Genomic DNA, 72089 nt, shown 5'->3' on the forward strand with positions numbered 1-72089 from the left:
AGACAAGGACCTATGCCTTTGCTCCCACTGTGGTTAAGAGCTCCTTTTTGTTTGTTTCATTGTTTTGCATGAGTTTTTCTTTTTCTGTTTTTGGTGAGGGACCAGCTCAAGATAAAGATATGTAAAATAGCTAAAGACAAGCTACCTGAACAAGTTCTAACTTGGAATACAGAACAATTGTGCATAAAATTTTATAATCCAGAAATTAAATGACAAACACTACTGTCCAAATGTAGTAACAAATAACAATGGTAACCACAGTGACAAATAAGTAATTTCATTTAAATTCAGCAAATATGTCCTAAATGTTTGCTCATCTATCACTTTGCTTGGTTCCTCAAATAATTCTTTAATATAGGAGGGGATAGAGTTTCATATTTATGCAGCAAAAAGACAGTAATGTGGGTTGCCTGGGTGGCTCAGTGGGTTAAAGCCTCTGCCTTTGGCTCAACTCATGATCTCAGGATACTGGGATCAAGCCCTGCATTGGGCTCTCTGCTCAGCGGGGAGCCTGCTTCCTCCTCTCTCTCTGCCTGCCTCTCTGCCTACTTGTGATCTCTGTCTGTCAAAAAAATAAAATCTTAAAAAAAAAAAAGACAGTAATGTAAAAAAATGCAAGAAAGTGAAGTAACCTGCCCAAATTCCAAGTACTCTTCCATTTTATTTATAAAACAGTTTTGTCTTAAGGAAATTTTCCTCATATGAGAAATAAATAACAAAATTTCTCTTGGCCTTTTTTTTTTTTTAAATATACATTATGTACAGGACAGAGAACAGCTCTCCTCCAATGAGGTAAGGCATTTTACTACAAATATAATATCCCAGTAATTAGAAGATATTGTACACTTCCTATGCACTGGAATAGATCATCTTTGTTCTAGTTTTTTTAAGCAATAAATTTAGATTTACAGAATATAGAACTGGAACTCCAGATCTCTAGGAAAAATTTGGGGAGGACAGAATAAAATGTACACATCCAAAGATAAATATTAGGCCTGTACTAGGATACTTTACCAAAAATTTTAATACCACTTCTCTTTTTATATTTTTTTAATTTTTTAATAAACATATAATGTATTATTAGCCCCAGGAATACAGGTCTGTGAATCGCCAGGTTTACATACTTCACAGCACTCACCATAGCACATACTCTCCCCAGTGTCCATAACCCCACCCCCTTCTCCCTGCCCTCCTCACCCCAGCAACCCTCAGTTTGTTTTGTAACATCATTAAGAGTCTCCTATGGTTTGTCTCCCTCCCAATCCCATCTTGTTTCATTTATTCTTTTCCTACCCCCCAAGCCCCCCACATTGCATCTCCATTTCCTCATATCAGGGAGATCATATGATAGTTGTCTTTCTCCGATTGACTTATTTTGCTAAGCATGATACCCTCTAGTTCCATTCACATCGCCGCAAATGGCAAGATTTCACTTCTTTTGATGGCTGCATAGTATTCCATTGTATATATATACCACATCATCTTTATGCACTCATCTGTTGATGGACATCTAGGTTCTTTCCATAGTTTGGCTATTGTGGACATTGCTGCTATAAATATTCGGGTGCACGTGCCCCTTCAGAGCACTACATTGTATCTTTAGGGTAAATACCCAATTACTACTTATTTTTTTAAAGGTCACCCATTAATATTGCTACCATACCAGGAAATCTGGTATGTATCTTAAAGTTTGCAAATAAAGTGGGAGGAATCCAAAGTATCATTCTGCAATAAGAAGTCTAGTTCATCCAGAACCATATAAAGTACTATTGTCTACATGTCTTCCTGTATTTCACAAATGACTTGCCATTTCCACATCATCTGAAAAATAGCCTAGTTTTAGTCCTATTTAGTTCATCCTTGAGATTGAGTAAAACTCCAAAAAAGGGAGAAGAAAAATAACAATTTAAAAAATAAGATTAAAGTGTATAATTTAAGGAATTTTTAAGGAATCTGGCCCTTATCTCAGGAAGTAAATCAAAACCACTTATATTAAATATATATTAAAGACATTATTTTTTATTTCATTCCAGCTATTCAATAAATATTATTGGGGTGCCTGGGTGGCTCAGTGAGTTAAAGCCTCTGCCTTCAGCTCAGGTCATGATCTCAGGGTGCTGGGATCAAGCCCACGTGGGGCTCCCTTCTGGGCAGGGAGTCTGCTTCCCCCTCTCTCTCTGCCTGACTTTCTGCCTACTTGTGATCTCTGTCTGTCAAATAAATAAATAATTTTTTAAAAAAAATAAAATAAAATAAATATTATTTATGTTATAGTCATATAAACAGGAAAATAATGTGGTTATGCATACCAAATAACACTTATTTATTTATTGGTCAATTAATGAGATGAGTCATTCATCATTTATTTAATAAATATGTATTTAGCTAGTACTATATCCCTTAAATGATCTTAGATTTTAGGGACACCAAGTGCTACTTTGTGTCACCACAGTGACACAAAAGAATCAATAAAAATTAGTTTACATTTATTCTTCTTCTTTATAAAAGAAGGATTTTTTTTCCTCTATATATTCAAGAGGAAATTACTTATAACCAATACAGTGAGAATAAAATATCTAATTATTTTTTTTATTTCTTTAAGGAAACCCCAAAGGAAAGTGTTAATATGATGATACTGATTCTACATAAAGCTATATTTAATTCATAGTTTTAAAAACAAATATTAAAAGAGTAATAGTCAGGCCTATCTAAAATGCTCTTCCTTTAATAAAAAAGAATGATAATCTTAAGTTACTAGTTTTCTCAATTATCTTAAATTCTTTCAATTAAATCCTTCCATGTAAGTAGGACCCTTCCATACAGCATAAATTTTATGAGATTTCCACAGTTTCTTTAAAAAAAAAAACTGGTTTTTATTGTTTTTTGAACTGAAAACTTTACTACAATCCTTCTTTTTCACCTGTCATACTAATATCCTTATAATGGGAGAAATATTTTTAATTTCACAAATATTAAGAATATACTACCAAGGATCCAATTACCTTGGTCCCCCAATTTGATGATGATAATGATGATGACGATTTTTTTCCTTAAGAGTTCTTCTAGCAGCTCATCTGGTGTGAGAAAGGATACTTCTAAAATTAAACAACCTAATACATTATTGAGAAATACTGTACTTCCAAGCTGTTTGTTAATTATTTTAAGTAAATTAGGTATTGCTAATTTTTTAACAAAGTCACATCAAAATACCCAATAAGGAAATGCTGGAAATAAAGAAAAACCTTTATAAGATTATACACAGGTCCAAAATCATTTTAGAGATTTGAAATGAACTATCTTCACAGCCAAAAGTTCTGTTCTATCTCATACTTTTGATCATGTATAGCTGAATTCTGGTTCAATGCAAATATGCATTTTTTTTAAATAAACCAATGCCCAATAAGAATCCTACAATTACATGCATGATAGTTTTTACCCTGATTCTCTCTCATATTGTTTAGGGGACTGAAAACTGGATTGGGTTATAAATTGGGTAAATCACAACTACAAGAGTATTTGCTATGGTAGGAAAAAACAACAACAACAACAAATCCATGAGCATAATGGGAAAAACATCTCAAGAGAAAATGATGAAGCATGGATTGTTGCCCAAGAGAAACATCTTTCTCCTCTTGTGCCTCAAAAGCATGCTGTATCCTTTCTCTCCATCTCCAACTGTGGGCGTGTGGCCATTGATAAAACACAGCAGTCTTCCCAGAAATGGCAAGAAGGCTTTCCCACCATACTCCACAGGCCTACTTCGTTTTGCATCTCTCTCTTTCTCTCGCTCATTCTTTTTTTTTTTATATATAATTTTTTTATTTTTTATAAACATATATTTTTATCCCCAGGGGTACAGGTCTGTGAATCACCAGGTTTACACACTTCATAGCACTCACCAAAGCACATACCCTCCCCAATGTCCATAATCCCACCCCCTTCTCGCAAACCCCCTCCCCCCAGCAACCCTCAGTTTGTTTTGTGAGATTAAGAGTCACTTATGGTTTGTCTCCCTCCCAATCCCATTTTCTTTCATTTATTCTTCTCGTACCCACTTAAGCCCCCATGTTGGATCACCACTTCCTCATATCAGGGAGATCATATGATAGTTGTCTTTCTCCGCTTGACTTATTTCGCTAAGCATGATACGCTCTAGTTCCATCCATGTTGTCGCAAATGGCAAGATTTCATTTCTTTTGATGGCTGCATAGTATTCCATTGTGTATATATACCACATCTTCTTGATCCATTCATCTGTTGATGGACATCTAGGTTCTTTCCATAGTTTGGCTATTGTGGACATTGCTGCTATAAACATTCGGGTACACGTGCCCCTTTGGATCACTACGTTTGTATCTTTAGGGTAAATACCCAATAGTGCAATTGCTGGGTCATAGGGCAGTTCTATTTTCAACATTTTGAGGAACCTCCATGCTGTTTTCCAGAAAGGTTGCAACAGCTTGCATTCCCACCAACAGTGTAGGAGGGTTCCCCTTTCTCCGCATCCTCGCCAGCATCTGTCATTTCCTGACTTGTTGATTTTAACCATTCTGACTGGTGTGAGGTGATATTGCATTGTGGTTTTGATTTGTATTTCCCTGATGCCGAGTGATATGGAACACTTTTTCATGTGTCTGTTGGCCTTCTTACAAGCACTTTTTCTTCTTCCTTAAGCATTTTGGCCTTGGGGTCTGAATTAACCAAAGAATCCTTTCAATTCCACAGTTCATTCTACAAATGGAAAAGTAGAAACATTTTGCATGAATTAACTTCCTTTGGTTAGGTCTGTTTAGTATCATTTAGAATTTATCCAAACAAACCAAGTTTTAGTTTCTTTGGTTATGTTCAGGTATCATCTGGTACATGCAATATTGGGATAATTACTTATATTTTTTTCTAGAAAAAAGTCAACCAATATTATCAGAAGTTCACCTTGCCCCAACATCTCAAGACTGTTCCTCCATATCAGACAACAATGAAGCCATGGAATCAGATTAAGATAAATGCTTATCAAATTATCCCCACTCTGGTAAGCTCTCCCTTTTTATTTTACTTTTTAATTATGTTATGTTAGTCACCATACAGTACATCATTAGTTTTAATGTAGTGTTCAATGATTCATTATTTGCATATAACACCCAGTGCTCATTACAACCTGTGTCCTTCTTAATACCCATCACCTGGTTAACACATCCCCCCCACCCACTCCCCTCTAAAACCCTCAGTTTGTTTCCTGGAGGCCATAATCTGTCATGCTTCATCTCCCCTCTGATTTCCGCCCCCCTTCATTTTTCCCTTCCTTCTCATAATGTCCTCCATGCTATTCCTTTATGTTCCACATATGAGTGAAACCATATGGTAACCGTCTTTCTCTGCTTCACTTATTTCACTTAGCATAATTCCTTCCAGTTCCAGCCATGTCTGTGCAGATGGTGGCTATTCATTCTTTCTGATGGCTGAGTAATATTCCATAGGAAACAGTCAACAAAACTAAGAAACAACCGACGAATTGGGAGAAGATATTTACAAATGACATTACAGATAAAGGGCTGATATCCAAGATCTATAAAGAACCTCTCAAACTCAACACCCAAAAAACAAATAATCAAGACAAATAATGGGCAAAAGACATGAACTTCTTTCTCCAAAGAAGACATACAAATGGCTAACAGACACATGAAAAAATGTTCTCCCTTTTTATTTCTAATTTAAAAAATAGAATTATTTTTTGTATTAAAAATAAGCTAAAGAAATGAAATAATGAAAATTTCAACAGATTCTGTTCAGTAGAAGCTAAAACAAAATTAAATAAAAATTTCTAGGCTGGCAATTAAATTATAAATCATAAAGTATAAACACAGTTATAAAAAATTAAAATGATAAATTGTATTTACATTGGATTTCAATCTCTGAAGTATTTGCTTAAAAGATTTCAGCTGATTCCTATAGCAGGTTTTATTGGTAGGTTAAGATAGCAAATATTATTTTCATTTTTCCCTAAGTATCTAAAATTCTAAAAAGTAGTCCAAGCTCTAGTTAATATTTTTTTATTTAATTTTTTAAAATGCGACTTAGTAAACATTCTTTTCAACATGAAAAATAAGTGAGAAAGCAAGAAATTGAATTGAGAGAACAGTTTAATATAAACAATATAGAATTTAGAACAGAAGACCTAACATAAATAAGCTTTTGATTTTGAGTAAGTCAAAACTATACTTTCAGGGATCATTTCTATAGTTTGATTTTGAGTAAGTCACTTCATTCCTCAAGATTATTTGTTTAAATATGACTTCGTGGGATGCCTGGGTGGCTCAGTTGGTTAAGCAGCTGCCTTCGGCTCAGGTCATGATCCCAGCGTCCTGGGATCGAGTCCCACATCCGGCTCCTTGCTCCGCAGGGAGCCTGCTTCTCCCTCTGACTCTTCCTTCCACTCTGTCTGCCTGTGCTCGCTCTCACTCACTCTCTCTCTGACAAATAAATAAATAAAGTCTTTAAAAAAAAAAATAAATTAAATAAATAAATAAATAAATATGACTTCGTTTCTTTGATATACATGTAACATTTAAAGATATCTTCCTCATTATTAGAGAAAAGAAGAATTTAGTATCTGTAGTTGAATGTGAGATGCTTAAAATCTATTCTAAATATTTCCATATATTATTTTTGTTTGTTATTATACACATTTAGCTAAAATATGTCATTTAATTCTCTTTTAAAGATTTTAATCTCTTTTAAGATTTTTGAATTGACAACTTCTACTTGCTTTTGGTAAGTGCTTTTATGCCTAGAATTTAAACAATAATCTAAAATAGAATTGGCTTTTTTTTTTTTTTAAGATTTTATTTACCTATTTGAGAGAGAGAAAGAGTGAGGGGCAGAGAGAGTGAGGGGTGAGGGGCAGAGAGAGAAGCAGGCTCCCTGCTGAGCAAGGAGCCCAATGCAGGACTCCATCCTAGGACTCCAAGATCATGACCCGAGCCAAAAGCAGACCCTTAACTGCCTGAGCCACCCAGGCACCCCTAAAGCAGAATTGTTATATGAAGAACGTGACCTTAATATTGTTAAGTAATATAGTTTCAATTTTAATTAAATGGTATTTAGGCTTATGAAATATTTTATACTTTGTGTACACCTTCTTGATTCATTAATGTAACTTATCTGTGTAACTTTTTCGTGCATGTTTTATGAATACTTTATAAAATATATTATTATAAATTAGCTAAGAAAATAAATTATAAGAAATTTTCTCTGTAGCTAATGATGCATTCAGCCAGAAGCATTAGTGGAAACTATCTAGGTGGAAACTATCACAAACTTAATGTTCACAGAGATGTGTATCCATGTCTTTGAATTGAGCCAAAAAGTGCAGACGCAGCATTTCTGTTTGTGAAAGATGTATAATACCAAGACAGTTTCCTAGACAAATCAAGCTGCTCTAAAATAAATTCTCTGTATCATTTTCTCTGGGGGAAAAAAATCATTTTTTATACCTTAGTTTTTCTTGGTTTCTTTTCTTTGATAATCTGCCCATTGCTTTAAAGCCAGGTGGAAATCCAAGGAAACAAATGCATATCAGTGTTGCTTTTATGTACTCACATTTAGTTTTTCTTATATGCTCCTTGCAGTATAGGCTATCTCCTATCTTAGAATTCTGACTCATTCAATTTACCTTCTTGTTCTTTTTATATGCTCTGCAATAGGACAAAGTAGGTTTCAAAGAAATTAGTAATAACAGTAATTTTTAAAGGATTTTACCATGTGCTGGTCACTATTTTGAGTCCTTTGCTTATATTAACTACTTTCATGCGCACAAGAAAATCTAAGGGGTAGTTAATATGATGAGCCAATTTGAGGTAAGGAAACTGAGGTGTTTGGAGGTTAAATAATTTGTTTGTGATCACCCTGCAAAAGCCAAAGCACCAAGTCTAATACAGATTTTTGGCCCTAAAGATCAAACCTTCCCCTGTTCAAATCAAACTGTACCCAAAGTCCAGATAGGGTATTATTGAAAGAGCACTTTTAAACTTTAAACTTTAGGTACCCTGTCACAAATTTGATTTGCTTTGTCATGTCATTTTATTCTTCCTAATGACCTAATGAATGAGAAGGAGGCAACTTCACAAAATAATCTTTTATGAGGAAGATACTAACAACTACTATAGATAAGAACTAAAAATAGTTGTATTTTATAAATAGCAATATTCCCTTTGTTATCATTATTTATATATTTATTCTACAGTTTTAAAAAGCTGATCATGTGCTCCATTATGTGAGAGACATGAGATAGAAATGATACCAAAGTTACCTTCATTAAGCTCTGTTCTAGACAAGGACACAGAAATGGCGATACAATATACTAAATGCTAAGTTAGAGGGATGAGAACATGGTGGTACAGAAAGGTCAAGTTATACATCTGAGTTAAGTCCAAAACTAAGTTCTTTCATATAATTAGACTAATCAAAGCAGTGGCAGGAGAAATAATGAGACAAAAAATACCAAATTGACAGAAAAATTTAAAAAATTATAAAAGAAACAGAGAAAAAAAAAGTAAAATAAATTCTGAAGAATTTAATAATTACAAAGTGATTTCTTAAAATATCAGCCCAAAGCCTTTCCACATAATAAAATTCCTTTAATAAAATCAAGATTTCAAGTAGATCAAAAGGGTTTAAAATATAAGAAGCAGTAATACTTTATGTCTAATAAACTATTTGGAAAATAAAAGTTAAATATGCCTTCAAATGGTAAATATTTACATTTTAATATAAAATAAATAAATAAAGATAAATAAAGATAAACACTACTTTTGTATGTTAGACTGAAGAGCCCATTAACTTTCATTCACTCATTTATTGTTCAACAAATAGTTACTAAAATCCTACTATGTGCTAGATATCATTTGAGGCACTAGAAAATAATTTACTAATAGTTAATTATTCTGCCAGATTAGAGTGGATGAGAGTTTGTTTGGTTCTATATACAAACACATATTATTGCTAGAGACCAGCCTAGTAGATAACATAGTACTATCTTTTTCCTTTTAGGTTTGACCAGAAAATCTACCTTCTACATTTTCTTATCTATAATGTTTCTTCATTCTACCAGCTTGGACAGGCCTGTTAATAAGCCAAAAACACTGAGCCAAAGGAAGACTGTGCAGAATATTTCCTGAGTCATTTACACTTTTCCTGTTAATTCATGTTGAATATACTGGGTCTGTATTGTGGTTTATTACAAACTGGGCTGATGATTATGTAAGATGTTTTCATCATTCTTTCTGAGTTGGAAAACCACCTTTCTTTCCCCCACAAAATAAAATTTCAATTGCATTCTTTGGTGTGTAATCATTATTTCCATGGTTCATACTGGCCCACGAGGCTACGAATGATAATATAAAGAGTCCTTTACCAACTGACTTTTTATGAGCTTGGCTATCCCTGACATAACTTTACACTTAGATTTTACTTCTCATAATGGATAAACTTGAACACTACTAATTATATTTCCCAACCCCAGCTGAGTTGGCAGACTATTCAGCCATCAACCTACCATCTTTCTGATTTATTCATGCTCATAATGTGCCACAGCCTCAATCCCGAAGTTTACCAGAGCCCTCAATCCTCCTCTTAGTTCACATTGTCCCACTGAAGAAAGGAGTCAGGCATTGAGAATATAAATCTTCCAAGGCCTCCTATTAATGGTATTTAGCAAATGAAGAAACACAAAGAGCAGATGAGTGGGTACATGCATGTCTTATAAGGGAAAACTCTAAGGGGATGAACACATCCAAAGAAGACAGAGGGAAGGGAAGTAAAGGGAAAGTAGAGCTGAGGTCAGAAAGGAGGGATAAATATGAAGGTTATTGAGCTTAGAAATTTGTATTATGCATTTGGTTGTTATGGGAAGGTCCTGGAGTGGTGGGGCTGTTCACAGGAGAGTGTCGTTGTAAGACGTGTGTCTTTGGTGAAAATATTTGAAAACTGAAGACTTTTTCTTTCACTTCATAGAATATTCCAGTCTTTTTTGCCCTTCCATTATCTTCCATTCTATTCAATCCCCCTTAGCTTCATTTCCTTTCTTGTTCAGGTTGAACACTAAAGGGTTTTTGTTTGTTTGTTTGTTTGTTTGTTTGTTTTCAGAAGGAAGTAACATATGACATATACTTTGAAAGGCTGGAACAGGAAGAAGCTGAGAGAAGTTTTCTTTGTTTTCATAGAACACTGCACCCCTTAACACTCTGATGGTATTCCATTCTCTCTATTCCCTATCAGAACTCCCTTTCTTACACAGCCCAGACTTTATCCTTGACTATTTCAGATATTATCGTCACACTGTATATAACTCTTCTGCCTCCCTGCACTGAATCCTGTCAGGAAAACCCCCAACCATGAACTCAATGTCCGCCGCCACTCCTTTCAAGCAGATGAATCTTAAAGTAAGTTAATTTTCTGAACTTTTTTTTGTCACCAAAGTGTGCTTATCAAACTTTGTCTTGTTGTCATTAGAGTTAGCTGCCTTCCTCAACACTCCTTATACCAAAAAAAAAAAAAACCTCTCTATTTTAAGATTAAAATCTTTAATCTTATTTCAAAATTAAATAGTCTTGAGTCTATCAAGCCCAAACACTATCCACCACTACTACAATACTTCAATAACTTGATAAATCTCAACATAACTTAATTGTCTCCTTCAAGTTTCAAATAAACTTTTTGTCAAAACTAATAGCTCTTTTGATGCTTTTAAAAAATTTTCTCTGTAATCTCTCCTTTTTAATAGATTGTGGTAAAAGTAATAATGATGATCATAATACATGAAACTAAGCAGTTATGTGCAGGGTAATTTATATACTTGCCTGAATTAACCTTATAATTATTACATTACTAATAACGATTAATACTATACCTTACAGGTGAGGAAATTATATTAGAAAATGAATAAGTTGCCCCCAGGTGCACGATTCTACTTGGACCTATTAATATTTCCTTTCTGGTAATTTTTATAATTCTTTCTTTAGCTATTTCTTCTAGATATTTCACATGGACGTCTTCTTTACACAAACATTGATATTTTCTAGGACTCTGACCTCAGCCATTTCTTTTTAACTATACATATTTTTCCTATATGATCTTATCCACTTTCATCATTTTAATTGCCACATACAATTAGCCAATTAAAATCAGCTCCTAATTTCTACAAAAATGTTAAAATATGCCAAAGAGAAATTTTAGCACTATAAACAATTTTAGGAGATTTGCTTGATTGCTTATTTTTTTTCCTCTCTTTGTTCATAATATGACTCATTCTAAAAGGATTTAAAACAGCTTGGAAAATAAGTAAAACAGAATTTTTAAAAAATAATATAGATATTTTGATAAGGGAAAAGCAAGATTAGAGGAAATGATATAAAGTCAGAGATGCAGTAAGATTCCCAAGTAAGGTGCCATAATGCCCTGTAGAGTTCTAAATATGGCTAAGAAATTTGACTCAAATTCCTGGGAGGCAAGAAACAAAAATAAATGCAAAAACAAGAGATAAGTAATATCAACGCATCTAGGACATGAAAGTATATCCATAGCTCCAGAAAACCCTAGGTATTGGGACCTGTGAAGATATTCTCCAGTGCTGTTTATTAGAAAAGAGAATGAGGCGCAGTTCGTTGTCCCATATATCTTTACAACTTAAAAACGATGATAAAACCTATTGGTTTCTTGCTTTTGTAGTCTCTCAACAAAAAAACAGACATATAATATCAAAGAATATTATAGCAAAGACCATCCAATATGTGGTCAAACCATGTTAAACAGGTAAACAGATGATCTAAAATTTAAAAATATATATATTTTGAGAAATGGATGGAGTATATAATTTCCTGGGCTACTCCCATGAATAGAATTTTGAAGCCTAGGTCTTGTTATGAATAAGACACTAAAGCATTCCTGGTCTCATCAAAAACTTGCAAATATTTCACGTTATTGGAATATATTTAGCATGTAAGTAATACATTGTCACTTCACAAAAAAATATATACTATAGAGGATAAAATGAATTATAGAAATTATTTTAAAAATCAGACATTATTTAATTAGAAATGATCCACGAAATACTTTAGCTGTATTTAACATCTGAATATTCATTTGACAATTATTATGAAACTGATATCATTATTAATAAAATACTTCTTGGCAGTTATATTTTTCACATTTTGAGATATTAATGTTAAAAAAGTGTCATATATATATTTTTAGTTAAGAGTGGAGATAATTTATGTTTGGGGAGAAGGGAGAAGACAGCCAACTAGAGATTGGCTGTACTTTCTTTGAAGAAAAATTTTTTTTTCTATATGAATATTATAAACATATATTTTTATCCCCAGGGGTACAGGTCTGTGAATCACCAGGTTTACACACTTCACAGCACTCACCAAAACACATACCCTCCCCAATGTCCATAATCCCACCCCCCTTCTCCCAAACCCCCTCCCCCCAGCAACCCTCAGTTTGTTTTGTGAGATTAAGAGTCACTTATGGTTTGTCTCCCTCCCAATCCCATCTTGTTTCATTTATTCTTCTTCTACCCACTTAAGCCTCCATGTTGCATCACCACTTCCTCATATCAGGGAGATCATATGATAGTTGTCTTTCTCTGCTTGACTTATTTCGCTAAGCATGATACGCTCTAGTTCCATCCATGTTGTTGCAAATGGCAAGATTTCATTTCTTTTGATGGCTGCATAGTATTCCATTGTGTATATATACCACATCTTCTTGATCCATTCATCTGTTGATGGACATCTAGGTTCTTTCCATAGTTTGGCTATTGTGGACATTGCTGCTATAAACATTCGGGTGCATGTGCCCCTTTGGATCACTACATTTGTATCTTTAGGGTAAATACCCAATAGTGTAATTGCTGGGTCATAGGGCAGTTCTATTTTCAACATTTTGAGGAACCTCCATGCTGTTTTCCAGAGTGGCTGCACCAGCTTGCATTCCCACCAACAGTGTAGGAGGGTTCCCCTTTCTCCGCATCCTCGCCAGCATCTGTCATTTCCTGACTTGTTGATTTTAGCCATTCTGACTGGTGTGAGGTGATATCGCATTGTGGTTTTGATTTGTATTTCCCTGATGCCGAGTGATATGGAGCACTTTTTCATGTGTCTGTTGGCCATCTGGATGTCTTCTTTGCAGAAATGTCTGTTCATGTCCTCTGCCCATTTCTTGATTGGATTATTTGTTCTTTGGGTGTTGAGTTTGCTAAGTTCTTTATAGATTCTGGACACTAGTCCTTTATCTGATATGTCGTTTGCAAATATCTTCTCCCATTCTGTCAGTTGTCTTTTGATTTTGTTAACTGTTTCCTTTGCTGTGCAAAAGCTTTTGATCTTGATGAAATCCCAATAGTTCATTTTTTCCCTTGCTTCCCTTGCCTTTTGCGTTGTTCCTAGGAAGATGTTGCTGCGGCTGAGGTCGAAGAGGTTGCTGCCTGTGTTCTCCTAAAGGATTTTGATGGATTCCTTTCACACATTGAGGTCCTTCATCCATTTTGAGTCTATTTTCGTGTGTGGTGTAAGGAAATGGTCCAATTTCATTTTTCTGCATGTGGCTGTCCAATTTTCCCAGCACCATTTATTGAAGAGGCTGTCTTTTTTCCATTGGACATTCTTTCCTGCTTTGTCGAAGATTAGTTGACCATAGAGTTGAGAGTCTATTTCTGGGCTCTCTATTCTGTTCCATTGATCTATGGGTCTGTTTTTGTGCCAGTACCATGCTGTCTTGATGATGACAGCTTTGTAATAGAGCTTGAAGTCCGGGATTGTGATGCCACCAACGTTGGCTTTCTTTTTCAATATCCCTTTAGCTATTCGAGGTCTTTTCTGGTTCCATATAAATTTTAGAATTATTTGTTCCATTTCTTTGAAAAAGATGGATGGTACTTTGATAGGAATTGCACTAAATGTGTAGATTGCTTTAGGTAGCATAGACATTTTTACAATATTTATTCTTCCAATCCAGGAGCATGGAACATTTTTCCACTTCTTTGTGTCTTCCTCAATTTCTTTCATGAGTACTTTATAGTTTTCTGAGTATAGATTCTGTGTCTCTTTGGTTAGGTTTATTCCTAGGTATCTTATGGTTTTGGGTGCAATTGTAAATGGGATGGACTCCTTAATTTCCCTTTCTTCTGTCTTGCTGTTGGTGTAGAGAAATGCAACTGATTTCTGTGCATTGATTTTATATCCTGACACTTTACTGAATTCCTGTATAAGTTCTAGCAGTTTTGGAGTTGAGTCTTTTGGGTTTTCCACATATAGTATCATATCATCTGCGAAGAGTGATAATTTGACTTCTTCTTTGCCGATTTGGATGCCTTTAATTTCCTTTTGTTGTCTGATTGCTGAGGCTAGGACCTCTAGTACTATGTTGAATAACAGTGGTGATAATGGACATCCATGCCGTGTTCCTGACCTTAGCGGAAAAGCTTTGAGTTTTTCTCCATTGAAAATGGTATTTGCGGTGGGTTTTTCATAGATGGCTTTGATGATATTGAGGTATGTGCCCTCTATCCCTACACTTTGAAGAGTTTTGATCAGGAAGGGATGCTGTACTTTGTCAAATGCTTTTTCAGCATCTATTGAGAGTATCATATGGTTCTTGTTCTTACTTTTATTGATGTGTTTTATCACATTGACTGATTTGCGGATGTTGAACCAACCTTGCAGCCCTGGAATAAATCCCACTTGGTCGTGGTGAATAATCTTTTTAATGTACTGTTGAATCCTATTGGCTAGTATTTTGTTGAGTATTTTCGCATCTGTGTTCATCAAGGATATTGGTCTATAGCTCTCTTTTTTGGTGGGATCCTTGTCTGGTTTTGGGATCAAGGTGATGCTGGCCTCATAAAATGAGTTTGGAAGTTTTCCTTCCATTTCTATTTTTTGGAACAGTTTTAGGAGAATAGGAATTAGTTCTTCTTTAAATGTTTGGTAGAATTCCCCCGGGAAGCCATCTGGCCCTGGGCTTTTGTTTGTTTGGAGATTTTTAATGACTGTTTCAATCTCCTTACTCGTTATGGGTCTGTTCAGGCTTTCTATTTCTTCCTGGTTCAGTTGTGGTAGTTTATATGTTTCTAGGAATGCATCCATTTCTTCCAGATTGTCAAATTTATTGCCGTAGAGATGCTCATAGTATGTTCTTATAATAGTTTGTATTTCTTTGGTGTTAGTTGTGATCTCTCCTCTTTCATTCATGATTTTATTTATTTGGGTCCTTTCTCTTTTCTTTTTGATAAGTCGGGCCAGGGGTTTATCAATTTTATTAATTCTTTCAAAGAACCAGCTCCTACTTTCGTTGATTTGTTCTATTGTTTTTTTGGTTTCTATTTCATTGATTTCTGCTCTGATCTTTATGATTTCTCTTCTCCTGCTAGGCTTAGGGTTTCTTTCTTGTTCTTTCTCCAGCTCCTTTAGGTGTAGGGTTAGATTGTGTACCTGAGACCTTTCTTGTTTCTTGAGAAAGGCTTGTACCGCTATATATTTTCCTCTCAGGACTGCCTTTGTTGTGTCCCACAGATTTTTGAACCATTGTATTTTCATTATCATTTGTTTCCATGATTTTTTTCAATTCTTCTTTAATTTCCCGGTTGACCCATTCATTCTTTAGAAGGATGCTGTTTAGTCTCCATGTATTTGGGTTCTTTTCAAACTTCCTTTTGTGGTTGAGTTCTAGCTTTAGAGCATTGTGGTCTGAAAATATGCAGGGAATGATCCCAATCTTTTGATACCGGTTGAGTCCTGATTTAGGACCGAGGATGTGATCTATTCTGGAGAATGTTCCATGTGCACTAGAGAAGAATGTGTATTCTGTTGCTTTGGGATGAAATGTTCTGAATATATCTGTGATGTCCATCTGGTCCAGTGTGTCGTTTAAGGCCTTTATTTCCTTGCTGATCTTTTGAAGAAAATTTAGCGTAATCAAGACACACACCTGAATATAGGGCTGACCCACCACTTTTCAGAGAGAGAGGGAAAAAATGGATGATTAAAAGCTTAAAGGTTTATGCCACAGCATACAGTGGCAGCAAGATTAGGACTGGAAATTTTTCCAAGTTGTTGATACTAATCTCCTAATTATTCTGTAAAAAGAAAATCCTAATACAGCACCCACAGAATGGCTACTTTTAAGGAATTTTATTTCATAGTAAGCACTCCATGACAAATTAATTGCAAAAATGTATCTCTAGGTAACTAAATGAGTTCAGTCCCTCTTAAAGAAGTTTAATTAGAAGCCAACTGATTGCTGAAGGACATTTCAGAATAGAGTAATTTTGTTTTAACATCATTCCTATTAGGTAACAATAGTAGTTAATAGCATAAGACCAAATTTCCTATTGAGGGTGCTTCTAATCAGACTAACCAAACCATGCATTCTTTTGTCTCTCTCTAGGAGAAGAGAAATAACTAAGATATATATTGTATCTTTTCTGAAACAACCACTTTATAAAATTAGTCTTCATAAGCTCACTCAAAATGAAGCTTCTACTGTGGGCCTGCATCTTTTATGTTGCTTTTGCAAAGGTGAGTGAGGAAATAGTTAATAGTTAAGTTATAGCAATAGTATAACCATCAAACAATCATAGATAGGAATTCATGTTATTGACATAAGTTAGTATAGCACTGATAACAACAAAGCAGAGAGATATGTTAATGGGCATGAGGTTTGTTGTGCCAAACTTTTCAAAAGATATTTTTAAAAGCAAAATAATAAAGTGTTATCTAAATGGCTAACCAGCAAGGAAAAGAGGTTAGTTCAAAAATGTAGTGGGCTAGCGGAGAACAAAGTTAGAGGCAGCCAGAACGCCATGTAGATTGTTTTAACAGAGTTTATATCTTCTAATTATAGAAAGCTGGGTTGGGCTTCCTCTGGCAGTGATGTTCCTTTGCTGAAAGTGTTTAGGTAGAGTCACAAGGAATACTTGGTTCAATGGACATAATGACTTTCAATGCAGCATAAGCAGATGCAACTCCAATGTAAGAGATAGCTGATGGAAATTTCTTAATTCTAGCCAATGAGTGTGCTAAATAGCCTCTTTTATAAAAGGAGAATTTTATGACACTTACCTCACAGAATGGTTTTGAGGTGTTTATCAGAGTATCTAGGACTCAAAGCTACTTTGTATTATTAATATTATTATTATATTATATATACTTGTATTATATAATATATAATATATATTTTTGTATTTATTATATATTATTACTTTGTATTATATATTATCATAATAATATTAATATTAATATAATATTAATACTATTGCAATTATTGTTATCATCCTGGGAAAATTTCAAGGTACGTTTTTATATCTCCTAAAATTACCTGAATTAAACTCTAATTCTTAAAATGGTAAATGATGAGTTTCTATACTATTTTTTATTCTTGTGCATAATCTGTGGTGACTTCATTGAAGCTTCATTGGAGAACAAGTGAATATATGATCCTTGTGCAAGTGTAAACAAGTGGCACTTATACGTGCACATGCACACATACACACACACAGAATACAAACAAAACTTGAGAGTGAAAGACAGCAGCAAAAACAAATATATGAATAACAGCCAGATAATCTTTCAGATTTACAGATCACAAACCCAAATCCTTCAGCAAAAGTAAAACTTTCTAAGACAACTAATGAGGTCAAAACTATGGTTGATCTCAGATGGAGCCCCCAAGAGTCAGCTCCCTGCTCACCGGGGAGTCTGCTTCACCTTCTCGCTCTGCTCCCTACCCTACCCTATACTCTCCCCACTCCAGCTTGTGCACATGGGCGTGCTCTCTCTCTCTCTTCCAAATAAATAATAAAATCTTTAAAAAAAAAAAGAAGAAAGAAACTATACTAATAAAACTGTACAAATTCTTCAGTAATATGGAAATCTGGGTACAGATGTTTTCAAATAACCATAGTGAATTAATTTTTCCTTTGTTTTAGAAGCGTTTCCACTTCCCTGATGAGGTAAGACTCTTTTCATTTACATATGAATGTATTTGTTTTTACCTTAAAGTGTATTTTAAAGTCTCTGATTCCTTTACACTGTAGCTTTGGGACTACTATTGCTGTTAAAATATTAGTGCTATTAATCTATTCTTATTTGAAGAAAAATGTTTATGGAATACAAATGTAGAAAGGTTTTGAAAATAACTGTTAAAATGAAAACAGTCTGAGATATTCTTTTTATTCTTTTGAATTTCTTATAAGAGTTAATATATTACTTAAGAGAAACTAGGGATCTATGGTCACAATACAAGTCACTGACATTTGTCTCTGTGAACATTCTGAAACCTTTATCACTTGTGCAACGTGCATCATAATTAAGGATGAAAATATGATGCAAAAGGAAACATTTTTAACTCAGCAATTCAGGAAACCAAACCAAATTGAACAGAAATGTTATATATAATATTAAATTCTTTTTTTCTTCCTTTTTTATTTGCGTATAATTGGCACACAACGTTATATTAGTTTCAGGTGTACAACATGGTGATTCACCTTCTCTTATGTTATGCTATGCTCACTACAGGTGTATCTATAATCTGTCACGATGAAGTGCTATTATGATATCATTGATTATATGCTCTACGTTGTGTCTTTTATTCCCATGATTTACTCATTCCATAAGTAGAAGTCTGTATCTCCCAATCCCATTCACACATTTTGCCTTCCTCCCCCTTCCCTCTGGCAATGATCAGTTTGTCCTCTGTGTTTAAAGCTTTGATTCTACTTTTTGTTAATTCATTGCTTTGGTTTTTATACAATGTTAAGTTTTAATGAGGAAGCTGGACTGACTGGGAGACACAATAACTAGGTCTGAACAAAGAAACCTTGTTTGTTCTTTACAATACTTAGGATCCCAATATAGAGCACGTGGGACAGACAGCACATAGTAGGCACTCATCTTATACATTTTAAAAATAAATCCTTGAATATCCACCAAGAAAAGGCTTAAAAATATCCCAAATCCACTGAGGAACAATCTGCATTTATTGAGAATTTATTTTGTAAAGCCTTGTTTAGTCACGGGGTAATAAACACGAATGATGCTCTAGCGTAAATATCTGGTATACATAAGCCAATTAAGCACTGTATGTGGAAGTTTACAAATAAACATGAATGAGAAATTTAATGATAGTGTAGAAACACTGGTACTAATAGAATATTGATATTGGCCATTGCATAACCATTTTGTAAGAATGTATTTAGAAAGCAGAAGAGTCCACATAATCATAGGAAAACAACTATCACTTAAGAAAGAAAATTCCAAGTTGCTTGGACAGTTTTGTCAGTTATAGTCACTCTAAATGTAGGTAGAGATCTAAAGAATGGCATTTTTCAGTGGCATGAAATTTAACACAAACATTATTTTCTTTGTTGTTTTAGAAAATTTTCTCATCTGATGAAAAGGTAAAATATGTTCTTATTTATTTATATTTTAAGATACTAAAATGTGGTCTGTATTATTTTCTTTTTTAAATAGCATTTTCAAAAAATAGTATTTTCTGGAGCACATGGGTGGCTTAGTGAGTTAATCTTCTGCCTTTGGCTCAGGTCATGATCTCAGGGTCCTGGGATCAAACCCCACATCTGGCTCTCTGCTCAGCAGGGAGCCTGCTTCCCCCTCTCTCTCTGCCTGCTTGTGATCTCTCAGTCAAAAAAAAAAAAAAAGTCTTTAAAAAAATGGTATTTTCTATCTAATAATGTTAAATAATTCAGTATTACTTTTTTTTTCCTTGAAAAGGTAAGTAATTTAGAAATGCATTCTTTGCTTGGTTATGAGGGGTCATTAAAAATGCATGTATAAATATAAGCATATGTGTATTTATGTATCCTATAATTTTCCTATTCATAGTGGTATCTTATCCAGTTTCACTGCTTGCACTTTAGATTAAATGTTTTAAACTGGAATTTAAAGTTACATATCACAGAAAAGTACTGTTGATAAAGAAGGCAATATTTTCTGACAAATATGAAAACTGGATATATGTTCATAAATGGTGTCTGCCATTGACAAATTAGCTTATAATATATGTAAAGAAAATGTCAACTGGCCAGCCTTAACATAAATACATAAGAAATATTAAACATAGCCTATAATATTTTTAAAATATTTATGTTACAAACATTTAAGATTCTTTAAATTATAAGGGAGCTATGCACTGAATCAAAGAATCTAGGATCTTGATACATAAACTAATATATACCAAAACTGCATGAAAAATTTATGATAGGAAATAAAATTTTGTGGATGTGAGACCAAAAAATGTCTTAATTTTCTGTAAATTCCTACATAATTTTGTGACCTTGGACCTCCCCGCCAGTCTCACATACATGTAACAGACAAATCTGGGGCAACTGAAGTTTGTAGAGGTCCTTCTACAGAAAGAAACCATTTGAAATTTAATAGTGAATGCATGAGCAACATTTTTGATCTCTCATTTAAAACACAAACAGGGGGCGCCTGGGTGGCTCAGTGGGTTAAGCTCTGCCTTCGGCTCAGGTCATGATCTCAGGGTCCTGGGATCGAGTCCCGCATCGGGCTCTCTGCTCAGCAGGGAGCCTGCTTCCCCCTCTCTCTCTGCCTACCTCTCTACTTACTTGTGATCTCTCTCTGTCAAATAAATAAATAAAATCTTTTTTAAGAAAAATAAAATACAAACAGCACAGGGAAAATTAAATGTGAAAAGCCAGGGATAGATATTGCAAAATGCTTGCCACATTAAGTCCAAGTAACATCCATCACCACACAATTACAATTTTTTTTCTTCTGATGTCAGCTTTTAAGATCTACTGTGTTAAGAACATTCAGATATACAATATGGTATGAACTATACTCAATTATATCTCAATTTTTTTTTTTTTTTTTGAAAAGCCAGCAATCACTCCTCCACATCCAGTCTGGTTTCCTTCTTAATAACAGTTAGAGATGCTTGACCTTGATGAGCAGACTAGAATGTTATAGGATGGGAGAGGAGATCAAAAGGGTGCATAAAAGGGGTATATCTAAGTGAATGCTTTAGTGGGGTCCTTAAGACATCTGCGGGCACTAAGAGCAGTGGGTTGGGCAGAGGGTACAGAGAAGGAAGCCTGGAAATACCAAGTCTGTACTGGGCACACACTTTCCTTCTATTTTCTCCTAGACTAAGCTGGTATATCGTTCAGTTTATAAGATTCTGATTTGCCTTAACACAAAATATTTCTCCCAAAATTGAAATTTAATCAATATTCTCAAGAAATTAGTAGTTTCTATCACAAAAATTATGGAAATATATTAGCCTTAAGAAAGAGACTCAATTGAAATTCTCATCAAAAAATCTTCACTCCCTGTAGAGCATCATGGTCATAACTTGGGTAATATAGAGATAACATAGGTATAAACAATCAACTTTAACCGACTTCTTTGCTTCTCCTTTAGGATTACAGCGGCAATCATTACCCTCTTAACCCATCTCTGAATATTCCTTATCCCACATCAGCCAATAATTTTGCTCCTCCTTTTCATCCTTCAGGGAATGAAATCCCCAATTACCGTGGGAATCCTGACCCTAATTCAGGGGGAACCCCATTACCCTGGATTCTCAGTTCTCCCGGAGCTCTCCTCTACCACAGGTCTAGTCTTCCTGTAACTACTTGGCTGTCCTCCTCCTCTCCTCCTACTCCTCCTCAGAAATCTCCCTTCTTTGCCCTTCCCTCAAGTTCGCTTGGAGGACCTTTTTTCCCAGACAGTGCTCCCATGCCTAAGCCTGCTGAACCTTACATAGCCACACCTCTTGTAGCTGTACCTACTACACCTCCCAACCCAAAGCTTATTGCCGTTGAGCCTGGGCCCTTAGAGCCTGATGACGCCGAGCCTGTGGCTTCAGAACACCAGCCTGCTACTTCCCTGGATTAGGTGGGTTGCCTAAACCTTATTCCCTTAATGCACGGAATTTGTAGGAGAGAAAAGAAACTGAATCTCCCCATAAGCAAACAAGTATCACTTAAACATTTTGAACAGCTTTATGAAGATTCAGTTGGCATACAGCAAACTACAGGTACTGAAAAGGTTTGCCATGGTAAGTTTTAACAGATCTATATACCAATGAGGGGGGAAACCCCACTCTCCTCTTTTCCTATCCCTAATCCATTTTCGGTCCTTACAGATTGGCTCGCATTTTCTAGAATTGCATGGAAACAAAATAATACTGTAAATACTCCTCCGTGTCTGCCTTCTTTCACTTAGCATAATTATTTTGAAATTTGTCATATATATATATATATGACCCATTCATCTATTAGTAAACATTTTAATTTCCAAATTCAATGCTACTGATTTATTTCCATTTATTTATATATTTGTTAATGCATACTGTACTGGTTAAAACCTCCAGGTCAGCGTTAAATAGAAGTGATCAAATAGACATCCCTGCCTTGTTTCCAATGTTAGGGGAAAACATTGTTTTTCCCATATACACTTGTTCATGGGCTTCATTTTACACTGGCATTAGGTTACAATGCTGTTAAGGCTTTCAAGCCGTAACAAAGAAACATTTTTAACTAAGGCTCCTTTTTCCCATTACGGAGATCAAACCATTGAGTAGTCAAGTTTATGCCCTGTGAATTTTGAGATTTTTCACTCTTATGAAATCAAAAACTTTTCCCTGCCCTCTGTGAGTACCAGATATTGTTCCATTTTGTCTTTCAGTGGTTCTTTAAACCAGGCTTCAGGTGATATCATCATATAAATAATCCATACTCAGTTGAAAATATGAGGGTAACCTATTTAGAACTTTGTATCTTTATCTTTGTCCCTCTCTTACCTCTCTGATGTTCTGCTCTGTGAATTTCAGCTACCTTGTCTTCCTGGACTCCTAGCTCCATTTCCCTTCATGAAGGCCTGGAAATTCTCCAGGCAGTAAGCTAGAACAATCATAGGGTTCACTTTATTTTCTTCCTTTCTCTTAGGGATCACTGTCCTTCACTGCTTAATGCTCAGATCAAGAACCTGCTGCTTCTCCCATGTTTGGTATATTTTTAAAAATCCGTTCCAAGTAAAAGAGTAAAACCACTTTCTGTTACTCATCTTGACCTGAAGTATAGTGTGTGTGTGCTTTTTTTTTTTAAATGATCATTCTTTTAAAAATCTTCAAGAAGCAACTATTCCTTAAGTTTTAGTAGATGTAGTCCAAACAATAGACTATTTTATAAAAGGGAAAGTGGGATTCCCAACTACATGGAAGAAACTCTGAATTCAGGGCACAGACTGAAAAGAAATGGGAGCTTAAATCCACCAGTGAAAATTTTGCAATAGGCTGCCACTAATGGAACGCTTCCGGCAATCGTTTCCTCCATGGAGGTACCGATTTTCTTCCAGTCCCTTTGTTCCTGATAAAGATCAGGATCAAGTTAAATGGTTGTCTGAAACTGCTCCAGAGAAGTCTAAAGAGCAGGCCTTACCCTACAATACTCCACACATTAACACTTTCATTCAGCAGCTTCCTCTGATTCAAAGCACTTTCCATCTACAGCCTATGCTGTGGCTCACATGGGGGCAGAGGGAAAATGTTGGAAAATATGGATAAAAAAAGGGGACTTGATAAAAAAAAGAAAAAAAAGGTGTGGGGGGGAGGCTCGAAAACACTGCTAAATACTTGGACTTTTTCCTTAGCCAAAGAAATTTATCAAGGATCTTCCTTGAGAGGAATGATTTGACAAGTTCTCCATTTTCAAAAGCTAAATATGGTGGCAATCTAGAGTATTCTAAATATGAGTTACAAAGAGATCACCAGGATACAACTTCCAAGAAAATAAAGATTATTCAAGAAAGATAAGCCCACTATTATGAAATGAAGTACATTTTATCATGCATGAAAGGTCTTTTTGTTTTTAGGTAAAGAAATGACATTTTCTAGAAAAGAGAGTACCAATCCTTTATTTCCGTAAGTCATACATGATGCTGAGATTTAAAAATCACACATCAAATAGACTAAATCTCATCATGTGAAACCACCTTGGAATATATTTTTATTACATGAAAACAAGAAAGGGGGGTGTGGAGAGGCATTGGACCTGTGTCTTCGAGCTTCTGCAATTATAAGCTTATGTCCTGTGTAAGGAACTCAGGAACTGAGTAGTTTTTCCTTAAACTGATCCAAAACGATTATGATGAATATTCTAAAATAATAGTGGTTGATGAAAGGAAGAAACTTCCATAGGAGGTATAGGGGTTGAATTGTGGATGAGAGGAACCATTGCTAGAGTTGACAAAGATCTTTCTCTATTATCACTCTTCAGCTTCCCTTACCCCACACCAAGAGCCACTGCCTCAGAAAACATGAACAATAATTTAGGCTGAAATCTCCCGTCCCTAACTCTTGCCCCCACAAATGTGTCTTCTATCCTCTGTTATACATTATCCTGAGAAGAAAGGCATTGGTCAAAAAGCTCATTTGTGCTCATTCCACCTGAGCTCATCTGAGCAAGATATTTGGTTACCCTCATTCCTCACTCCTCTGTCCTTTCCCAAAGCTGTTCCAATTTTACTGTTATAAAACTGGACAGGAAAAATGTCAAGGGACTATTTTACTTTATTTCACAAGCCAAATCAGAATTTCTATTGAGATAGAATTGAAAATCAAATGTGAAGGCAGTTAATATCATTGGTGATGTCTCTTAATAACAGTTAATGTCGAGGCAATTAAAAAGCTTTAAATTTTAATGTTGCTGTATTCTTTTGTTTTTTACTTATTTTACTATTATATTAGATCAAAAAGGTATTGATTGGTAAATTAGTTCAAGATGTTACATAAATTTAATAATTTCATATTTTCAGTAAGCATTTATGTTTAGTTTCTTACTATATTAATTACTTAATTCATAATAAGTAACAGAAGAAATGTGCCACTTTTCCAGAAAAGTCTCTTAAGGTAGAGAAGGAATTTTATTTTACATCATTCAGTATCAGAAGATGATTGTGTTGATCTGGACCGAAGGCCCTCACACAAAGGAATCCTATATAATGTATACATGTATGCAAATAAAGCATAATATTGAATAACAATGCATTTGAAAATAAATTGTTACAAGACTGCATGCATCATATATACAAGAAGATAGAAGAAAACAAATGAATCTCTTAAACATGCATCTTAATCATAGTATAGATTTGTAGGTAAACTTTTAAAACAGTCCTTTAACATTAAAATCACAAAACAATATTTTGCTATAAATGTAATTTTATTCTATTATACAAAACTAATTATGTTATTTTCCTTTTTCCAGATACTGTTGAACACATCAATGAAATCTACAAAAACTTTTGGAAAGTCTTTTCCAAAGACTTTCATTCTGCTATATTAAAAACACTACTCTCCCATATTGATCGGCTTGTGTTTTTTTTCCATCAGACTTCATTTATACAGAAATGACATTAATGTTTTACTTTTTCCATTCAAAATTTTAAAAGACTATTTCCTAAATATGTAAATAATTGTCAGAGATTTAAACATATGATGGCAATAGGTATCTTTCTTTTGAATAAACACTATTCCAAAAATACCCAGTATTTTTTAATGGTTTTTAATGGTTTGTTTCCATTAAATTTTTTAATGGTTTGTTTCCAAATTGTGACAGAAGGTAGATAAAGGGGAGACAACCATCATTCCACAGCCCTCCCCCATTCTCCTTCCCTCACAATGTTTCATCTCTTTTTTAAAATATTTATTTAGGGGCTCCTGGGTGGTTCAGGTGGTTAAGCATCTGCCTTTGGCTCAGGTCATAATCCCAGGGTCCTGAGAGAGTCCCATACCTGGCTCCCTGCCTAGCAGAGAGCCTTTCTCCCTCTCCCTCTGCTGCTCTCCCTGCTTGTGCTCTCTCTCTCTCTGTCAAATAAACAAATAACATTTTTAAAATTTAAATATTTAATATCAATTTACATAACACTTGCCAGTACTAAGCAAACTTCTAAGCTCCTAACAAATGTTAACTTAAGCCCATATTGTGCTCTCTTCGGCAGCACATATAAACTTAAGCCCATATAATAACCATTAAGTAGATACTATTATCATCCTCATTTTAAACATTAGGCAAATGAGTAACAGAAAAGATAAATGATTTACCAAAGGTTATGCATTTAGGAAAGTGTCAGAAAAGAAGAAATCACGCCAAAGAACATGGAGTTAGTATTTTATAAAAATTAGAAGACACACAAGCTGACATGAAGTTGAACATGAAGGCTATATATTCACTTCTTCTGCCTGCTCCAAAAAATTAACATGAAGTTGGGTAAATTAAGCCAGCTAAAATGCATTCTTTCACAGTTCTGGAGGTCAAAAATCAATTTTACTAGGTTGAAATTTAATGTATTGGAAAGGCCATGGTCCCTGGATAGGCTTTTGGAGAGCTTTGGCTCTTCTAGCTCCTTTCTGTGGCTGCTAACTTTTTTTAACTTGTCTCTGGATCATTCTAATCTTCAAGGAATCCATCATCAAATCCCTGTGTGCTCTGAGCTTTTCATTCTTTTCCTCCTGCATGTGTTGAAATCTTCCTCTGCCTCCCTCTATAAGAATACATGTGACTACATTTAGGACGCCTCAAATAATCCAGTATCTCTCCATTTTAAAATTTAAATCACAATTTATGAGAAAATAGAGAAGACTAATATTACCACTTCCATATGACACTAGCTGGTGTCGTATGAGATATGTGAATATCTCAAAGAGATAGTTTTGACAAATTAAGTAACAGTCACAGTTTCCAGAGATTAAAATAAAGATCTCTTGGGGAGACATTTTACATCCTATCACATTCCATCACAGTGACAGGATAGAATTTAGACGGAAGTTAGGTGTTGCCTTGATGAAGGAATAGCTCCTCAGTTAAATCACCCTACTCAGACATGGGAAGATTGATGGTATCTGAGCAATGAGCAAATGCTTTGGCAAGCACACGGCCTCATATCTTCAAGCACATGAATCCTTGTAAGCCAATTAATTCTGTTTGAACCTGAAAACCAAGGGAAAGAAAATGAACGTATAGGGCTGAGCTCCTAGAGGAGACTCGACATGAAGGAGGAAGGAAGAGAACCTGAAGAAGTAGGTTAATACTTTTAAGGCTCCCCTGGGGCTGCTTACAAGTTAGAAGGAGAAACCAAGGGCAGAGGGTCACTAATGGAAAGTGGTGGAAAAGTGGGGCAGAGTGAAGTAGCTGCTGCTAGTGCGGGGACATGGGTTACGGTTGGTCTGGAAAATTCAGAAGCTGAGAAAAAGGTTTTGAAATTTTAGGGCCCAAAAGGACACAAACTTTGACATCTTTATAATTTTGACTCATTGAAGATTGTGCATTTAGTAACACAGTAATACTATTACTCTCATTTTAAACAGTAGGAAACAAACATGTAATTAGCAACAGACATGTAAAGATCTTGAAGAACAAAGGACGAACACTAAGGACAAAGGAAACCTTGGATAAAAGTTAAATGAGTGCAAAGTCCCAATACGCAAAAATTTCCAAAAATTTTGAAATTTCAATGCCACTGTCTAAAAGTGAAAAGAAAAGTCAGAGAAAGACAAATACCACATGATTCCACTTATATACAGAATTTAAGAAACAAATGGACAAAGAAAAAAGTAACAAACCAAGAAACAGACTCTTAACTCTATGGAACAAACTGATGGCTACCAGAGGGGAGGTGAGTGGGGATGGGGGGAACAGGGGAGGAGGTTTAACAGCACACTTCTCATGAGGTGCACCGAAGTCATAAAAATGTATACAATTGCTGAATCACTCTATTGTACATCTGGAACTAACATAACATGGAATGTTAACTATACTGGTATTCAAATAAATCTTAAAAAAAAGAAAAGAAACGAAAAGAAAACCCTGTGGTGGGAGTAAAGTTTCCCCAGTGAAGTAAATGGTGCTACAAATGACAACAATCTGAGAAACTCCTGATGACAGTACTTAGATTCAGAGTTATAAATAAAAATAGCTGACACAACCAGCTAGTATCGTATGGAAGTGGTAATATTAGTCTTCTCTATTTTCTCATTATTTCTTTATCTTCCCACTTACTAAGTTTTGACAAGCAAAAGCAATATGACAGAGATCAACACTATACTTACTTCTGGGAGTTCTCTTGGAAACCTGTAAGAATGAGAATTTATGGCCCAGATTGCTGTTGCTGAATATAAGACCCAATTCCATCCAGCAGGGCAAACGAATTATTCAGACTCACCTGAATAAGAAAAGGAGGAAGTCTCTTTTCTTTTTCTTTAAAGAAAACTTTGCAAGGAGAAACTAATTTAATTTTTTGAAAGTTTAAAGATGGAAGGAATTTGTATTAATTTCAGTGCAATTTTTGTCACTGACCATCACTGAGTCCACCTTAACTAGTAGGCTTGAGAAATACTCAGTTTGACCTATTCCAGAGCCTTCTAGGAGCAGCTTCTGAACTGCTCATTTTTTTTTTAAATTTAAATTCAATTAGCTAACATATAGAACATCATTAGTTTCAGAAGTAGAGTTCAGTAATTCATCAGTTGCATATAATACCCAGTGCTCATCACATCATGTGCCCTCCTCAATGTCCATCACCCAGTTACCTCACCAACATTTGTTGTTCCCTGACTTAATTTGAGCTGTTCTGACTGGTGTGAGGTGATATTTCATTGCGGTTTTGATTTGTATTTTCCTTGATGACAAGTGATATGGAGCATTTTGTCATGTGTCTGTTGCCCATCTGTATGTCTTCTTTGAGGAAATGCCTGTTCCTATTACCTTCTGCTCATTTCTTGATTGGATTATTTGTTTTTTAGGGTGTTGAGTTTGATAAATTCTTTACAGATCTTGGATACTAGCCCTTTACCTGATATGATATCATCTTTCATGTTCTGAAGACAAGGCAAACTGTCTCTTCTGCTATCTATCCAATCTCAGCAAACTGTCTCACAATTCTTGGAGCCATCTTTCGCCCAACTCTTTCACTCATCAACTACATCTAAGCTCTCAGTATGTACTGTTAGCTCTACCTCTGGAATATATGCACAATCTAACAAATTCTCACCATTTCCACTGCTAACATCTGGGCAAAATCACCATCACTTCTTCCTTGGATTACTGCAACAGCTTCCTAACTGCTGCCTCTGTAAATTTGTCCATCCATTATCTCTTCCAACGCTAATTCAGATTGTGTCATTTCCCTAACTCTGAACAGGTGCATGACTTCTAGTATCAGAATAATTCCTATTTGCTACCCTTAATAACAGGACTTCTCATTACCGCTATGATTTTGGTCTTCTCTCAAGCATTAGTTAAAAAAAAATTAGTTAAAAAAAAAATTTTTTTTAAAGCTGATTCCTATAACTTACAGCCCCAAAATCTCAACAGCTTCATGTAATAATTCTTTCTCATTTATGCTATAGGACATCCACTGGAAGTTGGATGGTTCTACCTGGGGCTTTTCCTTCAAATCGTGAATCAAAAATGTGTTTCAGTGTATGTCTTTATCTCAAAATATTCTGTTTCCATTGAAGATAATAGGGGGAAAAAAGGAAGTGAAAGATTTCAAGAAAAGTTTTATGGCTGGGACCGAAAAAGGAATCATCACTTCTGCCTATCTTCATTATTTAATAGGTACTCATATGTTCTCAATGTAATAATAAAGGTAATTAAGAAAAACTAAATTGGTGAACATAGAACCTATATCTGCTTACCTTGCTAAGTAAAATGCATCCATTTTACTCTTCCTCCCAAGCATACAGCACTGTCACTTCCTTGCCAGTAAGACAAAATTCAGAATTACAACTCTCCACCAAACTGTGATGTGATTCCTCCTGCTCCTGAAAATTGAGGTGAAAAGATTAGTTATCTGCCCTATAGACATACCCAATGTGCAATGATAAAGCTGAAAAGGTGACAAACAAAACAAACACTCCCATTTGGAAACAGTCACAGTCCATAACAACTGTAAAATTTAATATAAAAAAAATTTAAAAAATAGTAAAATGGAGACTGTAAAGATTTGAAATGAGGGAAGTTCCCCAATTTTTCTTTCTCTCTGGAAATAAACATTGGACCCATTATTCTCTTCAGTCATACTTACAGTGAATTTTCCATCCTTGGTGGCTTTTAAAGTCAGCCTTCTGCTGTGGAAGACAGGTGGCTCACAAATTCGTTATTTTAGGTTTCAAATAGTCAAAGGATTTTTTTTTTTTTTTTTTTTTTTTAGGCTGAGCTCAAGATTTCCCTGATAATCTAGTTCAACAAAAAATCTTGTAGGAATCTGACCTACTTGCCTCCAGTCAGTTACATGTGCCAGTGACTTATCAAATGTCCTTTTCTAAAATGATTTTCTGTCACCCTGTACTTTTCTCTCATAATTTGTGGATGACTTCAATAAAATCCTCAAGGAAAATATGTGAGAATATGACACTATTAATCTGACTTTTTCCCTGAGTCACTTTAAAATATTTATTTGGCCTTTGTTGCTCAAAAACTTTTAAATCTTGTTACTTACTATTTGGGGTGTGTAAGAAGTCAGCTTTCCAACCCTACAAAGTCCCAACATTCTGTATTCCCTCTATTCACTTTATGTCCGCTTGTAAACCAGCCAATTCTTCCCTAAATTCATTTCCTTTCTCCTTTAAATACAGGCAGCAATGACTGACAGACATTAGTAAGATTGTATTTTCCAATTGCTTCCTAAGAGTTGCTGGCTTGCCTGATAAAAGACATGTCTGCTGTCACCTGTGTTACTTCAAAGATAAAGCAGGTGACTGGATAAAAAGGTCTCCCAATCTAGCCCCCATTGTTTGTTTGTTTTGTTTTGCTTTTTAAAGTTCTTCTTGGATTTTTATTTATTTGTTTGGTTGGTTGGTTGTTTATTAAGTAGGCTCCATGCTGGGCTCGAACTTATGACTCTGAAATGAAGACCTGAGCTGATATCAAGAGTCCTATGGCCAAAAGACTGAACCAACCAGGTGCCCTTCTTGAATTTTAAATCTTTACTAACTGCTCTGGCGATTTCTCAAATTGTTTAAAACCTATAAGGGATCAGGAATAACAAATGGCTGCATTAAATGCCAGCACCAATTACTTATTTTTTCTCTATAAAACCCATAGTTAAAAATTCCTTTGATACTGTTAAGAAAATTCTTAAACTCAATGCACTTATCCAATATTACAGTCGTTTTCCTATCCTTTTAGTCCTCAAGTCAGGTAAGGCAGGATCCTTTAACTAATGATGCTTGAACAGATCCTGTTTAATTTTATTTAGTTTCTTTAAAACGCACACACAAATGCAAGCACACACCTACCCCACAAAAAGAGGGGAAGAGAGAAGAAAGCCACATAATTCAACAATCTCTTTGTTCTATGGTTAATGACACTTCCAAATCTCTTTTTGCATCTGCATAAACAAGGAAATGAATCCTTGTTTTGTTTGCAAATACACTTGCTGGGAGACATTTCCATCTGGAAATGAAGTATGAAGGTATGAAATAACTGTGAGGTTAAACCTTACTGAGCTCTAAAAGAGAGAAAACAACCTGAGATTTAAAGGGATTAGAAATTACACCATGTGAAAAGTGGATGCAGGAAGTGGAGACTTAACCTGAAAAAGAAAAGTATTTCTAAGGGAACAAGAGAGCTGGCTTTATTTTTTTTTTTTTTTTAAGATTATTTATTTATTTATTTATTTGACAGACTGAGATCACAAGTAGGCAGAAAGGCAGGGAGAGAGAGAAAGAGGAGGAAGCAAACTCCCTGGATCCCAGGGCCCTGGGATCATGATCTGAGCTGAAAGCAGAGGCCTTAACCCACTGAGCCACCCAGGTGCCAAGAGAGCTGGCTTTAAATAACTGAAAGATTTCTACATCTTCACGGAAAGATGCATTATATATGTTATGTAATAAATCACCCAGAACATGTTACTCAAGATGTGGGAAGAGTTCAACAATTTGGACACTCTTAATATGAAATTGCCTGGCTTGCAGGAAATAAGTCCCTCATCCGTGGCATTATCCATGTACAAACAAAGGTAATGTTCAGAGAAGACTCAACCTGTGACTCAATAGATGGACTAAATTAGTGGTAACTGGATGGATTATTAACACAGTAAGATATTTGTCAAAAAAAACAGTAGACACCAACACTTATTATTCTCTTTATGATATCATAATTCCTGTCAAGAGTTTATTGAAAAAAAAAAGAAGCCATCTAAAAGCAAAATTTAAAAAAATTATTTCAGTGTAGTTGACACACAATGTTATATTAGCTTCAGTTGTACAACATAGTGATTCAACATCTCTATGGGTTATGCCATATTCACCACAGTGCAGCTACTGTGGTGAATATGGCATACAATGGTCACCATACAACACTATTACATTATCCTTGACTATATTCTCTATGCTGTACCTTTTATTCTATGGCAAAATTCACAGGCCAAAAAATTTTTTAAACTAAAATAAAACATAAGATTGAGACTTTAAAGTGCAGAAAGATGAAAAACAAGCAGTCAAAGTGGTCAGTTGTCAAAATCAACCAAAAACTCTGAAACAAAGGATTGGGAAGGAAAGGGTGACAACTGGGGCCTAGCTCTTTATCTAATCCTTTGACTACAAATGTGTTTATTTGAGATAGTCATCTTGAATTGGGTACCTTTTTGTAGCAGATGCCTTGACAATTAAAATTTAAACCAGGCACTTGGATTACAGAAAAAGAGAAAATCTGTCAGGATTTGCACTACAACATTTCTCCAGAAATTTCCTGGTAAAGAACAGCTAGACTTCTGGAGAAAACACATTGTCCCACCACTGGCCATTAATATCTTCACTGGTTCTCTTGAGCTCAACAAACATTGACTAAGTACCTACTTCAGTCCAGTCATGGCGCTAGATCACTGGGAAACAAAGATGACTCCATTCCAGTAACCATTCCCAAGGATTATGAGTGACCTGTTAAAACATTTATCTATTTTTACTCCTTTAGCATCAGAAGTAGCTCCCATCCTTAGCACTATTTCAAAGGCTAAGTTCTAGAGATAGATTGTATCCTAAGTCTGTGTGTGGCTTTAACAACTGTTAGCTTCAGGGCAGTAGGCATGAAACTTAACCTCTCTAAAACAGACTTTAAGATTCCAAAATCTCAACCTATTCAAAAATTGCAAAACATATGGAAAGTCACAATATACACAAAGCACTAGATACACTTACTCTATTATCATTGTCACTTTACCTCTAAATCATCCAGAAACAGAACTTGGCACACAGTGATTACTTTAGTTATTTTAAGATTTATTTATTTATTTGAGAGACAGAGAGGAAGAACATGAGCGGGGATGTGGGGCAAAGAGAGAGGGAGAGAGAATCCTAAGCAGACTCTCCACTTAGCAGGGAGCCCAACAGAGGGCTCTCTCTCACGACCTTGAGATCATGACCTGAGCTGAAACTGAGTCAGATGATTAACTAACTTAACCCCACAGTGGTTACTTTAAAAATGTGTGGTAACTAAACAAATATATATATTTTTAATGATTTTTTTCAATTTATTTTTTATTTAATATGAATAGGTAACTTGCATTCAACAGTATACAGCAGCCAATATGGCAGCATGGTTTTCTCCCTACCATCAAAAATGGGGGTTTTGGCAGCTATTGAATATTACCCATATCACCACTGATACTGATTATACTCTTGAATGATTCCCTTGAGTGTCTTTTGAAAAAACACTGCTCTCAAGTCCTACACTCAAAAAAAAAAAGGTAATTTAATCAGTGGGTTGGTTGTTTCTGAAAGTTCCCCAGATGATTCTAAAGTTCATCCAGTGTTAGGACACACTGATCTTTATATCCTGGAAAAAGAAGATATGCAAATTTTATCTTATTAATTTCTACAATAGTTTCATCCATTTTTGTGCAAAAAGCAAAATCTTCCAAATTCTACCAAGGGTCACTTATTCAAAAATAAACCTGTAAGTTTTTGAAAGTTAAAAAAATAGACAATTCATGGCCAAATGTTAATAAAACTGAAAAGGATTACAGGCATTTCAAAGGACACTCTAGAGATTACCCAAATGTCAGCAGCCTGAGAGAACTAATTATACATTGCACAAAACAAGGGGCTGAACAGAGCCTCTAAGCAATGGGCAACAACTGGAATTGTTTGAGCAGGAAAGATAAAATTAAAGTATTATTTTTACAGTGACAATATAAAGACACGCTGTGTCCTATTTGGAAAGAGAAAAACACTGAAACTGAAAACACCAGTTAGAAAGCCTTGGTTAGGGGTGCCTCGGTGGCTCCGTCAGTTAAGCACCTGCCTTTGGCTCAGGTTATGATCCCAGGGTCTTGGGATAGAGTCCCATGTTGGACTCCCCTCTCAGTGTGGTGTCTGCTTCTCTCTCTGCCCCTGGCCCTGCTTGTGTGCACTCTTTCACTCTCTCCCTCTCTTTCCCCCTCTCTCTCAAATAAAAGAAAGAAAGAAAGAAAGAAAGTCAGTCAGTCAGTCTTGGTTAGTGACAGTACAAATAAAAAAAGAAATGCTAAGGAAGAAAGAAACTTAGAAGAAAATTGGGATTTTCTTAGAAGAACATAGAAAAAAATTAGACAAGAAGGACCAAATGAAAAAGAATAAAACAGGAATCCAGGGATTCTGGATCATTTTACCAAATGGAAGTGGGAAGAGAAGAGGCAAATCATAAAGGAGAAGATGATCAATTTTTGTTTGTTATGAATAGTTCTGCTTTATTTTTTTAAGATGGGGAAAATAATCAAAGAAGACAATTTAGTTATATCAATTTTAAGATGCTGAAAGTGATAGAAGAACACCCAATCAGAAATATAAGATAGAAAAAAATATGCAGAACACAAATTAATGTGAGAATTGAACACTGGAGGTAAAGATATGACAGATTTTTATTTAAGATCTATTAAGCATCCCCCATAGTCCAGGTCACTTTACATTTAACACTTGAGTTCATGGAAATAAAAGAGTTGGAAACAAGAACAAAAACTTGTGCTTCAAGTTTGATTTGGGATAATAATAAGAGCCCAGGCTAAGAGAGTCAAACATCCTACTTTATCAATTATTTATCAAATGGTGTTTGAACAGCCATTATCCCTCAAATTTATGATATACAGAGACTAACAAGGCATCACCTCTAGGAATTCATTGTCTCGTTTTAGAGAAATCTGAATAAACAATCATAACACAATTTGATAGGCAGAAAAATGACATGACCATATATATTATTAGTGGTATGGTATCTAGAGCTGTTGAGGACATTCTAGACAGAGAAAATAACCTGTGTGATTTAATGGTTTTATCCTAGATTGAAATATCAACCTACCTAGTTTTATAACTGGGTAATGGAGCAATGTTACATCTTGTTTGGAAGTATATTAATTACAAAGTGCTGAACTTCAGCACTGCTGCGTTGCTCTGTGATGGGACATCTTTGGCACACCATCTTTATTCAAATCTGGACCAGGAAATATTTTCACTTATAAAAATGATTATTTAACCTAAAACGAAACTATGAAGTTATTGCAAAAACACTTTAAGAGATATAAAATGATACAGACATTGCAAAGCAAACAGATGGACACTCTTCCTCTTTATTATAGGGGTTATTAGTGAATGTCCTCATTTTATAAAGAAATTTCTATTCCAGGGATATTTTTATAATCATATCATTATGATATATAACCTGGAGCTATGGAACATTCTGGAGAGGTATCAGAAGAGTCCAAAAATTTTCTGGGGTGAAGATTTCTCTCCCCATAGGGATTTCTTATTTATCTACTGTCTTTATCATCTTCCAACTTCTGGAAAAGTACAGAGTGGGAGTTTTTATTCTACCTGCCACTTGCCCAACAGAATATGTAAAGACATCTGAGTATGATAGCAAAACTTACATAGGAATGTGAGCATGTCTTCATGTCAGAAAGAACTGGTAGCAACACTTCTGATAAGCATTGAAAGAATATATTCAAAACTCTGTCACAAAACCAAAATAAGCCTTGAGTCAGAATGTTGGTCTCATCACTAACAGAAACATTTTCTTTATTCTTTGCATTTTTTTACCTTCAATATTTAAGTGATATTGACTTTAATGATGATCATTTTGAACACTGGCCTCCAGAAAGAAATTTCCTTTATCCTCCAGATGATGATGAATTTCTATGTTTTTCAGGCAATTAGAGAAGGTAGCTTCACATTCATCTGTGAATGTAATGGATCTCCTCTGAGGTGATATGCTTGCTTTGCAATGTCTGTATCATTTTATATCTCTTAAAGTGTTTTTGCAATAAACTCAAATACTTGCGATAGAAATAGAATTTGTAGATAAGAAATACGGATGCTACAATGCCAGAGTCTGACCAAGTTGGTCCATATCCAGGAACAACACTTCATAAGAGGAAATTCCAAGCAAAATACTGACTTTTTGTGTGCCTGTTTTCCTCATCTATAAAATGATAATGATACTGGTATTGACCCACAAAGTTATGAGCAGCATATGAAGATGAAGAAATACTTAGTAATCAAGTTATTAGTATAAATAATACTGTTCAAGTTTTTCTTAAGGAAGCAATTTTTACCTGCAATAATCCCTTTGCTACACAAACAAAGCCATAAAAGGGGGGCCTGGGTGGCTCAGTTGGTTAAGCATCCAACTTTTGGTTTCTGCTAAGGTCATGATCTCAGGGGTATGAAATTGAGCTCCCTGCCCCTATCACATCAGACTCCATTCTCAACAAGTCTACTTAAGGATCTCTCTCTCTCTCTTTGTTCCTCTGCCCCGCCTCTACTCACACTTGCACACATTCTCTCTTTCTCTAAAATAAAGAAATCACTAGAAACAAAGGGCTGATATCCCAGATCTATAAAGTGTTCCTCAAACTCAACACCCCAAAAAAATCACATAAAAAAACGGGCAGAAGACATGAACAGACACTTCTCCAAGGAAGATATACAAATGGCTAACAGAAACATGAAAAAATGTTCACCATCATTAGCCATCAGGGAAATTAAAATCAAAACCTCATTGAGATACCACCTTACACCAGTTAGAATGGCCAAAATTATCAGGACAGGAAACAAGAAGTGTTGGAGAGGATGTGGAGAAAGGAGAAGCCTCTTACACTGTTGATGGGAATGCAAGTTGGTGCAGCCTCTTTGGAGAACAGTGTGGAGATTCCTTAAGAAATTAAAAACAGAGCTTCCCTATGACCCTGCAATTGCACTACTGGGTATTTACCCCAAAGATGCAGACATAATGAAAAGTAGGGCCATCTGTACCCCAATGTTCATAGCAGCAATGTCCACAATAGCCAAACTATGGAAAGAGCTGAGATGCCCTTCAACCCTCGAATGGATAAAGATATGGTCCATATATACAATGGAATATTACTCAGCCATCAGAAAGGATGAATACACAAATTTTTCATCAACATGGATGGGCCTGGAGGAGATTATGCTGAGTGAAATAAGTCAAGCAGAGAAAGTCAATTATCATATGGTTTTGCTTACTTATGGATCATAAAGAATAACATGGAGATGGAATCAGGAGGGAGACAAATCATAAGAAACTCTTACTGTCACAAAAAAAAAAAAAAAACTGAGGGTGACTGGGGGGAGGGGGATAGGAAGAGGGTGATGGGGTTATGGACATTGAGGAGAGTATGTGATATGGTGAGTGCTGTGAAGTGTGTAAACCTGGTGATTCACAGACCTGTACCCCTGGGGCTAATAATACATTATATGTTTATAAAAAAATAAAAAATAAAAATAAAAAAATAACATGGGGGGCACCTGGGTGGCTCAGTGGGTTAAGGCCTCTGCCGTCAGCTCAGGTGGTGATCTCCGGGTTTTGGGATCGAGCCCTGCATTGGGCTCTCTGCTCAGCAGGGAGCCTGCTTCCCCCTCTCTCTCTGCCTGCCTCTCTGCCTACCTGTGATCTCTGTCTGTCAGATAAACAAATAAAATCTTTAGAAAAAAAAAAGGGGGGGGGTGTTTGCCTAGGTAGCTCGGTGGGTAAAAGCCTCTGCCTTCAGGTCAGGTCATGATCCCAGGGTCCTAGGATGGAGCCCCACATCGGGGTCTCTGCTCAGCGGGGAGCCTGCTTCCTCCTCTCTCTCTCTCCCTGCCTCTCTGCCTACTTGTGATCTCTGTCTGTCAAATGAATAAATAAAATCTTAAAAAATTAAAAATTAAAAAATTTTAAAAAAGAATAACATGGAGGACATTAGGAAAAGGAAAGGAAAGTGAATTGGGGAAAATTAGAGGGGGAGATGAAGCATGAGAGACTATGGACTCTGAGAAACAAACTGAGGGTTTTGGAAGGGGGGAAGAGCTTAGCTTGGTGGTGGGTATTAAGGAGGACATGTATTGCATGGAGCACTTGGTTTGGTGCATAAACAATGAATCCTGGAACACCAGAAAATAAATAAATAAATAAATAAATCTTTGAAAATATAAATCTTTAAAAAAATGAAGCCATAAAAAGATCAGTAAGTCTGGAATATTTTGACTTCTGCCCTAGCTTTTTAATCTAATCCATAAAGACCAAATTCCAGTTCCATCATAATTCCAGATGTATCTTAATACTAAATTACTGTTCTCCCTTTCAGCAGATATAAACTATTCAAAGCTAGTATTAATTTCCTGCAATTTCTGTTTCTGTTTGTTCTTGATAGACCCAAATTCCTCCCCTGTTCACTAATATTGTGGAATAAAAATGAAGATATTATATTTGCAACAAATAAATAAGTAAAGTTCTATTTCATAAAAATGCTCTGATACTAAAGAAACTAAAAGGGATATCATGATTATTACTCTTGGTTTATATGTGTGTATATTTAATATAACATTATTTAGATATAAATCAAATCACTGTATTATTTGTAATAGACTCATCGTGGTATGGTAACAACTCTAGAAAATATCAGTGTGTTACATAATAGAAGATTATTTCTTCCTCAGGTGGAATACATGACTTTCAATGCCACCTCCAGAACACATGGCCTCCAAAGCCCAGATATCAAAGTAAGACAGAATAGAGGGGGCACACCAATTCTTTTTTTTTTTAATATAATTTCTTATTTTTTATAAACATATATTTTTATCCCCAGGGGTACAGGTCTGTGAATCACCAGGTTTACACACTTCACAGCACTCACCAAAACACATACCCTCCCCAATGTCCATAATACCACCCCCTTCTCCCAAACCCCCTCCCCCCAGCAACCCTCAGTTTGTTTTGTGAGATTAAGAGTCACTTATGGTTTGTCTCCCTCCCAATCCCATCTTCTTTCATTTATTCTTCTCGTACCCACTTCTTAATTACCAAAACCAGGAGGGCACATGGACCTTCTCAGAATCCACTGCTCGAATCTAGACATGTATTTCCATCCTTCCTGCAAGGAGACTATATCTCCTGGTAGTAGTGTGAGTATGGGGGAGAGGAGAATTTGGAGGACAATCAAATGAAATTAATGCAGCTTTTAGTTTAAATTTTGAGTTACTAACACCAAATAATTTTTGATCTTCAGATATGGGCCTCTGAAACGTTTCCCTTCAAGTACACCGATTTATATACTACTTCAAACAAATCAAAATCTTATTCTGTGTTCTTGACACATAAAATTGGTTCTACTATGATGGCATCTGTGAATTATATCACATCTACCAAAGGAATGGATAATAGCAGCTTTGGAATTTAAATATCTTTACTTCCACTAATAAATCTCTCATGCAAGCATATAATTTATTGTTGTATTATTTCATTTCCCGAACTTTGCCTACAGCAGTTAGGTCTATTATTATTTGCTTGACTTCCATTTTATGTCTCCATTTGTTTGCACCATACATGTATTACAGGTGTCACATCTGTTACCGCTCATCTAAACATAGCTAAGCTCTTCTGCAAAACAAAAGACTCAACAATAGCAAATCATAGACTAGGTAATATATGTTAAAGGAATAAGATCTCACCCTGACATTCCCTAGCTCTGCCCCAAAGATACTCATTCAAAAAACTCATTCAATCTCCTTTGTGCCAGGAGCTATTCGAGATCCTAGGAACATAGATGTGACCTAACATAGCAAGGAGCCAACTCTTACTGAAATTACATTTCACTGGAGCAAAGCAGCAAATAAACAAATAAATAAAGTATTTCACTTAAGGACATTAGGATAAAAAAGATGCTGGAAAACTAGAACATAGTTCTATGATAGGGAGTTTTGGAGGATTACAATATATTTGATTTAAAAAAATTAAGCTTTGTAATAATATACCTTGGTGTAGGAGCACATTATCTGGCTCTTCTCAGTGAATTAGAGAGAAGTCTTTAATTGGATACTTCTCCAGATTTTCTTTCTCATATATGATGTATGTTAAAAAATGTTAACGTCTTGTGGGTCATTCAATATGCAAAATACAGTAAATCTCCAAAATTTTTATCCATTTGCCCCAAAATTACTTTCACTTCATTCCTTATTTATTTATTCAATGAATATTTTTGAGTCTCTATTACATGTCATGTATATAATAGAAGTGCTGCAGATAATCATCCGTAACAGTAAGACAAAGTTCCTCTCTCCTTATGCACCTTATATTCTGGAGGGGCACTCAGGCAACGAACGAGTGATTTGCAATAAAATAAAAGCACTAAAGAAACCTGTGAAGAAAAAACATGAAACAAGTTAAGCTGGCAGAGAGATTGTCTAATTTTGGAAGTCAAAGAAAACTCCTTTAAGCAAGTGAGGGTTGTGCAGAGAGCAGAATGGAGGAAGAAAGGAAGTCATACAAAGCTCTAGCACAAGAATACTCCAGCAAGAGGGAATTGAAGTTAAAATGCTCTGAAGAAATATCTAGCCAAACACAGAAAAAAGACCAGAACACTAGTGTGGCTAGAGTGAGTGAACAAGAGAAAGAAAAGCAAAAGATGACATGACAAAGAGGTATATAGTTGATGCACACTGGTAAAGAATTTTTCATTTATTCTGACTTACAATCAGAAGGCATCATGTTTTTAGCAGATTGGCATCATGATTTGATGTTCACTTTAAAAGTTACTCTGGCTGATGAGTAGATATTAGATACTCTACTAGGGGAATAAAGGTAGTATAAAGACAAGTTTCATAGGCTAATGGAAGATTATGATGGCTTGCCCTAGGATGGTAGCAGTTGAGATGATAAAAATGGAGATGGTGAAAAGGAGAAGGCAGAGAAAGATTAATTAATTGGACTTGGGAGAAGAAGAACTCAAAACCCATTTGGATCATGAGAAATAGGTGATGCTGGTAGACCCTCAAATAAGAGATGTGGAATATATAGCTAGATACGTAGGTATGTGTGTGGTTCTTAGGGAAGAACAGTGACAAGTGCTGTTCAAGTAAAAGTGTATTGGGCCTATAATCTAGCTTGGTACTTCTCAAACCACCTTTTCATGAACTCTGTTACAGTTCTATACAGAAATAAGAAGGATACATCTAGAATGAAAATTAACGCAACTGCTTCCCAAATTGAATTCACAGACCTTGTATTTGCATAAGAAACTTTTAACCTAAACTTCATCCAAATCTCCTAGTAATGACTGAGCAAGGTCAAAAGTAGCAAGTATTATCAATAACAGAATCTTTTCTCTTCTATAGGTTCCATATGTCTCCATCTCTCTCCAGTCCATCTCCACTGATCCTGCCTCCATTCCTCTCACTGAAAGGGACCTCTTTGTAGTTCTCCCACCTCTTCACACACATCCTCTAATTCTACTTCATCTCTCCAGAACAACCCCTCTCTCTTTAATTTACTCTCCATTGATGGGAAGGTGATCTTTTTAATAAAAACTTAGACACATTAGCAATTTTTGCATTCAGATTTTTGCAGGAACTCTTGCCTGCATTCTTAGGCTCATCATTTATGATCTTTCTCATTCTCTCCCTTACATTTGATGGTCTAATTCTCTTCAAACTGATCCTTACTTTCAATGAAGTCATAATCAAAATCCCATTGGGGTTCTTTAGGCAGAAATTGATCAACTTACTTATTTTTAAGTTTTACATGGAAATACACAACATGAAGTAGCTGAGACAAGTCTGAATACAAAAAACAAAATAGGGAACTTACATTAACATGATATCATTGAAGGCAATATGTGAATATACGAAGAGATCATAATAGTAGAGTCCAAAAATAGGCCCACATGTATCTGGTCACTAGTTTTTGACAAAGTGTTCATTTTCATGAGAAAAGATGGATGTTTTAATAGATGATGCTGAAAGGAATGGATATCTGCCTGAGAAAAATAAACATTGTCCTCTACTTCACAATACACAAATATTAATTTGCATTATATCATAAACTTAAGATCAGGCTAAAAGATAAAGCTTCTGGAAGAAAACACAAGTTATTCTTTACCTTGGGTAAGGTAAAGATTTCTTGGACAGAATGAATAAAGCACAAACAAACAAACAAACAAACAAAAATGTTAACACACTGGACTTCATTTAAAGGGGAAAAAAAGCCTCTTTATCAAATATCATCATTAGGAACATAAAAGATTAAACCACACATTAGAAAGAAAAAATACATGAATATTTATATTAGTACATATAAGTCAATATTTATAAATATAAATTTATATAAATCTATAGTCACATAAATAGATAATACACACATATACACATATATGTATATAAAACAAAGGCCTTATTTCTAGTATATATACATGCTATGGTCATAAAGCTAAAAGAAAATAACAAACAGACCAATAAAATAGGCAAAATATGCAAACTGCCATTTCTCAAAACAATATATCTACATAGACAACAAAACCTATGAAAAGTTAACCTATCCTTATTTACCACAGAAATATCTACTTTTCTCTTAAAACTTAATCCCTATATGGCCTCATGTATTTTATTTTCTGAACCATCTGATACCCTTTCCTGACACCCTTCTGATATGCCTTATGAAACTCAGGGTCAGTCACTTGCAAATCCACCATATTCTAAATCTCTTCTCTGCATTTCACTTTGTCTCTTAATCTGAATGAAACATGGATTCAAGTTTATCATTACGAAGGATAACATCATTGAGATAAAATTTTAAAGACCTAAATAAGTGAAAAGATATTTCATGTTCTAGTGAAAAGATATTTCATGTTCATGGATCAGATGACAATAGTTTAAGATGGTAGTACTCCCGAAATTGATTTATAGAGTAAGTGAAATTATTCTCACAATTCCAGAAAAATTGCCCTTTCTGGAAAAATTGACAAGCTGATTCTAAAATTCATCTGTAAAAGCAAGGGATCTAAAGTAACCAAAACACTCTTGTAAAGGAAGAACAAAGTTAGGGAGCTGACACTTCCCAACTTCAAATGTAACTATAAAACTAATCAATACAGCATGGTACTGACATCAAGATACATAGACAGACCAAAGGACTAGCATTGAGAATCCAGAAATAAGGCCTTAACATTTATAGTCAGCTGGTTTTCAATAAAGCTGCCCAGAACGTTCAGTGGGGAAAAGAACAGTCTTTCAACAAATGATGTTGGGATAACTGCATATCCACATGTAAATAATTAAGTTGAACCTCTACCCCACACTATATACAAAAATTAACTAGGAATCAATCATAGACCAATATGCAACTGCTAAAGAGCTAAAATTCTTAGAACAAAACATAGAATTAGAACTTCATGACCACGAGTTGGCAGTAGTTTCTCACATATGACATCAAAAGCACAGACAACAAAAGAAAAAATAAATAAACTGGACTTCATCACAATTTGAAACTCTTGTGCATTAAAGGACACCATTAAGAAACTGAAAAGACAATCCACAAACAATGGAAGGAAATATTTGCAAATCATATATCTGATAAGGGACTTATATGCAGAATATATAAAGAAATCTCACCACTCAATGAGAACATAAATAACACAATTTAAAAACTGGGCTAACGATTTGAACAGATTTTTCTCCTTGTATGTCACATAAATCATCAATAAGCCCAAGGATGTTCAACCTCATTAGTCACTATAGAAATGGAAATCAAAACCAGTGAAGTACCACCTCACACCCACTAAGATAACCAGAATAAAAAAGTCAGATAAATGTTGATAAGGGTATGGAGAAATCAGAACACTCATACATTCTAGTGGGAATGTATAATGGTAAATGCACTTTGGAAAACAGTTTGTCCATTCCTCAAAATGTTAAATATTTAAATATTGCTATATTTCATTCAACTGTCCAGTAAACATCTCAAATATAACACTTGTCTAATACTCAGGCACTGATCACCTCCAGATCCAATCTCTGCCTACTGTCATCTTTCTTCTCTCAGAAACCCAAAAATCCTATCCTCCAGTTGTAAAACAAAACAGTCAAAATCATCCCTGATTTTACTCTTTCTCTAAACTCTTACATCTAATATGACATTATATTCTGAAAGTGCCAACCTTACAATACAGCTTGAATTCCACTATTTCTCACTACTCCTCACCTGACGTTATACCATCCAAGCCAACACAGTCTTGTTAATAAATTATTGCAACCACCTTCTACCTTCTCTCTTTGCTAACCTCCTGCCCATCCCTATAGTGTATTTTCTACACAGTAGTCAAGGGGATCATGTCAAAGTCCTGTTTGTCCTTTTGAAATTCTGTAAGGGAGCCACTGTGTCTCTGCCCAAATTTAAAACAAGGGAATAAAAGATCTAAATAAATGAACCATATAATTAATATTTATTTTCCCAGTGAAAGTAGATAAACAATTCCACTATTCTACAAAGGAAAACTTTCGCTTTGGTAGTCCATAATAGCCCTTTTTAAAATTAGATAAAGAAACAGAGTAGAAAAAGTGCATTTTAACTATGTCATGCTGTGATTCCTCTTCATAATAGGAGATTAAAAAATTTCTTGGAATGATAAAGAGTATGGAAGCCACTAAATTCTTTGACTAATCATATAAATTTCTACTGATGTTTGAATGAGAAGACTGACATGGTTGAGATAACACCAGGCCATGAATTTTTAAAAAAGGTTTATATAGCTCTAAGACTAGGCATTAGATCCTTTCAAAAGAATTCTTTGCTTACCATTAATCTTGGAAATAAGGTAATTCCGTTAGCAATAACTTTACTCTGATCTCTTTAGTACATGTCAGAGTAGAAGAAAATTATTAATTAAATTATTTGTGGAAAATTAAACCAATAATATCTTAAATGGAGCATAAACTAGTCAAAAAGCAATGATTTCTGAAGTGATAAGTAGGTGAAAGAAATTTAGAAATGATACATAGCATAAGTATTTTACATTAAAATTGCAAATATTAAATATTAACTAAGACTTACCATATTTCAAAGAGTAATTTAGAGCTCAAACGCCTGAGAGAATTATCATTGAATTGTCAGTTTATTACTATTATTCCCCTTTATTAAATCTAGTATAATATTTGGCAAGAAAAAGTATTTAGTAAAAATCTGACATTTTCTCTCTTTCCTCTATAATGTTATAATAGCTATTATATATACTCATATTATTTTTATAAAATGGGAAAAGATTGTTAACTTTCCATGTGAAGATAATCTCTTACAATAATGCAATCCAGAATTTAATTATTCCCTGGTAAATTACTTTAGCATTTATCCTGGTATTTTATTTCATCATTATTGCAAGAAGTATTTATTTATTTTTTATTTTTTATTTATTTTGACAGGGATCACAAGTAGGCAGAGAGGCTGGCAGAAAGAGAAGGGGAAGCAGACTCCCTGATAAGCAGAGAGCCCAATGTGGGGCCTAATCCCAAAACCCTGAGACCATGACCTCAGCTGAAGGCAGAGGCTTTAACCCACTGAGTCACCCAGGCACCCCTGCAAGAAGCATTTAATGTAAGATATTCCATATATCCACCAGACATTAAGAAGTTTGAAATAACTGTTTTAGAACAAATGGAGAAATGAAAATAATCTTTAAGTATCTTTTAAAAGTTAAGAAAGTCGGGATTTAAAGCTTCGTGAAGAAATAGTGGTATAAATTACTCTTTTCCTAATCTTGGATTATTTTAGGTAGCACTAAGATAGAAAACAACTTTTTCAAGTATTGCTATTAACTCTAAGCCATACACAGTTGAGTCACACATTATTTTGTTAGTGAGATTTCTTTTTTTCCAAAACATTTTACACCTTTTCTTCACATTCAGATGCATCTCAGTGACAAAACAATGATTCTGTTCATAGATTTGTACAGTTTTCCCATGCAAAAAAAAAAAGATAGCACTGCTTTCATTACTAAAACAACAAATATATTCCTCACTAAGATCAAAATTAAATCCTGCCTCTCTTTTCCTGTGCCTTTCTATTTACATATGGTTTCCTTCAATGCCAAGGTTTATGTCATCTCTTAAAATACATTTAAATGTTAAATTGAATACAGTAAGAAGCCATCTGTTATAACTCCTGATTTGAAAGGTATTTAAATGTGAAGAATGTGCATCAAAAATATTTAGCATCTGTGCAAAAATTATGAAAGAGAATAAAAGGTAAAACAAAGAAGATTAAACAAGGATGCTGTCTAAGGAATTATTAATGATTTCAACTCTTCTTACCCGCAGCATGAATAACTCAAGTGTGGTTTATCAATTTTCTTTAGATATAAGAAAAATAGTGACACATAATTTATGGGAAATTAACCTCTATCTTACATCAAGGATGAGATAGAATTAAGTACTCTTAATCCAAATAGGAGAACCAAATAAATATTTAATTATAAACATTACAATTAGGGGCACCTGGTTAAGAGTCTGATTCTTGGCTTAGGTCATGATATCAGGGTCCTGAGATCAAGCTCCGCACTGGGCTCCATGCAAAGCACGGCATAAGCTTGAGACTCTCTCTCTCTATCTCCTTCTGCCCCTCCCCTCACTCTGTCTCTCTAAAATGAATAAATAAAATATTTTTTAAATAAAAAATAAGTAAATATTACTATTGCAGGTTGTGGGGGGCACCTGTGTGGCTCAGTCTAGATCTCAGGTCTTGATATCAGGGTCATGAGTTCAAACCAGACACCGGGCATGGAGACTACTTTTACAAAAAAAAAAAAAAAGAAGAAGAAACAAAAATCAAAAGTATTGGAGGTTGTGGATTTTTCTTCATAAGGGTTTTAATCCCAACTCTCTCACTTTCTTTCTCTATTTTAAAGATTTTATTTATTTATTTGTCAGAGAGAGAGAGAGAGCACAGGCAGGGGAGCAGCAATGCAGAGGGAGAGGCAGACTCCCCACTGAGCAGGGAGCCTTATGCTGGACTCAATCCCAAGACTTAAAATGTGATTAAAGGTCATTTTCTTTTTTAAGATTTTTTATCTATTTAAGAGAAAGATAGAGGGAGAGAGAGTGAGCACAAATGGGGGAGAGACAGAGGGAGAAGGAGGAGTAGACTCCCCACTGAGCAAGGAGCCCAAAGGAGGGCTTGATTCCAGGACCCCAGTATCATAACCTGAGCAGATGCTTAACCAACTGAGGCACGCAGACACCCCGAAGGTCATTTGCAATTTATGAACAAAGGAGTAGTCTTCATATATGATTTAATGTCTGTCACTGAGTTTCAACAGCTTCATACTAGTTATTTTATGTAAATGTGATATAATCAAAACCCTATGATTATAATAGAATTTGGAAAAGGAGTCAAAATAAAAGAGTAATAGATAATGAATTAAGAAAATTAATGAGTGAATTACGTTAATTGAATAACTGAATTGTGTTGTTATCATCTCTAGGTAGCTAATTCTTTTGACTGTGATAATGTCTTTATAAAGTATTTCTCTTGGAATATTTCTATTAGCATTTCATTAACACTCAACTGACATTCACTGTTGAATTTAATATTTTATAAATGCATTGGCTATTTTTTATTTCTTATAATGTTTTACTGTTGTCACTTTAAAATATAATTGGAATTTCATTTCTTTTAACTTACAGGAAAATGGGCATATGAAAAGAAATGTCATTATTAAAGAACTTTCTTTAAACATGTATGTCAATTTGAACTGTACATTCTTAACCACTTTACAGTTCTAACAGTACTGGCGAGTAGAAGCTGGGGAAAATGTATATGGTTTGCACTCTCTGAGATCGACCTTCATGAACGGGTTCCTTTGATAAAACATGGTGAAGGTCACAATCACAAGTTGTATGCATGGTCGACTTATCTTACACTACTAAAAATTCTGGCTAGAACTACTTTTTGACGAGGCAAATCATAATCTTCACTTCTCCACATGGGTCCCCTAGACATTTGAGTTTGCAGCATCTACACATAATTGAAGAGTGCAACTGCCCCACAAAAGATTTTTTATCTGAAAAAAATGAATAATAAAGTACATTTAAATATTATATGTACTTCCTCAAATGTTTTTAATCATAATGCCTGGAGTGCTCGCTTCGGCAGCACATATACTAATCATAATGCCTGGAAAAATCGCAAATAAATACACAGTATAAAAAATGTTTTTGATTCTTTTCCTTGATTTTTGAGTCAACCTCCATATTTTTACAACTCAACTATGGCTCTGATCCCTAACAGTTCATTCTGCTTATAAATACATTAAAGTCTTCATGCTGAATTTCTTCAACTTTGTGGTGGAGATCCTATAGGAAGTACACCTTCTGCTGTTACATCATCTTCACCAACCTAGACAAGGAAGTATAGTCCTACACCAAAAATAATGATTCATATTTTGCCCAAAATAAAAAGCTTAGATGAGAATATAGAGTCATTGTAATAACACAAAGGGATGCAGTAGTCTGATATGCTTTTCTTTTTTTTTCATAATTTTATCTTTTTATAAACATATAATGTATTGTTAGCCCCAGGGGTACAGGTCTGTGAATCGCCAGGTTTACACACTTCACAGCACTCACCATAGCACATACCCTCCCCAGTGTCCATAACCCGACCACCCTCTCCCTACTCCCCGACTCCCTGGCCACCCTCAGTTTGTTTTGTGACATTAAGAGTCTCTTATGGTTGGTTTGTCTCACTCCCAATCCCATCTTGTTTCATTTATTCTTTTCCTGCCCCTCAAACCCCCCATGTTGCATCTCCACTTCCTCATATCAGGGAAATCATATGATAATTGTCTTTCTCCGATTGACTTATTTTGCTAAGCATAATACCTCTAGTTCCATCCACATTGTCACAAATGGCAAGATTTCATTTCTTTTGATGGCTGCATAGTATTCCATTGAATATATATACCACCTCTTCTTTATCCATTCATCTGTTGATGGACATCTAGGTTCTTTCCATAGTTTGGCTATTGTGGACATTGCTGCTACAAATATTTGGGTGCATGTGCTCCTTCAGATCACTACGTTTGTATCCTTAGGGTAAATACACAGTAGTGCAATTGCTGGGTTACAGCGTAGCTCTATTTTCAACTTTTTAAGGAACCTCCATGCTGTTTTCCAGAGTGGTTGCACCAGCTTACATTCCCATCAACAACGTAGGAGGGTTCCCTTTTTCCGCATCCTCACCAGCATCTGTCATTTCCTGATTTGTTGATTTTAGCTATTCTGACTGGTGTGAGGTAGAATCTCATTGTGGTTTTGATTTGTATTTCCCTGATGCCAAGTGTGTTGAGCACTTTTTCATGTATCTGTTAGCCATCTGGATGTCTTCTTTGTAGAAATGTCTGTTCATGTCCTCTGCCCATTTCTTGATTAGATTATTTGTTCTTTGGGTGTTGAGTTTGATAAGCTCTTTATAGATTTTGGACACTAGCCCTTTATCTGATATGTCGTTTGCAAATATATTCTCCCATTCTGTCAGTTGTCTTTTGGTTTTGTTAACTGTTTCCTTTGCTGTGCAAAAGCTTTTGATCTTGATGAAATCCCAATAGTTCATTCTTGCCCTTGCTTCCCTTGCCTTCGGCGATGTTCCTAGGAAGATGTTGCTGTGGCTGAGGTCAAAGAGGTTGCTGCCTGTGTTCTCCTCAAGAATTTGGATAGATTTCTTTCTCACATTGAGGTCCTTCATCCCATTTGAGTCTATTTTCATGTGTGGTGTAAGGAAAGGGTGCAATTTCATTTTCCTGCATGTGGCTGTCCAATTTTCCCAACATCATTTATTGAAGAGACTGTCTTTTTTCCATTGGACTTTCTTTCCTGCTTTGTCAAAGATTAGTTGACCATAGACTTGAGGGTCTATTTCTGGACTCTCTATTCTGTTCCATTGATCTATGTGTCTGTTTTTGTGCCAGGAGCATTCTGTGCATTCTGTGCCAGTAGCTGATGATAACAGCTTTGTAATAGAGCTTGAAGTCTGGAATTGTGATGCCACCAACTTTGGCTTTCTTTCTCAATATTCCTTTGGCTATTTGAGGTCTTTTCTGGTTCCATATAAATTTTAGGATTATTTGTTCCATTTCTTTGAAAAAAATGGATGGGATTTTGATAGGGATTGCATTGAATGTGTAGATTGCTTTAGGTAGCATAGACATTTTCACAATATTTGTTGTTCCTACCCATGAGCATGGAACATTTTCCTTTGTGTCCTCCTCAATTTCTTTCATGAGTACTTTATAGTTTTCTGAGTATAGATTCTTTGCCTCTTTGGTTAGGTTTATTCCTAGGTATTTTGTGGTTTTGGATGACATGCTTTTCAAAGCATATCCATGGAAACACTGCATTTTGTTTTCAAGGATGATTAATAAGTGCTTTCATCTCTAAAAGAAAATTCATTGTTCTGAGGACATTTCTATAAACATGTCAGTTTGATATCATATGACCTACTCAATATCATGAAAGTCACTTGCGATATTGTTTGGGGTATCAGAAGATTTCCCAATGGGCCTTTCTTCTCTATAGTAAACTACTTCACCCACATCATCATTAATAATCTACTCTTAAGAAAGAGCCTGGGTGGCTCAGTGGATTAAACCACTGCCTTCGGCTCTTCGGCTCAGGTCATGATCTCAGAGTCCTGGGATCGAGCCCCACATCGGGCTCTCTGCTCAGCGGAGAGCCTGCTTCCCATTCTCTCTCTGCCTAACTCTCTGCCTACTTGTAATCTCTCTCTGTCAAATAAATAAATAAAATCTTAAAAAAAAAAAAAAAAAGAAAAGAAAAGAAAGTTCAGGTGGGAGTTTTTATCCTACCCACCCATTATCCACAACAAATTTCTTAAGGGTTGATATGGTAAACCTTCAGCCTTCATAGCAGAGGGCACTAGTACCAACACCATAAAATGAGCAAAGACAGAATGTATTTGAGGATCCGGAATTAAAATCAACAAACCACCTGGAAGAATGTTATTATACTCATCAGCATAGACATTATATTTCTACTTTTTCCTTAGTACTTAAATAAACAGGATAAAAGTAATAATCAAACAGACTCTCCCTGATTTTCTGGTAATTTATGTACCTGGGATTTAGGCACACCATTAACAGATACAAGGTAACTTGTGATTTACTTCTGACTGTAACAAATTAGCTCTGAACTGTTTTGCTTTTAAATATTTAGTAAACTGCTTAAATATGTGTAAATATTTGTGTACAGTACACTGGTTTAATGGTTATATAGTATAGATGCTGGAATTATGATCAAATCCCAGGTTCAGTAATTACAAATAATGTAGCTCAAGGCAAATTATTAAACTTCTCTGGTGTTGATTTTACCCAATAGCGTTGTGTGTATCACATGAAATTATGCAATATATCTTAATGTAGTACACATCCACTAAACTCGTTAATGCTGTGTCATTTAGCCTCCAAAAAAGTTCTTTGCTGAGTAAATAAAATCAAACAACTGAGTAGGAAAAAACAAAAATATTCATTTCTAGCCTAACCTTTTCACTTATCTACAATACAGTGGAGAACAATTGCAGAAACAGTTGAGCATCAAATTACTCTTATGCCCTTCCATTTAAAAATGTGTCACTTGTCTACTGTTTTCCAGGCATTACCTTTGATGCTTTTATAGAAAATCTGTTAGTTTTTTAATAAAAAACAAAATAAATATGATTCTGACATCTAATTAATTTTGTAAGTGATATATTAGTAGAACAATACTGTAAATACAATTGTACATCTGGTTCCTCTGTTCAATATGATTCACACACACTTTTGTATTTAGTGATCATTTATTCTCATTCCTATGTAATATTCCATTGTACAAACATACCACAAATTATGTATCCACATCCATGGTTTCCACTTTTACACTTGTATGAGTAATGTGTCTATCTTTGTACATGTCTTTTGCTGAACATACCTATGCATTTATATTGGAGATAAAATTGCTTGGTCATAGATTATGCACTGTTCACTTTTAGTAGATAATGTAAACAATTTTCCAAATCAATCATGGAACTTTATGCCCTTATGGGTACATGGGATCTGGAAATATCTGGAAATTTTGTTTAAAACAAATTGGTGTTATAAAGCCCTATATTCGCCTTTCATGAGAGAGCAGGGAGCACTTGTTAAAATAGTATACTAATATATAATCTGAATACATTCTTAAAAATAAAAAACTTGGGGCACGTGGGTGGCTCAATGGGTTAAGTTTCTGCCTTCGGCTCAGGTCATGGTCTCAGGGTCCTGGGATGGAGGCCCACATCGGGCTCTCTGCTCAGCAGGGAGCCTGCTTCCCCTTTTCTCTCTGCCTGCCTCTCTGTCTACTTGTGATCTCTCTCTCTCTGTCAAATAAATAAATAGAATCTTTTAAAATAATAAAAAATTAAAAATTGCATATTCCTTTAAATATCAATTAGTATAACTTTTGCTATATTTCTCTGATTGAAGTAATTCCCAATTATTTTTTATTAACTACATTGCCATATGTTATCATGTTTCACTAGCTGAGAAACTATTAACAGCTTGCCAACATATTTTTAAAGACAAAAAATTCATTTGAAGAAACTTAAAACTTCCATATAGTATACTCAAAAAAAAGATAGAATTTTAGCCCTTTTGAAATGCCTGGAAAAGAACAATTCCTCTTCTCTTTCTTTCCCTTTCATTGGCTATAAAGTCAGTATTTTTCTGGAACTTAAACTTCAAAAAAAAAAAAAAATTAACAGATTAAAACCAGTGAGAGGCTATGTTTATCAATTAACAAGTATTTATTGAGAAACTGATATGTATACCAGGTATTGGGGCTTCATGTTTACTTTAAAAATTATTTGACTACATCATAATATTATGATTATGATTATGATTATTATGATGATATTATGATTATTATGATTATTTGACTACATCATAATATAGAATGATTTTCTGGTACTACATTGCACTAAATCTGGCCCTTGAAAATGATCAGTCTTTGCCTAAGGCACTTATTGAAGATTTGAATTAGATTACCAAAGTATTTGCATTGTGTATGATGCAATAATGAAACACTGTAATGGAAAACTTTATTATATCACATGCTGTATAAAATGTACTTAGGTACAGGAAATAATATTTATATTTTTATATTTAATGCTATACTATACTTTCTTTAAAATTATTTATGAATTCTAGATGTGAGACAAAACTGTTAACATTTAAATTAATAGGGGCTATAGTCTTAGCTATTCTGACAAAAAAAAGATTGAAATAATTTTGAGATTTCTAAGAAAAGACAGAATCCACATACTGGTAATGTATCGTTTCAAAGCAGCATGGTCTTGTTCTGTACCCCACTTGGTATCCCTCTACTTCGGTTACACACAGGCCACACACCAGCATCCTGGCTGGGGAACCCTTCTGCCAAATGTCTTTTAAATGAGACCAAACCAAGAATTCTTTTATTATCAAATATAGAATGTGTTCAGTTTTCTTTTAACAGTTCTGTCATTCATTCTGAGTGTAAGCAGAGATCAGAAATGTTTTCAATAAATTTAAAATGTGTTGCTTTCCAAGTTTCTCTCTTCAAGTGAGAGGTAACATGCACTTTTAAGACACTGAGACTTTTAAGACTTTTTCAGTCTCTGGCTTTTCAAAATATAATTTTGTAACAAAAAATAATCCAAATTCTTCAGTGCAATTATGTTAACTTGAATGATCTAAGAAAATAATACTAAAATGTTCATTTTCTTTCTGTGGCTGCATTTGAAAATACTTAGAACTATCACTTAGATACTCAAATACTTGGGATGGAAAATACTTAGAAGTGTCACTGATTTTCATCTTTTCCTCAAGACTCTGCAAACGCTGGCTACAGAATCTCATTTCATTGCCAGCTTAAACATTTACCAGTACATTCATCTATACAAACAACGTTTTGTTTTTTGAGAAACTGAATAAAACATAAGCAACATCATTACCTTATATCAAAAGCCCTGTTTACTGTTATAAATAAAATAAATATTCCAAAGTGGGAAATCCATAATAAATTAAAATTATTTGTTACAATAGTAGATAATAACTTTAAAAACTGGATTTGCACTAATATAAACATATTGTTGAAAAACTGAAGCATAGCTGATCTAATTTTAAAGACAAAAATTTCAAAGTACTTGATCAAATATCTAGATATTGCAAATAATAAAAATGCTAGTTTCCTGGCATAAAAGCAGAATGGGCCCGCAGTGAAATCTAGCAAATTACGACTAGAATAAACCCTACTCATGTGTGAAACACTAAAAATGTCTGAATTTTCCTGAAAAATTCTTAACCCAACCTTATATCCCTGCTCTTTTCTAACAGGTTTACAAAGCGGAAACTTAGAACTCTTGGGTCTCAAGAAACATTGCTCATGTAGTTATCTACGTTTCCAAAGCATGATAAGCAACTTTGAAGTCGGAGCTTTTCATTTTTTCCCTCAAAATGTATCACTCAACACATTTTGTTTGAACTTGTTTCTGAAAAGGGGGTGACTAGACTAAGAAGATGAACGAGACATGGTTCTGGCCTTGAGGACCTCACAATCAGGTGCAAGACAATAAACACTCCACAGAAACAGTGCACCTTTCTCTCTTGTTGTTGGCCTTCGTTCATGTCTGCTTGCTTAGGGAGCACTTCCTCATCCTGTACGCCTGCTACCTTCCTACTCATTCTCTCAATGATTCACTTCTTGGGTGACTTGCTTTGACTCAAAGCACAAGCTTTCTGCGCAGGGCTGTGGTTTAGCAGTGCAGGTGGTTGACAGGAACACAGAGACGGAAGGGTCTGAGTCCCATCAGAGCCAGAATAGAGAGGACCAGGATGACCACCACATACTTTAAAATGTTTCCTGCAGGAAAAACGAAGTCATGAAGGACTTTCACAAAGTGTAATGTTATGAGGGTATCTCTATTTTAAGAAGATACATCTGCTGGCAAGCTATATTTATCCTTGATGGGAAATACGAAAATATCACAGAACTCAAAAATATGCTACGGAAGAGTTGACTGGTTGAAACTCCTTTACTCAGGACTATAAATCAACTACAATTTTCTCACTATAAAAGCTCTTCTTTGGGTCACAGAAGTTTAGAAAGTATCTATAAAAGATTATACCATGGTATTTCCATAAATCATATGTGGTAATAGGATTAAAAAGCAAAGTTTAAAAGAGGAAGTCTCAGATTCAAAAAAGACCACAGGGTCAGTCATTACTGACTCCTTCTTAGGAAAAGGAAGTCCTTCTAAAGGAAAAAACAAAAGTATGTGGGGGAAGTATACTATGGAAGTGATTATGGGGTCATGTCTGAAGAAATTTTTAATCCATTACATTTGGAAAGATAAATATACATTTGAAAAATTAAAGTTATTCTTTTTTTTAATTTTTTTAAATTTATTTTCAGCATAACAGTATTCATTGTTTTTGCACCACACCCAGTGCTCCATGCAATCCGTGCCCTCTATAATACCCACCACCTGGCTCCCCCAAACTCCCACTCCCCGTCCCTTCAAAACCCTCAGATTGTTTTTCAGAGTCCATAGTCTCTCACGGTTCACCTCCCCTTCCAATTTCCCCCAACTCCCTTCTCCTCTCTATCTCCCCTTGTCCTCCATGCTATTTGTTATGCTCCACAAATAAGTGAAACCATATGATAATTGACTCTCTCTGCTTGACTTATTTCACTCAGCATAATCTCTTCCAGTCCCATCCATGTTGCTACAAAAATTGGATATTCATCCTTTGTGATGGAGGCATAATACTCCATAGGGTATATGGACCACATCTTCCTTATCCATTCGTCCATTGAAGGGCATCTTGGTTCTTTAAATTAATCCAAGTAAATCATTAATAGAATCTTTCATTTTTTAAAAGATGTATTTATTTATTTGAGAGACAGCTACCCACACGAGCAAGGGAGGGGTGGAGAGAAAGGCAGAAAGACTCAAGTATATTCTCTTTGAAGGTTTATCTCAGAATCCTGAGATCATGACCTGAGCCGAAACCAAGAGTCAGATGCTCAGCCAATGAGCCACTCAGGATCCCCTTAATATAATATTTTAAAATATTAGTTATCAACTTAAAAGAAAAGTAACCATATTGGGGTTACATACATTATAAAAACCCAATACCTCCAAACACAACTAATCTTTCCAGTTCTGCCCTAAATTTCTAACCTGAAGTGCCAAATTTCCGCTATACCTGTTGATGTCTTCTCAGAAGAAAAAGGTCATTGATGAAATTTGACCAGAGAATCTGACTGGAATGAACACTCAGAAAGCCTATAGTGACAGTGATATAATTGCTTGCCAATACCCTGTCTACCTACAAAATAACACATTTTGGAAAGAATAAAAACCAGCAACAGAACAGCAAGAGAAATAACCTTAAAGGAAAGAGGATTCCAATTGCTTTTGGGCCATTTCTTCCTGTCACTGCTTTCTGAGACAAAGAACTTAAAGAAGACAAAAAAGATCCTTTCTAAGAAAGATTTTATTGTTTTACTGGAAAATGACATTTTAGGGGATATTGGTTGTGCAACAGACCAATATGTGTCTTCTTAAAATGAGAATCATATCTATAAAAATACAGTTTTATACTTTATATCTTCCTTTCCCACTTTGCCAAGAGTTGATTTAAACTACTCAGAAAAAGGGGGAGGAGAATGAGTAGGTTCTGATTTTCCGCTATGGGAAGAAATCAGAAATTGAATGAATGATCGACTGTATTTACTTCCACTCACATAATCTTAATTCATGTGTAGATTATAGGAAAATGTGTGGCATGTGTAGTTGGATACACTTAGGTTTGAATAAATGTATTCTTGGAAAGTACATAGCAAAAGACAACAACAACAACAACAACAACAAACCCCATACCTCCCCCTCATACTGGCCCCTGTCTCAGAACCACAGTTTTAAAATATATATGGAAACATCACAGGCCTAAAACATCGACAGTCACTCCCTCTTCCCTTCTCCTCTCCCCAAATCCCTCCCCAATCCCTATCCCAAACCCATCTTTCTTTTCTTTCTCTTTCCCTCCTTCTGCCTTTCCCTCTCCAGTGCTTCTCTAGTTGGGCATAGAAATCACGGGGATCCTCTTAGACTATAAGTTCTGATTCAGTGGGTCTGCGGTGGAATGTGAATTTCCACATTTATAACAGGATCTCAGGTGATGCTGATGCTGCTGGCCCAGAGACCACACTTGGGCAGCAAGGTGATTAACAAGGATAGAGGAAATGCAGCCATTGTGCTATGTCCATGTTCTTTCACCCCTCCGCAATCAGTTCACATTTACTTATAATTATTCATTGTGGGATAACAGCAAAGCTTTATTTGCAGGAGTTTGACTTCACATTCTCTTTCTCCTTTATCCCACGAGTCACCAAGTCTTACCTTTTCTTCCCACTTCCCAACTACTATTAATTGAATCTAGAGACATAAAATGGATATTTTAAAGCACTGTCATGTAATTTTTTTCTGAATTTGCATTCAATTCTGTTGCTGATTTGTAAGCATTCATACTTAATTGTTCAATATTTAATAAAGTCTCAGATGTTACAGCACTTACAGATTTCAATACTGAGTTTTTTCTTATTGTGGTTTTGTGTTTATTTATTTTAAAATATTTTGTTGGCATGTTACATCCATACCAAAAAAGTATACAACGTTTAATTTTGAAGTTCAGTGTATTATTACAAAGAAATTTTATCTTTAGAATAAAATCTGAACTGTTCCCCTCGGATCTCACAAAGACACACAAAGCTGCTCTATCCATTACCTTCTATACCTCAGTAGGTAAGAACAGTATTATTCTAGTCATCCTTTACTTCTCTTTGTCCTATGCCACATGTGAGATCATTAGTGAATCATAAAAGCACTATCTCCGGGACGCCTGGGTAGCTCAGTCAGTTAAGTGTCTGCCTTTGGCTCAGGTCATGATTCCAGGTCCTAGGATCGAGTCCTACATCGGGCTCTTCACTCAGCAGAGAGCCTGCTTCTCCCTCTGCCTGCCGCTCCCCTTGCTTGTGCTTGCTCTTTATTTCTCTCTCTTTCTCGCGCTCCCTCTCTGACAAATAAATAAACAAAATCTTTTAATTTTTTTTAAATTACACTATCTTCACAATATCCAGATCCAGTCACTTGTAATAATTTACACTGCAAGGACTCTGGTCTCAACCACTATCATTTCTCACCTGAGTTTCACAGTAGCCCCAGATCTGGATGGCTTGCTCATCCTTTTTCTTTAGAACCTATTCTCAACATAGTTACAGCAGTGATCCTTCCAGAATACTAGCTATATCCTGTCACTCTGCCAAAGCTTTCTAAGAACTTCCAATTTCCAAATAAAAGCCAAAGTCCCTTAAAATGCTGGTTCCCCTTAACCCTCTGATTGTACCTTCCCTTGGCTTCCTCTATTCAATTATATTGGTCTCTGAATACCATGGACATACTCTCCATTCATGGCTTTTGCACCTACCGTCTGTTCCCTTTGCCTGGAATGCTCATTTTCCACATGGTTTGCATCCTCACCGCCTCTGGATATTTCCTCGTATGTAAGGTTGTTAGATTCAGCAAAAATAAATAAATGAAAAACAAGATATCCAGTTTAATTTGAATTCCAAGTAAACAATGTGTTTTTTAAGTAAGTATGTCCCATGCAATATTTGGGACTTATGTCTATTAAAAATTTATTAGTTGTTTATTTGAAATTGGATAATATACTTAGGGAAGAAGAAAGAAAAACTAGCTTCTATTTACAGTTCCTCTTGAATTAATCTCTTAATTTCTTAAACAGAGCAGACAAAATTCAGTGTGGTCCTCTTGTTCCAGTCTCTGGGATCCACCTAAGGCAGAACTGCCTACAAAATGATCTCTGGAAAAAGGCCTATTTCTATTTGATTTACTAACACACTTGCATGTGTGCATGGAAATACACACAATTGACTTCATTTACTTCAAGAATTTTGCCTTTTGTATAGTTATGGTTGATTGTACCATCAACTTTCTCCAACCAAAGACCAAGGATAGTGAAAATAACCACTTTGTCACAATGAAAAGAATTAAGGCCAGAAAGATCATAGTTTCTCATGAAAATCTGAGGCCAATTTCTAAAGCACACTAAAATTATCCATTCTATATCCTGACTACTGTGAATAATGCTTCCATAAAGACGGGAGTACAGGTATCTCTTTGAGATACCAATTTTGTTTTCTTTGGATATATAGCCAGAAGTGAAATTGCTGAATCATATGGCAGTTCTACTTTTAGGAACTTTCATACTGTTTTCCATCTGTCTATACTAATTTACATTCCCCCTAACTGTGCACAAGGGTTTCTTTTCTCCACATCCAAGCCAACACTTGTCATCTTTGGTTTTTTGATAACAGGCATTCTAAACAGGTGTGAGGTGCTAGCCATTATATTTTGGTTTATATTTCCCTGATAGTTAGTGATATCTATATACCCATTGTCCATTTAACCTTAAAAAAAAAAAAAAAAAGAGGAAATCATGCCATTTGTGACACCATGGATGAACCTGGAGGACATTGCATTACATGAAATAAACCAGCCACAGAAAGGCAAGTACTTCATGATCTCACATATATGTAGAATCTTACAAAGTCAAACTCATATTTGCAGAGAGTAGAATGGTGGTTACCAGTGGCTGGGAGTGGGGAAAACAGGGAGATGTTGATCAAAGGGTGTCAGCTTTCAGTTATAAGACAAATAAATTCTGGGGGCGCCTGGGTAGCTCAGATGGTTAAGCATCTGCCTTCGACTCAGGTCATGATCCAAGGCCCCTGGGATTGAGCCCTGCATCAGGCTCCCTGCTCAGCGGGGAGTCTGTTTCTACCTCCTCCTCTGCTGCTCCCCCTACTTGTGCTCTTGCTCTTTGTCAAATAAATAAAAATTTTTTAAACGATGAATAAATTCTGGAGATGTATAGCATAATGATTGACTATAGTTAATAGCAATGTATTGTATACTGGAAATCTGCTAGGAGAGGAGATCTCAAGTTTTCTCACTACACACACAAAATGTGAGATGATGTTATGCTAACTATCTTGTCTGTGGTAATCATTTTGCAATGTATATCAAATCACTACCTTATATATCTTAAATATATATAATTTTTATTTGTCAATCTTACCTCATTAAAGCTGGGGGGGGCGGAATTTGCAGTAAAATTAAGTGAAAGCCTTTCTGCAAGTAAATGAGTAATGCCTGATAGCAAAACACAGGGGGAAACTGATTAGTAGGTTAGAACTGTGGCTAAAACCACCAAATAATTACAGCAAGGAGTTGATTCACTCTGACAAATGTAATGGCAAAGCAGGATGATACACATGAAGAAAGGACTCAAGTACGATATTGTAAACACCATTCATCTCTCTCCAATCATGTTATTTAAAAAGATACGTATACAAAGGAATTTTCACATTAAAAATGTGAAATATATTTCTTCGTATTGTCTAATATCAGTCCCCACAGATTCATTGTAAGTTCTATTTCTATCACAAATTTCTCCTGAGGAAAGAAAACAAAGTATCCAATGGTGACTCCAGAAAAATCTTAAAAGTAACAATCATACTTTAAGCCCAGGCAGGAGAGTAATATGAGAAAGAAGTACAAGACACCACTGATTAATTTCATGCAATATGGTTTCAAATACTTATGATACTTGATAGTCCTAGTTGATACTGACCAAAAGATTGCAGTCTTTTACCCTACATGCAGAATCAATTTCTAGACTTTTAATTATCTCAATTATCTTTCTGGAATTCCCTATTAATCGTTCAAATTCCCTATAAATCCCTCAAATATCACAAATCTAACAATACTATAAATACTTGGCATTTATTTGGTTAATTTAGAATGAAATTTCATTCATCTCAGGAGAGCTATTCTTCAGCCCCAGCAATCTGAAGGGTCAAGAAAATGACAATACATAAAGGACAGTTTTCAAAGATACTCTCTCCAGGAGTAATTATAAAACGGCCCAAAGTCTTTAGTGCCCCCACCCCCAGGCTCATAAACCTGTTCCCTTCTGCCCCAGTATATGCTCACTGTCTTTCTATTCTATTCCCATCTAAACTCAGTCTCTCAAGATACCTTAATGGTGTAAGTGACCTTTTCCAACTACTTCTTTCTGGGAGCTGCTTGCACTTCCATTTCCAATCTTCTGAGAGTCTAAGTTCTTAATACTTACTCATTTAGATAAATGAAAAGTTACCCCTTAAGCAGAGCTTAGAACTCTAACATTAAAGACTACATTTGAGCAGAGCTTAAAATTTTTAATAAAGATGAAAGCACACCATTTTAGGGAAAACTCTGACATCAGTGAGCAAGTGATAAGCAGATGAATGAAATGGATGAAAAAAAAAAAATCTGGCCCTTGAAATTGCCAAGTCACAAAGACAACTGGCAGAAATACTGTTCAACCATGCCTCTGGGTACGTACACAGGTGACCAGACTCTGGTCTTTTCCTTTGAAGATTTAGTAAATCAAATATCAGCATTGTCCCTGAGACACTTTGAATAAGCCACTGGGTTTATTTGGGGTGAATTTAGATCTCTTGACTTTTCCTCATGTCTTTGTTTCCTTTGGCTTCTCTCTAGTTGGCAAACAATGTGTCTCTGTTCTTGTTTGTGAATGTCTTTATTGATTGTGTTGTCACATTTATTTTCCTTGTACTAAACTCTAATCCCTTTGTCCTTTGTTGCCATAAATGACCTTAGTCTATGCTCTCCTTAGTGGGATTCCTACGGAAGCTGGACAAACCTCCTAATGTTGTCACAGGGATTAAGGAATCATTCTGTAAGCTTCTGATTTGGCACTGAATTCCTTCTAGCATTTAACATTCTAAAAGTCGGTCACATTAAGAAAAAATCACGTCTAGATTCTAACTGATTCTCCCTGCAAAGGATACCATTATCATATCTTATTTTCAAATGGTTTTATGTATCGGCATTATTGGTTAGACATTAAAAGCCATACAAATGGCACTTGGCTCTCATATACTAGATTTGAACAGATACGGAGATTTTCTGACAGCAGTCTGGATTTTTCAGAATTTTAAACCTCCATATTTTACTTCCAGAAAAACACCAGATATTCATCCACATTTATGATTAAAACTGAGTGCCATAACCACAAATCTATTCAGTATAAACTGTCCCTTAGCCTTAGCATCTGAAGCCTTTCATAGTCTTCCACATACTGAGTTGGCTAAAATGAAGCTTGAGTTATCTGCAGTTATTTGGAATCTACATGCCATGGAGGAAAATGTAAAATGTATCATAATAAATTACAGTTATATTTTCTGTTAGGAAAAAAAGAATTACAGTGAAGACAAAAAAAAAAAACACTAAATAAATGTGTACCTAATGGGGAGAGCGCCCCCATGTGGTACTCCCCAAATACATTCTGCCCACGTAGGTAAATGCCTACCTGCTTTATGGTTGACCCATGATTTTATCCGGTCATGGTGCCCATCTGTGCCCATTGCAGTCATTACTAGTGGATTTAGGCTTAAAATCTCAGTAGGACATTCTAATATACAATCTATATATATAGATTGTATATACAATTCTATATACAATCGTGACTGGCATGTAAGATAAAATTTTAGTTTCTTTAGCTACAGAATCATTTAGGTAAACCATCCAAAGATCATCAAATTCACCAGGAACTAGTCAGACTCATGTGTTAAAGTCTGATTTCACATTTCATTCAGTAATTTTCTTTACATTTTAATAGTCCTATGTTAATTATTTGACTATCCAAAAGCAGACAGGGAAAGAATCTTAATCCTCCAACAAAATTACATCACCAAGCATATAGCCATATCTCTCTCAGCCCTCAATCTGTCACACACACACACACACAGACACACACACACACACACACACCCCACACTGTGCCTGGAGCATCGTTTCACTTTGGGACCTCTTGGCCTGCTGTCTGTATCTTGCTCTTAGCAAGGCTATCTAGTGATATGTATTCTATTATCTACCCTCATCTATACACAAATAGAGTCATACAATTTGTAACTCTGACTGACTCTATGAATAGTTCATGGAAACAAAGAATTGTGCATCCTAAAGTAAAATTATTGGGAAAATATATAGAGAGAGAATATACCTTCCAAGGACAGGAAAGGAGATGAAAAGCCTCCAATTGCCCTGGCCCAGCTCTCAGTCAGCAGTCAGGTCCTCGACATGATCTTCTCCAACACAGTAGACCCACAGGCAGATACAATTAGTCTTATCTTACAAAAAAGAAAACTAGTGCCTGGAAAGGCTGGGTAGTTCACTTGAAGTCAGGCAGGTACTATACCACAGATCTAGAATGATCTGATATCAGTGTAGTTCACTGACACTACTAGAAAAATGGATGAGAAAATTGTAGGAAAAAGCATAAGTAGGTTTATGGGGAAAATTCATTCAGATGAAGTATACGGAACGGTTATGGCAAGATATTAGGGTTGCAGTGGAATAATCAATACAAGTTCATTAATGCTGTGGTAACAACCTCCAAATCTCAGCCCCTTGAAGCTACAAGATTTATTTCTCCCTTATACTACATAGTTACTGCGGATTGATTCAAGTTTTGCTCCATATTGTTCTCACATATCCCTCTCACTGGGGGATCCAGATTGAAGGAATTCATGTTGATAGAAAAGGTAGTATCTGGAACATTGCCAGTGGCCATAAGAGAAAGAGAGAGTGGTGAATTATCTCAAAACTTCCACCCAGAGTGACACATACCATATCTTGCTCCTATTTAATAGGCCAAACCAAGTCACTAAATTTCAAGGGTCAAACAGTTGAATGTGATATTCTACTGGAGACCAGGAGGAGGAATAAAAATATTTGGTAGACATGACTAACGACTAACACAATAGCCCTTGCTTACTTGATAGTTGCCAACAGTGAAATCTAAGCACATTTATTTGTTTCAGAACACCCTCTGTGATGTAGCCTCTATCTTCCAAATCTCATTCCAACAATTTCCCCCTGGGAATCTCTATTCCAGTTATCTTGAAGAGTTATGCCTCCATAAGTATCAGGCTATGTTCTGCCCCAGGATTTTGCACATGATGTATATTTTGCTTGAATTTTTCATTCCACCTATGAATTCCTACTCTTAGGAATGCCTGGTGAATTCCTACTCCTCCAGCTCAGGTTTTCTCTGCCCTATAAACAACCCAATCCATCCCTAATCCCTACGTACCATGGCATTCTATTCTATTCCATTCTTATCAAACAGTATTTGTTTATACCTAATTCTCATTCTGTTAGACTGTAAGTGTTCTGAACACAATTATCTCTAGATCATTGTTAGTAATAAATAATGTTTGGTTGAAGGAATAAAGTCATCTGTATTTTAATAGGGGACACCAAGATTTAGCAAAGAGAATATTAAACTTTCATCAATAAACCAGGAAAATTTTGAGGGGAAAAAAAAAATGTAGGACAGCAGGGGTTAGTCATGCAGGCAGTAGCTTTTCATTCCTCACTGATAAAGCTAACATTGCAAAGGAAACTTTCCTTTTATTCTTTTAAATGTAACCTGGTCCTTTTAAATTAGAGGATCACATAAATGTGAATCAGATTGGGAAGTTATTTTTAAACTACTTTTACCTCTTAGAGACTTCTTTCTGAAAAATGAAATATGTCAAGTTTTCCCTAAATTGGTTTCTTGAGAATTATTACTATGGTGAGCAATGCATTTACATATTTAGCAGCATTTACTTTCCATAGATACTCTGGAGATAAGCATTTAGTTTGCCCCCTTTTATGGAGAAGAGAACAGGGTCAGAGGAGGAGGTTAACTTGCACAAAATTACATCACTGGTAAATGCATGAAGTGGGATTCAAACTCAAGACTTTTTGATGATGAAGCTATGCTATCAACAATGTCATTTATGCAATAAATGTAGTAAATAAATTTATCATACACCTGTGTTTATTTTAATAAATTATCCTACCCTATGTTTAACTAAGGATCTTCTCTTTACACTGTTTTTATTCAAAGAGCATTGACAAATTATAAACTTGTAATAGTTTGGGACTCATAAATTTTTATGAAATCATACTTGACAAACAGCTATAGTTTTCTTGCAGATTTAGGGCCTATGTTGGGCCTGGTGCTACATGGTGGTTACACATGCGGAAATCTGAAGACCATCCCTCCTACTCCGACGGCACATATCATTGGGTAGAATATGTCCTTGACTTCTTTGGTACTTTTGACATTTAAGGGGAAAAAAAGCTATGCATTTGTTTTCTAGGAACTTCTCCTACCAAGAATTTCCTAATATCACAGTGGAACTGCCAATGAATTCTAAAACACATTCTCCAAAGTACACATAATTGGCCCTAGGCCAGGTCTTCACAAGTACTCCTTTCAAGACTCTAACTGTAACCACCTGTGCCAAAAGAATTTTTATCTGAAGGCTCATCTAATCTCTGAATCTAAGTCAGTTCTCCAAAGTCCCTGTGAAGCATACAGCCAGGAACTTCATTCCACCATCCAACATAAACTGATTTTTATAGTCCTTTACAGACGTATTTTTATGGGGAAATATTAAAAGTGTCTTCAGGGGCGCCTGGGTGGCTCAGTGGGATAAGGTTTCTGCCTTCAGCTCAAGTCATGATCCCAGGGTCCTGGGATCGAGCCCTGCCTCGGGCTCTCTGCTCAGCTGGGAACCTTATTTTATTTTATTTTATTTATTTAATTTGATTTTAAAAAAATAAAAAATAAAAATAAAAGTGTCTTCAAAAAGTCTTCTTGGATAGAGATTTTACTTGTTAATTCCAGCTTTCAGTGATTTTTCTGTACTTAGAATTTGTCTGAAAGCCCTAACAAAAGAAAGTTGCTCGTTTCAGCAATAAGAAAATCCAATGAACATATTTCATTGGGGCACATAATTAACATGACTATTCAGTAAATTTTACCTTCCAGAGAAATCAAGATGAGTAATTACTGAAGAAAGAGTGCCCAAGTAGTTCTGCTGTACTGGCAAGCAAACAGCCCATGCTCCCTCAGAATGATTTCCCACAAATCATTTCATTGACGTTTCTTAAGAGAGTCATTTCAACCCAACCTAACACTTACTCAAAGTCCAGGCTCAGACAGATAACCCACCCTCAGACATTCCGCAAATTATTACACAGTGTTTATTCACGGACTATCTCGGTCTCCTTTATAGAGATTAATTTCATGATTCTTTCTCAGTGATATTCTTTTCATTCATTCATTCCTTCAGGGCTAGAACTTATTTTGTAGCTTTTTTAATTAATTTTTCCCCAAGACACTATTTTTTTCAGTTTTGCCTGGTAAATGACAGCATAAGGAAATTACATTCTCCACAATAATGTAAAGTGGATGTCATAAAGGAACATCTTAATAATAAATATCATTATCCTAATCTCACAAAATAATAAATTATCCAAATACCAAAAATACAAAAAACGATAAATGTCTTAAATTCTCATGTATGGATGTTACAACAGGATAAAAAGGAAGACAGATACATTTGTAGAAATGTAGGTTCATACACATCAGACCCATGCCAAAACACATTCAATTAACAAAGCGATTTTTTTTAAGGGGCACCTGGTTGACTCAGTCAGTTAAGCATCCAACTTCTGATCTTGGTTCAGGTCATGATCTCACGGATCAGGGGATTGAGCCCCACATCAGGCTCCATACCCAGCAGGGAGTCTGCTTGAGGATTCTCTTTTTCTCTCTCCCTCTCCATCTGCCCCTCTCCCTGCCTGCTCTCTCTCTTAAATTAATTAATTAATTTTAAAAGGAAAACACGTGATCTTTTTAAATGTGCACATATATGAAAATGCAAACATTAAAGTTTATGTAATAGGTCTTTAATGAATTATGTGTTTTGGTATATATGGTTGTTAAGAAGATGATTTTGGACTTGTACAGACTTCAGTTCAGATCCTGCCCCTGGAACTCATTATTCTCATACCCTTCAGAAGATTTCTCAATCTCAGTGATTCCTATACTATTCACCTAAAATGAGAATATCAATATCTAAAACTTAAGGGTGTGAGAGGATTAATACAATTGAGTTGATTTATATAAATAAAGTACTTGGGATAATACCTGGCATAATCTATATGTTAATAAGCAATATATTTGTTCTCATTACTTCATCATTTAGAAACAGGTGCTGAATGTGATGCTTTAGAGAAGTATGCAAGTAAATGCATGTTTGGTGTACACATCTATATATGTAAAAAGAAAGAAATCAAGAGCAAGAAGGCATGGAATGTAACAGCACTACATTTAGAAATTTGATGAGGCACCCAATTATAGTCATGAATTTAATTTCAGAAAGAAGGTAGAACTCTTTGTAAGTAATATTACCATTTATCAGAAGTCACATGCAATTTTTATTTGACAAAAACAGAAATAAACTAGTAATTTAAAATGTTTCTGACTGCTGAATCTAAAATATCCAATTAAGCAGATACTTTAGGGAGACACAATATTGGAATCTCCAGAGTTTCTAAACTTCTGGAAGGAGTCCCTATGAGGAAAGTTGCTATGGCACTGATTTATTAGCTCTTGGCTTCTGCTGTTTTACGTGATTGTTTCTGCAGATGGAAAACCTTCTTGGAAAAAGAATAAAGAAAATTAAGCTTCTTTCATTGATATGTTCCCAGAACAATAAGCACTCTTCTTCAGTGACCTTCATGGTTGCTAATCTCAGCTGAGGACACTTAAACTGTAGATTTTGGAACAATAATCCTGGACATACTTCCTCATATCATCAGTATGAGTTTTTTTTAGACCGTTGAAAAAAGAGAAGTAAAATGTCTGGCTTAGTATCTGTCTTAGAAAACTCCAAAAAAAAATCTAAGGCAAGCCTCTGAAAATCCAGAAATTGGGAGATAATGACTCTAGCAGAAAATATGTCAGAGATTGTATTATTCAAGACATGTGGGGAATCTTCAACGAATAATCAGAAAAAAAAAATTAAGCAAGAAAACTGGGATGTTTATTTAATATATCTCAAAAGTACACAGGAAAAATTATCCAGTATCTTTGTTCTATATAAACACTTAGAGAATGGTATAGAAATAAGCATTTCCCTTGGTAAAGAACCTGGGTTCAAATCAGTTTTATCACTAAACAAGTAAGCCACCTTGGGCAAATGACTTTGTTGAGTCTCAGTTTGCTCATAAGTAAAATGATAATGAAAATACTTAGCCAATTCTTAGGAGGATCAGTTGAAAAAATGTATTCACAGAAAACATAGCTGAGAACCTGATATAAGGCACTAAATAAATGTTAGTTTCACATATCTCTAAATACCTACAACCTCAGTATAAATTGACAGCGGTGTGAGATACACAGCGTCAAATACTTCTGACCAGGGCAATAAAACTACATTATTTGGCCGATTCAAGCAGGTTAGTGCTAAACTTCCAGTGTATGCACTGCAAAACTGCCAGGTGCTTCCTGCCCTAGTGAGATCTCTGTTTCTGTCTCTCTTCCTGAAGCTTGGTCAGTAATGCTTTGCAAAGGGGGGGGGGGTGCAATTTTTATAAACCATTATAAAAAAGAATAACCTTCAATAATTTCCCATCACAGGCTCTATATCTAGGACCTTAGAGCTTTCCTGTTTAACCATTTTTATGCCCATTATATCAGATAATATTGGTTCTTATTCAAGATACATCTAATTACTAAAATACATGACAGTAACAAATTTAATGAAAAGTTTAGTTCTGTATATTAGACCACAGCCTAAGGCACAGAAATAATAACATTCACAATTCAACACATGATAAATGTGAGTAGCACATGTGAGGTTATTTCTCAGAAGTAATCCAATCTCTATTTTTTCATTTTTTTCAGAACTGGCTAACCTGATGAGAAATTATTAACACTTGATGAACTATGATCAAATTTTTATTACATGTCACTCAAAAAGTAATATTTTCATGACGAAAAACTTGGGGACTGTCTCAGGAAGTAGACTGAAGTGGGGATTAACAGGCAGGAAATGTATTAAGGGCCCTTGGAATTAACAACCACGGAGTGGAGGGAAAGCAAGCAGGATCAGATAAAGGAAGAAATTAGCTGCTATGTAGTCAACAAACGCTTTAGTCAATCCCATGGGGAATTGTGGAGCCAGGGTGGCCAGTGGCCTGGCCTTTAGTGAATTAGTTAGATGGTGATTCTTGGCCTGGGCAGGGAGAAGTCCGCTGAGGGAGGCAGGTGAGGCAAATGCTGAAGAGGCTGTTAGCACTCCCAGCTGTTAGGGCAGCAGGTCCTTCATTCCTGAATGGGGCTCTGGTTGGGGCATCACAGCATCCATGACAGAGACATATAGAACTCTGAAAAAGAAGAGTTGGAAACTAAAGAAGATTTTTTTCATCAATAATTCCAAAGATCTGTCCTTTGGTGAATATGGGTGACCAACTGACCAACACCAGTAATTCAGAGAGAATTATTCCCAAGCTGGAGCAGGATGACAGAATAATATCTCACAGCACTTTTATCTACATGTCTTCATAATCGGAGTTTACTACGTGGAGTGACCTCCAGCATACAGTTCCCATTTATAGCATTATTTCTCATAAACTTTATACTGATTGCTTTCCTACTTCTGACCCTTCTACCAATTTATCTCCCATTTCTTGCCTTAACTCTTGACTTGACACTAGGTCCTTATTTTCCAAGCAACAAATACCAGTTCTCCCTTTAGTGTTCAAACAGCAAGCAGGGAAGGAAAAAAAAATAAAAGCAGACATTTATAAAATTGCTAGGGTGTGGATTAAGACATTACAAATAGAGAAACACATAATTACAAATAACCACTCCTTCCTACCATACTCTTCATGCAAGTTCACCAGAAATGGGTAACAGATTCTATTATCAAAAAGTATTTAAATCAAGCCAGAGGTATCATTTTTTCTTGGAATAAGAAAGACAATGAATTAGTAATTTTGTTGTATTATAATATGCCTATACAATAGAACGACTTTCTAGAAGGAAGAGTAATTTATTAAACAATATAATGGCTCATCAACAAATACTTCAATGACTTTCAGTATCTGTCAGTGCTATAAGTCGCACTTAATGTAACTCTCTAAAAGTATATCTTGGAATTTCCAAGTTATAGGAATTACCATGCAAATGTTCAACATATACTTGAGTATTTATTATGGGTCAGTCACTATTCTAAGCACTGGGATAAAAAAGCAAAAAAAAAAAAAAAAAAAAAAAAAAAAAAAAAACCCAACTATCCTAATGTAATTTTATCCTAGTAATGGAAGATAAAAAATAAAACAAGTAATTATGAATATTACTTAAAAACTACTAAAAAATAAACAACAAAATAAGCAAACAAATACAGTAAACAGAGTAGACACAGGCTTTGCAGAGAATTTAAATAGGGTGATCTGATAGAGAGGATTGCTCTAGACTGGGTAGTCTGGAAACATCCTTCTGTGGAGTGAGTCCTAAACTGAATGACAAGAAGTCTTTGGCTCCTCAGTGATGCAAGAGAGAGCATTCTAGGCATAAATAACAAATGTAAAAAGCCTCAAGGCAGGGATGAATTTAACATGTTCAAAAGTCAGAAAGAAAACTAGCTTGGCTGGAAGTGAGAAGCAGTGACGTGAGAGAACAAAGCAAGGGTTAGATCACTGCCGTTTCATAAACCGGAAGAGGTGGAAGAAGAAGGAAATAGATGGAGTAGGAAACAAAAAAAGAAAAAGGAAATAATTGGAAGAAGTTAAGGAGAGAGAAGGAGGGGAAGAAGAAAGGAAGACAAGACAGCAAGCTTTTTGGAGCCATAAAATACCACTGCTGTCAGAAAACATAAAATCTTACGGAGGAGATAAACTCTTAATGTAACAGAGTAGAGAAAAAGACAATAGAATTCTGAGGGAGAATTAAATCAGACTGGGCTGGGGTACTACTGGCCTTGACTGGGACAGTCACAAGAAGTCCCATGACTACAGCATGGGCTTGGCTAGATGTCAGGGGGAGAAAGCCGGAAATTATGGCAAGACACTAATCTTAAATCAAGTTATTAGAACGACAAGATTTTTATTAAGATGGGGTTTGTTTCTGGGAGGTTATAGTACAGAAACCAGGTTAGTGCCAAACTCTGATTATAGGCCCAATGAGAAGAAACAGACACAGGGGTCATGAAAGTAAAGGTCTGAAATTTAGAAAGAGTGAAGGACACAAATCAATACGATAGAGGTTCAGTAGAAAAAGAAAACTATTTCAGGTTAGAGGACAAAACAATTGTTTCTTAGAGAGGCTGAGTATTGATTATGCCCAAACCGGGATGGGTTGTGTTTGAGAGAACGTGCCTCCCACTGAATGTTCTACAGACCACACGCTATGGAATCACAGGCACACGTTTGCAGCCCAACCTTAGTTGTCTGGCCTCTCAATTACTCTGAAACTCACGGGTCCTTTTGGGAAAGAGGAAGTAGATATTCCCTTATTTTTCTTAATATCTCTATTCCTGAACAAGTTACTCCTGGAAATTATACTTTATTTATTTTTTAAAGATTTATTTATTTATTTATTTAAGAGAGAGAGAGCATGGGCACATGAACAGGAGGAGTAGAGGGAGAGAGAGAACTTCAAGCCGATTCCAGGCTGAGCACAGAGCCC

At 35.4% G+C, this 72089-nt stretch overlaps 1 protein-coding gene across 1 annotated transcript; it reads left to right on the top strand.

The window, feature by feature from the left end:
* The first annotated feature begins 16526 nt into the window (after positions 1-16526).
* PRR27 (proline rich 27) lies at positions 16527-21938 on the top strand. The gene is made up of 2 exons (XM_059377478.1): positions 16527-16574; positions 21462-21938. The coding sequence occupies exons 1-2, from the start codon at positions 16527-16529 to the stop codon at positions 21936-21938; spliced, it is 525 nt and encodes a 174-aa protein (XP_059233461.1).
* The last annotated feature ends 50151 nt before the right edge of the window (positions 21939-72089 follow it).

The sequence above is a fragment of the Mustela nigripes genome, chromosome 1 (assembly GCF_022355385.1).
Source record: "Mustela nigripes isolate SB6536 chromosome 1, MUSNIG.SB6536, whole genome shotgun sequence".
In the NCBI taxonomy this organism is placed as follows: Eukaryota; Metazoa; Chordata; class Mammalia; order Carnivora; family Mustelidae; genus Mustela; species Mustela nigripes.

Bases quoted from the DNA above. Each gene is read 5' to 3' on its own strand.
- PRR27 (XM_059377478.1), top strand. From the start codon at position 16,527: ATGAAGCTTCTACTGTGGGCCTGCATCTTTTATGTTGCTTTTGCAAAG. The intron at 16,575-21,461 runs GTGAGTGAGGAA...CTTCTCCTTTAG, and splicing joins TTTATGTTGCTTTTGCAAAG to GATTACAGCGGCAATCATTA.